This window comes from Benincasa hispida, unplaced genomic scaffold, assembly GCF_027475165.1.
Source record: "Benincasa hispida cultivar pf3 unplaced genomic scaffold, pf3_genome.v1.1 HicScf84, whole genome shotgun sequence".
Lineage (NCBI taxonomy): Eukaryota > Viridiplantae > Streptophyta > Magnoliopsida > Cucurbitales > Cucurbitaceae > Benincasa > Benincasa hispida.
In genome coordinates, this window is record NW_028326976.1 from 93,028 (window position 1) to 165,116 (window position 72,089).

General features: G+C 32.3%; 1 long non-coding RNA gene and 2 pseudogenes across 3 annotated transcripts; 1 reads left to right on the plus strand and 2 right to left on the minus strand.

Annotated features, from left to right (window-relative positions):
• Window positions 1–13,008: 13,008 nt before the first annotated feature.
• LOC150029880 ((+)-gamma-cadinene synthase-like) lies at window positions 13,009–18,792 on the minus strand (annotated as a pseudogene). The gene is made up of 7 exons (XR_016527285.1): window positions 18,063–18,792; window positions 17,650–17,929; window positions 16,668–17,043; window positions 15,559–15,777; window positions 14,530–14,668; window positions 14,183–14,431; window positions 13,009–13,453 (listed from the first exon to the last, which is right to left on the minus strand). The product of XR_016527285.1 is annotated as a (+)-gamma-cadinene synthase-like (transcript).
• An 18,889-nt stretch (window positions 18,793–37,681) lies between these two features.
• LOC150029881 (uncharacterized) lies at window positions 37,682–39,309 on the minus strand. The gene is made up of 3 exons (XR_016527286.1): window positions 38,911–39,309; window positions 38,651–38,768; window positions 37,682–37,887 (listed from the first exon to the last, which is right to left on the minus strand). It is a non-coding gene; the product is annotated as an uncharacterized LOC150029881 (long non-coding RNA).
• A 17,936-nt stretch (window positions 39,310–57,245) lies between these two features.
• On the plus strand, window positions 57,246–64,979 carry LOC120091908 ((+)-gamma-cadinene synthase-like; annotated as a pseudogene). Its single transcript, XR_016527284.1, has 7 exons — window positions 57,246–57,428; window positions 57,530–57,809; window positions 58,845–59,228; window positions 62,732–62,948; window positions 63,073–63,211; window positions 63,315–63,563; window positions 64,500–64,979. The product of XR_016527284.1 is annotated as a (+)-gamma-cadinene synthase-like (transcript).
• Window positions 64,980–72,089: the final 7,110 nt, after the last annotated feature.

Sequence of the window (72,089 nt, forward strand, 5' to 3'; positions counted from 1 at the left end):
GGAGCATTGGCAAGCCGTTAAGAGGATTTTTTGTTACCTTAAAGGTACATCTGATGTTGGTCTTGTGTACGGGAATTGCATAGAGTGTTTGGTGACTGGTTATTCTTATTCTGACTATGCTGGAGATGTTGACAGTAGGAGGTCTATGACTGGCTATGTATTCACTCTGGGTGGTTCTGTTGTTAGTTGGAAGGCAACCTTACAGCCTACAGTTACTTTGTCTACTACTGAAGCAAAGTACATGGCCTTGACAAAAGCTGCTAAAGAGGGAATATGGCTGAGGGGGTTAGTTGGTGATCTTGGTTTGCATCATGACCAAGCTATTGTATATTGTGATAGTTTGAGTGCAATATGCCTAGCCAAGGATCAAGTTCATCATGAGAGAACTAAGTACATAGATGTAAGATATCACTTCTTAAGCGGTGAACAGAGAGTTAAATTGATGAAAATTGGTACTGCTGATAACCCTGCTGATATGTTCACCAAATCGGCTACACACGGCAAGTTTCAATATTGTTTGGACTGGCTGAATGTTTTGAATTTTTAGTGATCCCCTTTGTGGGACACTTTGAGGCATGAGGAAGAAGCCTGGGTACGTCTGGCAATATTGATTTATGTTGCATTTGGTACATCTGTTATCTGGGAGAGAATTCAAGTCAAGGTGGAGATTTGTTGAAATGCCTTGAATCTGTTTGCTGGCGCTTCGAACAACCTAGTACGGGGGTCTCGCTGCCTCCAACCTAGTTCGTTGACCTTAGGGTTTAGAGTAGTGCGATATATAAACTCTCTAACCTAGAGGCACCGTTTTTTATGTAATTCTAAAAACATTCTCTCGAAATAATATTGTTCTCCCTCTGTCCGTGGACGTAGCTAACACATTGTTAGTGAACCACGTATATCTTTGTATCGATCTTCCCTACTCTACGTTCTCTTTTTGTGTTCTTTAATTGTCGATTTCGCAACATATTCTTTAATATAGATTAAATGTACAGTGCAAAGGTTCAAGGTCAGCCTATACACCTAAGCATGCTCATCTAATCTGTGCTATAGGGGTAAATTCAAAGCATGGACGATTACAAGGATACGTGTGAGCCCGAATTTAACTAGCAAGGACATGCAATCGTGATAGGATCCTCAGTCCAACACAAAATTACCTCATGGAAAATTACCTCATGGATTCATAGACAAAGCCAGTGGGATACAATCCAATACAAATCCATAATCCAAAAAAGTAAATATGACCTTCAATACTGAAAACATAGAGGAAAAAGAGAAATCAAGGCCTTTCCTCAGCCTCCATAAAGAGTTTCGGCATTTTTAGGGCCTTTCTCAATACAATTCAACAATTTTTTGACCTAGCAAAAGGAGACATTTATAGAAAATTTTAGAGCAGCATTGCAACGCTATGGTCTAGCGTTACAACACTCACTCGTGCGTGCGCTTCTTTTCCTTCCATCAAATGTCGTAGCATTGCGAGGCTCTAAAGGAGCATTGCAACGTTACGCTACTATCTTACAACGTTGAGCTTGAGCATTATGCGGCGTTATGACACTGATGTTGGGGGTATTTTCGTCATTTCATGTCCCTTGAAGCTTGGATACTTCAAATCTACTCCAAATCGCTTCAAATTAGCCCCGATCAGCTTCAAATCCCCGATTTTACCTCTTGGCTGCTCATTAGCTACAAAATAGAGAAATAAACACATAAAATCCATTAACGAGTTCGAATTAAGCTATGAATAATAGCTATATTTTAGAGCTAACAAACACCCCCAACTCAATTCTTGCTCGTCTCGACCAAGGTAAAGACAAACAATCAAACATCATATAAAACACTCAAAGACATGCTAGCTTATTTCGAAAAGTTGTTACTCCAGTCTCAACAGTCAGATCAAATGAAAGTTTTAATGAAGAATGAAATTCAGTTATGATCAATCAATGAAGCACAAGTTTAAGAATGTTCTTTATCTAAATATGCATAAGTGAGTCAGTAGTTTTGCTAGCTAAGCTTGCACAACTCGGAAAAGTTTTAAAAGGTGTTCATCCTGTTTTTCCCCTAATCTGGTTCTGTTATCGACCTCGAACATACCATACATGAAAAAAAGGGCAACTAAGACAAAGATGCCTAAACTCACACACACAAAACATAAAGAGCAATTCTTTTACCTAGAGGGCTAGCTTTCACACTCCACCGTCGAGAACCTATCACTCTTTTCTCATGGGCCCTAAAAGAACACAGCGGAGTTAGCTCTTTTCACCTCTATCCATGCACACACACGCACAAATTTATTTATTTTTTTTTTGTAGGCACACGGTTATGCCTCATTTTTTATTTTTCTATTTTTTCTTTCAGAATTGCAACTAATTTGTCTTTCTTTGTTTTATTATTTTTTTAGTTTTTCTACACATGTAGGCCACTTTTTTTTTTTTTTAATATCCTCTTTATCTAGTTTTGCTCTGAAACAAGGACAGTTACTCCTAAGTCAAAGGTGAACCTTTCGGGGTGACAACAGGAATACAAATTAGATAACTCAATTCTAAGCATGCAAGGCTTTAATGTCGCAACACAATGACTTAAAGATGCAAGTGACAAGAAGATTTTTAAAAATGGGCTAAAAATCATGATCATGCAATCTTAACATTCCTTCATGCAAGTTCCATTACAGAAAGAGTGCATCATAGACTATCATGATAACAGTAGACCAAACAGGCTAGCAAGACAATCAAAGCACATAGCATAGTCCGAGCAAAGTGCTCAAGGACGCCAAGCTAATATATAGAAAAACTACCCAACGAGTACCCCATCCCTAATACAAAAATATACTTTGTCCCCAATGTATTCTAAGTAAAGCTCAAGAAGAATGGAAACAAGGGAACAGAAAACCTCCCCTGATAAGAATATCGCACGTGGGATGGTGGTGGCATTAGGCTCTCCTCTTTGCTAAAAAATAGATAAGGCTCTAGAGAGGCCTCCAGAAAGGGAGTACAGTGAAAAAAAAAACTACAAAAGAAAACCTACAAAACAAAGAAATTAGCAAAACTAAAATGATAAATTGAAAAAGGAAAGAAAAGAAAATAAACAACCGAGGGCACAAAAAAAAAAGAGTAGGAAGAGGAAGCAAGCCTCAATTAGAATCGAGAGAGTCTGGATCCCTCTGAAGGCCACTTTAGAAACCCATGTTGGCATAGTAGAGACGGTTCTTTTCAGAAATGAAGTTCACCGTTCTCTCCATATGCCTCGCTCGGCGGACACTTTCCTAACTCCTCGTAGTGACTTGATCGCTACCCAGAGTGCCTCAGCTGACATCCTGTATGCCTACTCTGCATAGGACTCCCCTCCCACTAGAATGTTCGTCTGATCTGGGGACCAGCATAAGGGGGCTGCCTCTATCGCTGGAGCCTACTCATCCTCTCCATCGTCCTTCTCATCATCATCATCAGGCTGGTCCACTCCTCTCCCTCGGAAGGCCGAGACAGATGATCTACTGATGGGAGCAGGACCTCCCATCTTCTCGTCATCGTCAGAGATCTCCACCTTGGACCTCCGACATAACTCAGTAATCAGGTTCGGGTAACCTAAACTACCGGTGGTGGGGCACCCCCCACAATGACAGATCAACGCCCTAATGACTCGACCGACATTGATGGACATCCCCTGAAGAAGGCAATAAAGGAGTTTGGCTCGGTCCCTTGTGATGTCCGTGAGACGCAGCACTGACATCAATCTGGAGCATACAAAGGCGTGCCAGATCTAACCAGAGACGGACATATCCATGCTCCTAAATCTAACAGCGACCCCTCAGGACCTGGCCCACTGAACTCCTGACCCACATAAGGTCTGAATAACCTCCTCTTCCAGGAACTGTCTGAGAAAAACCTGCCATACTCACATTGAAGTCACGTAATCCATAGACTTCATTGATGCGTGATGATGAAAAGAGAACCCTAATGCCTCTAACCAACGAGATATCCCAGTCTCGTCCATGTTAGCGTAGAACTCCTTGACTACGGGTATAATCGCCCGCCTGGAAGGCCTGCTAAAGACTCCCACCCTCGCTTACGAATTTTCTCGGTAATGTGGGGGTAGTAGTTAGCCTCTAGGCTCAAGGCTCTCTCGGGAACTAACCTCCTAGAAGAAACAATGTAGTTAAATCTATCTAGGGCTTCCCTAGAACTAAACCTAGGATGGTCAAACTCTGGCGCAGGGTTCTACCCACTAGTGCTAGCTTCACTTCTACGTACCCTTCTAGGACCCATTCTAAATTTTTCAAGAAAAAAGGTTCATAAAATTTGGTTCCTAGATAATTTCCAACACTCTTATTCTAATTCTAACTCATCAAACCTGCCCCCCAACTTCCAAAAATTACTCCAAATTTCAACCTGCAAGCAAAAAAACCCATATTCATATGATATTGCATATTATCAACATCCAAATCTCAAACCCATACAAGAATCAAGCAACAATTAAGCAGAAACACATTTCTTACAACCATTCACTATTAATATGCAACAATAAACAATAGTGGCTAAATATTTTTACCTTTGAAGCGAAAAAATCTGAAAAAATGCTCAAGAACTTTGTTAGACCTTGAATGAACGAAAAACCCACAAAATATTCAATAGATCCAAGGGAAAAACGTGAAGAGATAGGCGAAAAATGTGCGAAGGATGAAAAATCGTGAAGATATTTGAGGAAAAGTGGGAGAGAAAGCTTGGGCTTGAGGGAAAAATTGAAGAAGTGAAGAAAAATGGGATAGACGCAACGTCTTAATGTTGTTCTGTCTCACAACATTACAATGCTGCGATTGCAGCGTTGCGACGCTGTAACCTAATTCCCGTTTTTTATTTTTTTTGAGAAGATAACCTAAAAAAATAAAAAACAAACAAAATAAAATATCTACCCTAATAAAATAAAAAGAAAAAAAAATATTTTAAAACCTGGCTGCCTCCAAGAAGTGAAAATTTTTAACATCAATTGCTTGACATGACCCATCCCCTGTCAAGGTACAAATAAATTATCGTATTTCTTCGATCATTTCTTGGTTGAGTCGATATGGCCTGGTAGAGCCATAAGGGTTCCCATCTTCTAAAAAGTACCAGACAGGTCGATTTTTTTATTTTTTATTTTTGAAAATGGTGATAAAATAAAAGGCTCTACAACTGACTCAATTAAAAAGAAAGACTCTAACTCAACTAACTCGTGAGGTGTCGGCGAGCAAAATTAAAAAAATTAGAGGAATATTGGTACAAAGAATAGGGCGAGGCTTGAGAGCCTCTAACTTTTTTAACTGAAACTCTTCCAAATTAAGCCCATACTCATACTTAATCTCACTGACTTGTTCTTGTTGTGGTAGAAGACAAACGTCATCATCCTAATCGGTCCACACATATTCCATCACAAGGTTGAGCTTAGTGCCACAGACGCGGGATGGCTCTAAGTGATTTTTTGCACACTTAAAAAATCATTAGTATGCTCACACTTTAAATAATCCAACGCCTTACCTTGCTAAAAAATTTGAGGGACTGCCTGTTCTGTGGGATCCTTGATGCTCATATCTCTACTGCTCACTTGGCATCCTCAGAGGGTGATTCACGAGACTCCTCCAGTTTCCTAATTGATTGGACGATTTGAGTGATTTGATTACTCAAATTTTGAATTTTAGCTCTGACCTCACGTTCGAAATAAAGGTCGTCCTACTGGAAATTGATTGGCTCTTGATAGTAGTAGGGGTGTTTCTGCACAAACTCACTAGAGGGATTAGAAAGTTCCCTAACTATGTCCTCTAAAGAAATATCTGTGTGGGTAGACTAATATGGCGTTGACAACGATGTTTGGCAAGCTAACTCCCAAGGAGAATAATATATGCGTTCAGGGTCGTGCAAATTCTGAACCTGCATGTTTGCCAAAGCTCACACAACAGAGATTAGTTCAGAAATTTGATCTCTAAGGCCATGAATCTCTCTTACCTCTGTTAATTCTCATTGCACTACATATGGAAAACCATACTTGTTGATATTTTCTATCATAAAAGAACAAATAGATACAAAAAAGGAAAAATTATATATTTTTTTTCATTTTTAAAGTTTAACAGTCAACTCTAACTAAAAGAGAATAATTGACTTGTTTCCTCGGCAACAGCGCCATTTTAGTCTCGTCTCGGGAAATCGATATCGTTAATTCGACTCCAAACTGAAATAAAAGAAAATTAATAATACACCAAACTACTCCTATTACTACTAAAACGTAGCAATAGTGGTAAGTGCGAGGTCGAACCACAGAGAAGCGAAGAATTGAATTTTTTTTTCATGTTAGATTTGACTACAGGGAAAACAGTAAAAACGGGGTTTTCGTTTCAATTTAGGAAGATGCAAGAAAAGTAAATTACAAGGGATGTATGGAATGATAAAGGACTCGTTTAGTTCTTAGATCAAGTGCCCATTTGATGTAAATTAAGTCATTGTTATATGCCAAATAACTAATATTTGAATTATGCTTACATAGCTACTTAATTTGATAAAAATTAATCAATCTCTATATAGGCTGAAAATCAATTAATTCAAACCAAATTGAGTGTCCTAATCCGTAGTTAAAGCTGGAAAGACCATGCCCTAACTAGCCTACATGCTCCTAGATCCAATTGGGTCCTTAACGACCATAAAGAACAAGAAACACATGCATGAAAATCAAGGATTCAACTATGTTAACTAAGTGTCAGGAAAGCCATGTTCAAATAATCAAAGTATTCTTTAAATCTAAGTAAATGTACAACACAAAGATTCAAGGTCAGCCTATACAACTAAGCATGCTCTCAGCTTGTACTCCTAAGCATGCTCATCTAATCTGTGTTACAGGGGTAAATTCAAAGCATGGACGATTACAAGGATACGTGTGAGTTCGAATTTAACTAGCAAAGACATGCAATCGTAATAGGGTCGTCAGTCCAACACACAAAAGAAAATCTGAGTCATGCGAGATTAAAGAAAAATATAATTCTTAATTGAAGCAGAAAATTGAACTTATAACTCATTAAATTATAAAGAACACTTAGTCCAAGAACTAATAGAAAATTACCTCATGGATTCATAGACAAGGCCAATGGGATACAATCCAATACAAATCCATAATCCAGAAAAGTAAATCTAACCTACAATATTGAAAACATAGAGGAAAAAGGGAAATCAAGCCCTCTCCTCAGCCTCCATGAAGAGTTTCGGTGTTTTTAGGACCTTTCTCAATACCATTTAGCATATTTTTTACCTAGCAAAAGGAGACATTTATAGAAAATTTCAGGGCAGTGTTACAACGCTATGGTCGAGCGTTGGAATGCTCACTCATGCGCACACTTCTCCTCCATCCGTCAACTGTCTTACAGCATTGGCTTGAGCATTGCACAACATTGTGACGTTGATGTTAAGGGTATTTTGGTCATTTCACGTCCCTTGAAGCTTGGATACTTCAGATTACTCCAAATCGCTTCAAATTAGCCCCAATCAGCTTCAAATCTCCGATTCTACCTCTTGGTTGCTCGTTACCTACAAAATAGAGAAATAAACACATAAAATTCATTAACGAGTTCAAATTAAGCTAGGAATAATAGCTCTTTTTGAGAGTAGACAATGATACTTCATCCATGCCTAAAGAATGGAGATATTCTCCATCTTATCCCAAGGATTCGATTCTTGGTCATCCCGAAAAAGGTATGAAAACTCGTTCTTCTCTTAATTTATTTAGTAATCTTGCTTTTGTTTCTCAAATTAAACCTAAAAGTTTTGAAGATGCCGAATGTGATGAGTTTTGGATTTTAGCTATGCAAGAAGAATTAAATCAAATTGAAAGGAACAAAGTTTGGAAATTAGTCCCTAGGTCTTATAATGCATCTATAATTGGAACTAAATGGGTATTTAAAAAAAAATGAAAATGGAAATATCATTAGAAATAAAGCTAGACTTGTAGCTCAAGGTTATTGTCAAGAATAAGGCATAGATTATGAAGAAACTTTTGCACCGGTTGCTAGATTATAAGCTATTACAATGTTGCTTGCTTTTGCCTCTTATAAGAATTTCATTTTATATCAAATGGATGTGAAGAGTGTCTTTTTAAATGGTTATATTATGGTGGAAGTTTATGTAGAACAACCTCCAGGTTTTGAATGTTTTGATTTTCCTAATCATGTTTATAAGTTGAAAAAGGCTCTTTATGGCTTAAAACAAGGGCTTATAGTGCAAATTTATGTGGATGATATTAACTTGGTATGATAGACTTAGTAACTTTTTACTTTAAAATGACTTCAAAATGGAAAAAAATGTATACTACTCTCTTCATTAAGGTTAAGGATAATGATATGCTTATAGTGCAAATTTATGTGGATGATATTATAATTTGTTCTACTAATCCATCTTTGTGTGAAGAATTTCTAAGTGTATGCATAGTGAGTTTGAGATGAGCATGATGAGAGAACTTAGTTTCTTTCTTGGACTCCAAATTAAACAACTCAAGGATGGTATCTTCATAAGTCAAGAAAAATATACAAGGGATTTGCTCAAGAGATTCAAATTCATTGAAGGTAAAAATTGTAAAAACTCCTATGAGCACTACCACTAAGCTCGACAAAGATGAAAACGGTAAATGTGTGGACATAAAGACTTATCGAGGTATGATCGAAAATTTACTTTATTTGACCACTACTAGACCTGATATCATGTTTAATGTATGTCTATGTGCTAGATTTTAATCTTGTCCTATGGAATCACATTTGCATGTCGTGAAAAGAATATTTAAATATTTGCTTGGAACTATTGATGTAGACTTGTGGTATCCTAGAAATGTTGCTTGTGATATCCTACAAATATTGAATTTAATTTGTTTGGATATTCTGATGTGGATTTTGTCGCTAGTTTACTTGATCGTAAGAGTACTAGTGGGACTTGCCATTTTCTTGGTAGTTCCTTAGTATCTTCGTATAGTAAAAAGCAAAACTCGACTGCTTTATCCACTATTGAAGCGGAATATATTGCGGTTGCTAGTTGTTGTGCACAAATTCTTTGGATGAAACAAACTGTTTGTGATTTTGGATTAAAGTTTGATAGTGTGCCCATATTTTGTGATAATACTAGTGTTATTAATTTGACTAAGAATCCTATCCATCATTATAGGACTAAACATATTGATATTATATGCATCATTTTATTAGAGAGCATGTGCAAAATGGTAATATTACCCTTCAATGTGTAAGCCCTGATAATCAATTAACGGATATTTTTACCAAGTCTTTGGATGAAAAAAAGTTTTTAAAAATATTGACTTGAGCTTAATATTATTCGTTGTGATGCATCTTGATTTCCTATCATACTTGATAGTATCATATAATGCATATTGATAGGGGAAGGATTGGAATATTTGTATATGTCATATTCTTGGGGGAAGCACTTATATGTTTATTGTTCTTTTTGATGATTCAAAAGGGAGGAAAGTATAAGAAAAATGTGTTATGATTGCATTGAATGTATTATTTAGGGGGAGAATTAGTTAAAGGGAAGAAGTTAATTCTTTTGAATGAATTTTAAGCATGATATTTGGTGGTATGTATACTTGATATTAAAATTACTTGTTGGTCATATGTGTTGCTATGGTTATATGCATTTCAAGTTATTCTTCTTTTATGATTTGTCATCATCAAAAAGGGGAGATTGTTGGTTTTTTGGCGCTTAATACCAAATTAATTAATTAATTAATATTTTGATGATAAACAAACTTGATTCAGTTTATTAGTAATTTTATTATTTTGAATAGTCATAACGTAGAGCTCAGAACAACGATTCTGACGCCTCTTGAATCACACAAATCAAAGTTCGGATGAAGAAGATATAACAAAAGGAAGCGTAATAAAAGCATACCTAAGATGGTGACGTGGAAAATTAATCATCAAATTGGACCAATTAAATAAAGCCACTTGGAGCTATAGGATGAGTAACATATGGGGCTTTAAATTTGCAATTGGTGGATTTTAGTTTTTATTGAAAAGAAAATAGAATTAAAAAAAATTGATTTTGGAACAAAATTGATTTTGTTAAATTAAAAAAAGGAAAGAAATTAAAAATGAATTTAAAAAATAAATTTAATATTATTTTATGTTTGTGTTTCACGGCTAGTTTTTGACAAATGATGGGCAATTGTTTATTGTTAGATTTTAAAAGAAATGTTTTTAAAAGATATATATTATTATATTATATTTTGTTTGTGTCGGCTAATTGAATTTAAATCTCAACCATTCAATTTAACTTTTTGAACAATCTAATAACTCAAATTCAAACCCTCTCTTTACCTCACTTTCCTCTCTTTTTATACTTCATCTTCTCTAAAATTATTTTCAATTTTTCATATTTTACAATCCTCGAAATTAGCACAAAAAAAACCATCATTGTTACTCTCTCTACAAGCTTCCAATTTCTTTCTTTTCATCTTATTCTTGAGAGAAATTTCTATTGTATTGTGAGAATTAAAGTGTATGAGATCAATCTTGTATACCCAGTACTCCTTTTAGAGAGTTTCATTATGTGATTTAAAATTTCAAAATATTGTAATGGTTGGATCATAACCCATGGAAAGGATCGGGTTTGCTATTGAACCCATAAAAGGAGCAAGTAGCAGTTCGGCTCTCATCCGTGGAAAGGGTAAAAAGAAGATTTTTTTTTAATTGAAGTCCCAAGAGGTGCTTGGGAAAGTGGATGTAGGTCGTGTTTGACCGAACCAACTATAAAAACCACTACATCTTCTTCTCTATCTCTTTCCTAGTTATTCTTGAATTTAATTTTAATTGCTATATTTTGTTAGTTGAGATTGATTGGGTATATTGTTACATAATTTTTATCAATCTTGTTACTTAGCATAAATTAATGTTTTTTTTATTTAAATTAAAAATATCTAATTAGATCAAATTGAACATACTTTAAGAAAAAGTTTAATTAAACCCTATCCACCACCCCTCTAGGGGTGCCATACTAGTCCAACACATTTTTATTACGACATTCTATTTTTCGTTGTCCTTTTTGTTGAAAGTAATGAAAATATCATCTGGCTTAGGACCCTTGGACTTTGAAGACTTATGCTTCTAGTTCGACTTTTTCTTACCAAAATTTTCATATCCCTTGTTCCCTGTAGCAACTAACCTAGATGCCCGACTTGTACCTTAACTAGCTGCATTCTGATGGACCTCTCTAGTAAGCAGTATGGACTTCACTTCTTCTCTACAGTCAGACTTTATTTTCTTCTAATATAAGAGTCAACAAAATTCTCATACGATAAGGGCAAAGATGTTAATAAAATTAAGGCATCATCCTCATCATCTACCTTATTCTCTATGTTACGCAAATTTAACAAAATTTTATTTAACTGGTGTATATGATCTCAAAGAGATGTACCTTTCTACACACGTAGATGATACAGGCATTGCTTCATAAGCAATTTCTTAGTTTAAGACTCTGTCATGTAAAGACTTTCCAAGTTCAACCAAAGACTAACAACTGTTTCTTCATCTGCGACCTCATAATGTTGTCATCAGCCAAGCACAACATGATAGTTGAATGGGCCTTCTTCTCTAGAGTCTGCCATTCTTCGTCTTATACGACTATCTTCTTCGATTTATCACTCAGCAGTGCCCACAACCCCTGGTGCTTCAATAGGGATCACATCTTGATATATCATAGAACAAAACTCTTCCCCCCAGTGAATTTATCGAATTTTACATTCACGGTGGAAATCTTAATTTTCATAACATATGCATAATTTCAAGCTCGAACCATTAGGCTCTGATACCAATTTTTTATGAAATTATCAAATAAAGAATACATAGGAAACATAAACGTAGAGAATTGACACAAAAATTTGCATGGTTTACTAACAATGTATCAGTTAAGTCCACAAGGCAAAGAGAGAACAATTTTATTAGGGAGAAGAATGCAAAATCACATAATGAATGTGCCTCTATAGTTTAGAGAGTTTACATGGCGCATTTTTCCAAACCCTAGGATCGTAAAGATAAATAACATGAAGATGTAGAATAGGTAAATAATTTAGGTTTTGGGAGCATTATCACTACAAATGGTTATTCAAAGCAGCAGATAATAAATTCAAGGTGCATTCCGACAATGACAAAGCCTAGTGTGCTTCACATGTCTTTATATGGTGTTTGTTTTTCTAGAGTCTTCAAAACTCTCTCTTATTATTATTATGTAGGTGAATATTCATGCTTACTTTTCATGTCATTGAATGAATATGACTAAATGGATGACTGTATGCCCAAGATGAAAGTCGCTTTAACTTGAGAAACCTTGTATATGTACGAGCATGGCATGGTTGACTTTGGACACATGACTTTTGCACATGAGCTTATTCCCATTCTTTTTAGTAGGCTTTAATTATTTAAGATTCGTTTAATCCATATATTCTATGAGCTCGGGTTGAAATAGATTGAGTCCAATCGCCATATTATAATTTGATTTAAATCGCTAACTTAGTTTTTATATCTTAAAATTTAATTTGAATGACACATGTAAATTTAAAATTGGTTTCAAATTATATACACATATTTTTATCATTAATTCAAATTATGACATGTCAATTTACCATTGCTCCAAATTTCTAATGTAACTGTCCTAATTATTTTGATTTTTTTTTATAAATTATTCTATTACATACCTTGGCAAAAAGAGTTACAACCTATACTTTGATAGTGTTAAAAGTGAACCAGATTCAATTTTAAAACACTTATGAAAATGTAAAAAAAAACCTATTGGTTAAAACTTCCAAGAACTATCCTCTACTATGTAAATAAATAAATAAATAAATAATACTTGAGTGCATCTTGGAGTGCACCATCTTAATTTTCTTTTCTTTTTTGCAGCTTACTCAGATGTCCAATCACAAAACCACGTAGCAAACCATCTTTTTCTTTTGTTTTTTTTTTTAAAAAAAAAAAGATAATAAGGAGATGTATAGTAATGGGGGCAAGGGTCACAGTAAGAAAACATTATAGAAGGGAAAAAATGTTTCTACAAAATACTTTTCAACTATATTTATCCAACATACATAAGAATACATGATAAACTCATATATATTCATTTATTGCTCAAAGAAAAATCTTGGCCATTTCAACCTTGTTGGGCTTTAAGTCCACTTAACAAGGCACAGGGTCAACGAGAAGAGATTTGATAAGAAATATAGTTCCACTGTATCCATCTTCATCCAAATAAAGCAAGTTCATAACTCTCGACAAATTCACAACACGCATTAGAACAGGCATTGGAACATTGATGGAATGAAGACATGCTTCGTTTATGTCCTTCCATGCATCAACCACTTGTTTATGAAGTTCAACACAAGCTTCTTCCTCTGAACAACCGTATTGCTCCATATAACATTCAATAGCAGAAGCAATATGCTCTCTTTCATGCTCAAACTGAAAAACAAAAACAAATAAGTAAATATAATTTACTTTAAAAACGTTCATTTTTGTGTTCATGTTGTTTTTGAATGGATGGTAATACTAGTTAACATGTGGTTTATCTAAAAAAAAAAAACAATTGGCCATTAGATGATGGATGCATATTGTATCCTATAAATACCTTGTGAGATCCCTTAATTTGTTTCGATGTGGGATCCTTAAAATGCACCCTCAAGATGATGCTTCTTTAGATTTACCATTCTTGAATCGATTTTTTTTATAGGATCTTAAATTGTAAAATTCATGGTACCTCTATAAGATAGATTGAGATTCTCCGCCTCTCCTTATTGATTGGTTTTAAGATGAAAGCTTGTGTTATCTTATATGGTATCAGATACTATAAAGCCCAAAGAAGAATAATTAGGATCTGATTCAAAAATGGTGAACTCGAAAGAGACACCATCCTGAGGGAGAATATTAAGGATCCGACATTAGAAAAATCAAGGGACTTCACAATCTTTATCAGATAAATGAGTTATTCCTAAATGATGTAGCATCCTCTCAGCATGCCCCCTCGATTAGATGGTACTTTTTTTTTTGTTTTGTTTCACCATTTTAGAGCTATACGAATATTTTTTAGATGGAATATTCGTTTGGACTTCACTAGCTTTGATACCATATTAGATATTCATAGAGTTTCATCTCAAAATTGATTGACAATGTGAAGAATAACCTAATATGTACCTTGTGGGAAACAATGTCGTCCATGAGTCTACAAATGATTGTTGAAGCTTTAATAATTTGAGGTCCTTTTGTAAGCCATTCAAGTACCTCATTGGTTACAATGTCACCCATTGGGAGAATTGAAATTGTTATAAGCATGGTATAACCTGTGCTACTTAATGCCAAGTCCATATACTCCTTAAAATCTGGTTTGTACTTTTCATTTAACCATTTAGCTTCTTCATAGTAGGATGCAGCTAGCTTTTTTATCTGCTAATAAATGATGATTAATTAGAACTCTAAACATGTACAGAAAAAATATAAACAATTATGCGATGGAGATAGAGAAGGAAAGTAAGAGACTTTACTCCTCCTATTGCAAGCTGAAGGTGGAGTGAACTTTCATCTTTGCCTATCTCTTTGCTGATATCCTCATAAAGATCTAACATTGCTACATAAAAAGGTTTCAGATACTCGGGGAGTATATGCACCATGCTTCTATCCCAACTGAAAATTCAATATGACATTATTAATTGTTGATACAGAGTTTTCCAACTTAAATTTGAATATGGAGTATCATATATATATATATATATTCTTTCATTTTTTTTTTGTTGAAATTTGAATGTATGTTCGTAGATCAAACCAAAAGTTTAAGTTAAAAAATATTTTTGATCTAATGTAACAAGTTAGTGTCTGAACATTAGTTAGCAATGATTTATATTTTGTATTTTTCAATTTTGTAACATGTTTGTTCCTGAATTAACTTTAATAGGTTATCATTTAATTAGTTCCTATATTTTGAATTTGGTAGTAATTATGAAAATTATTACTTATATGTAAATATTTTTCTTTTACCTAAGTGGATTTGATAAACTAAATAGCCATGACAAATTTGTTTGTAAACTACAACGATTAAGTTTATGACATTTATTAATAATTTGATAACATACATCAAAATTCAAGGCAGTTTGGATTGTCATTCCAAGTGTTTATAAACATTTTTCTTACAATCATAAATACTTATTTAAACACTTAGAAAGACAATCCAAACAAACTCTTAATTCTGATCGATTGTTCAGGATAGAGATTAATGAATTTCAAATTTGAAAGTATAAAGAGTATACGTTAATGTTTAGGACAAAATTGTTATAAACACTAAAACAAAATTTACTTTTAATCCAATATTAAAGGGAAACAATGTCCGACGGGCATTTGACATCGTTTTGTTCAAAATATAGAAGCAAAATGGCTACAAACTAAAGTTTGGAGAAAATCATACTTTGAAAAGACCAAAAGTATTTGTTTTAAAACAAAACCACATTTGATTATTAGTATTTGAACAAAAAAAATTAAAGCTAATAAAATCTTCATCCATAAGGATGAATGGAAATAACCTTTGAATTGCTGGAGTGAGGACTTGAAGTTCTTCAAATGTTCCATAGGCATCATATATATCATCTAAAAGTGAACAAATTGCAATTACTTTAGTTAACATTTTCCTTCCAACACTGAAATGAGGTTCAAAGTATGCTCCCATTGCCCAAAAATAGCACTCCACAACTCTATCTCTTGCAAAAGGAAATTTTGTTGGCACATCCAAATCCTTCCACCACCTAGTCGAATGAAAGAAAGATAGACAGATAATAAATCAATGGATGGAATTCCTAGATATATATATTTTTTTAGAAGTAAACAATTTTATATGATGATAATAATTTTAATCTAACTAATAAAGAAATGTTTTTTTTTTATCTCTAGTAATAGATTTACAACATGATTTTTTTTTTAAAAAAAAACATAGTAATTCATAAAATGCGTCATCTCATGTAATTTATGTACAAATAGGAGAATTTGAAGATATCATAAAATTCATATGAAATAATATATACATTACATAAACGAGATGGATAAAAGAACATGTATGATTGTGAAACTTCAAAACATAACCTTCGGTTGAAGATATTTTTCTTAGTAGGATTATCACCGTGTATAAAGGTACCATTCTATTATTAATGTTAATTGCTATAGGTAGTATTTTTAAAGATAATAACCAAGTATATAACAACATTTTAAATAATTACAAATATAGCAAAGTCTATCAATGATAGACTTCTATTGCTGATAGACTCTTATCAGCTATATGACCTATAGACTATCTATATTTTATCATATTTGTAACTTTTTTTTATAATATATTATATTTGCTAATACTTTCGATCTGATATATTTGCAATTGGCCCTTATATTAGGAAAAGAATGTTCAAATTCAATATTTTAAGAATCAGAAATGACTATAAGATATGAAGTAGTTGAACTAAATTAATAAAAAATATATATATATTGTTATTTATGTGGAGAATTATCCTTTAGATGATTTGATTAAATAATTTGTGACAATATTGTTTCTTCAAAAACATCTTAGAAGATAATTAGAAAACATTATTATTATCGAAGATCCTAAGAAAAAACATAACAGTAATAAAAAATAATAATGTCGAAGTACCTGCAGATTTCACGTAGCTCTTTTTGGTGAAGTTTTTGTAATATATTGAAGTCTAGTTTTGAGAATGTAAGCAAAGTCTCATTGTGGGAAGGATCTTGTTCGTATATTCCCAAATATTCTCTTGCCTTCATTCTTGGAACATCTTTTCTAATAGGCAATTTCAGGGCATTGCTGACTTCAAATGTAAAATGAGGATTATTTGAGTATTCAATATATGTTTTAAGATGTGTGGTAGTAAACTCAAAAGCTTCTTCAAGCACAGCTTCTCCATGTCCTCTTATATGTGATGCTTCATATAGGCTCAAAATTCCTCTTTTATCATCACTCAATGATTCTTTAAATTTTCCATTGTTGTCCATGAATTTTGAGAATATATCTGTTTAATTTTAAAGTGAAAAGATAATAATAATTAGTTCTTAAACCAATTATTATTATAGTTAAAAGATTCAAAGTCTATACTCTTTATTCCTAACTTTGAATTTTTCTTAAGACTCTGGTTGATAATCATTTAGACTCTATTTTGTAATTATTTCGTTTTTAGTTTTTTTTTTTAAAAAAAAAAGGTTTTAAAAATTTTTTTTTTTCAAAAAAAAAAAATTAATAAGAATTCAACTATTGTACTGGAAAAGATGCAAATCATTAGGTAAAATAAGAAGAAAATAGGTTTAATTTTCAAAATAAAAAACTAAAAAAACGAAATGGTTATCAAATAGACATTAGTTTTTTCTTAAACTGTGCATGTTTTCTTATTTTCATCTTTTTGAATTAAACACTTGAATTCTTAGCTAAATTTTAATACAAAAAACTACTTTTGTTTACTTTCAAAATGTGGCTTGAATTTTTAAAACAATCCAACAAAGTATATAGAAGAACAAAGAAATTAATAAATGATAAGTAGTATTTATAAGCGTAATTTTTAACTTAAATAAAACATAATTTTTAAAAACCAAAAACAAAAAGTAATTATTTATGTATAACTTACCACATGAAATCCTATAACCTTGTTGCCTGAGAAGTCGAAATAGAAGAGCAATAGTATGAAGATCTTCATCACAAACTTTATTCGATAAAGTGGAATAAGGCACATATAAATGTTCTAAGATTTGGTCAATCTCATTTTCAAAATGATAAGATACACCTAGTCATTGAATTGAATCAACCAACTTTAACTTCTCCAATGGGTTTTCTATAAAAGCAACCACCATCAGCCGTATTTCTTCTTCCAACTTTTCAACTTGCTCTTTCATTCCATCGTCTACTTTCTGAAATTAAAAGAATATTAATTTAAAATTATTCAAATTACAAAAGTAATGGATTAATGTTATACACACACATTAAATGACAATTAATTAAAATAAAATATTCAATAAAGGTAATTTTGAAATTTAGTTTTACCAATGTATCATCAAAGGTAAATGAAAGGAAATGATGAGTCCAAATGCTAGGATGAAAATTTGCAATAGAACGCCTAGTATCAGGAATGTCATTGGCTTTCGTAATTGAAATAGGAAAATTTGAAATTTGAGAAGACATTATTCCTTTTTGAAAGAGGAAAAAAGAGAAGAAAAGAAAAAGATGTATGTTATTCACTCGAGTATTTGAAACTATTGGTGAGACAACTTTTGATTATAAAGCAGTCTATTTATATGCTGCCTTCGGTATATCGTTTGTTGGCCCCAGATTTTTATCACATAAATTCAAAACATTGAATAAATTACCATACATTTTGTTGAGGGTTGTTTTTAAATAAAAACGATTGATAGATAAGTGATAATCTATGTCAGTATCCAAATTCTAAAATTTACAAATATTTTCAATAATTTTATCATTAAAAATAATTTTTTTTTTATTGATGAGTTATATCTTTTGTTATTTTTATCTATGAAGATTTGGCCTTTCAAAGAAAATTAATATTAAAAACCCTAAAATTTTGGTCGAGCCAAATAATATTTATGAAGATTTGACATTTGAAAGGAAATTAATATTAGAAACCCTACCACATTGACCTACAAAATAATAGGAAAAATTTTGAGAAATAGCACCTTCAACTTTCCATCTTTCAAAACTAGCATGTTTTTTGAAAATTCATTAAATTAGTTTTTTTACCGATGTCGAGATTAATTTTTCCAATTATTAGATAATCTATTCAAATCTTATATATATACTAAAATTTTCTCCAAATTCAATTATCTTTACCGAATATTATATTGTAATTTTATGTCAATTTCTATTTCCATGATTATATGAATTTACCAATTAGATTTTTTCACATGGATGATTGTATTTTGATTTTTAAATTTTGAAAAAGTTAAATTTTGTAAAAAATAAAAATAAAAATAAAGATATGGAAAATATATACAATCTCGATATTTATATGCTGTATTAATCTGCTCGAGATTTTATATATTTTCTATATTTTACCTTCTTTCTTTTTAAAATTTTAATTTTTCCAAAAATTTAAAATTCAAAATCGATCACCTGAGATCCATCTAAAAAATCCATTTTGACAACTGGTAAATTGATTTAGAAATTAAAAATTGGTTAAACATTTAAAAAATTACATAAGATTCTCATTTAATATTTGGTATATGATTTAGAAAGATCACATGATATTTTGGAAAAAAATTCAAAAGGGCCAAAACAATCTATAAGTTAGAAAAAAATAATTTTTTTTTAACTAAATCTTAGTGGTCAATCTCACTCGAGATGGACCGAGAAAAGCTATTTGAACGAGTTTTTAAAAATGTGATAGTTTCCGAAATAATAGTGACGTGGATGCGTGCAAGGATATAAACGAAATTTTCTTTAGATATTTTCATCAACATTTTTATAAAATTGATGCATTAAAATTTTGTTGATGTCACACGTTTAAACCATTAAAAGAGTGGTGGATCTAAAATTTCATGTTAGGATCCACAAATTTATATAACGGTTAAAAGTCTATCCTATAAATTTATAGATTTGTGTTTATATATACTCCTTGAAAGTAACTTGAAAAAAAAAATATCTATCATAGATTCTTGAGTTCTCAATTTGTGTGTCCGATAGAATTCTAGAATATCAAATTTAGCATCTAATAAATCTCTTAAATATTCACAAATGTCAACATTAAATGTTATATTAGACATTAAATTTAATTTTGCATCTAATAAATTAACACTACATGAGACTATTTTCTAAAATACATTTTTAAGGAACTTATTATAGTCAAAATTGTATGGTTTAGGTGTTTGGTAACTTTTTATTTTTTGTTTTTAAAAAAATTAAGAATATTTTCTCTCAATTTTTTCGCTATAGTTTAAAATTTTCGAAAGTAAAAGAGTTGACTACTTAATTAAAATATTTCTAAAACAAAAACAAGCTTTTTATAAATTACTTTTTTAAGATTGAAACTTTGCTAGATTTTTTAAAGTAATGGTAAAATGTAGATGACAAAGCAAGAAAATTAGAGGTGGAAGAGAGTACTTATAGACTTAATTTTCAAAAACATTAAAACCAAAAACCAAATAATTATTAAATGGAGCATTGGAAATTTATTCATAAAAAATTCATAACTAATCAAGGGCCTAATCTTGTAATTTAAAAGGGACGATTGGAAAAATTGGCAGAACAATATGAGGTTATTAAGAAATGGCCAAACAACTTTTTCTTTCGGAAATGGTCAAACAACTAGTTCTGATACTAGTTAGAATTTAATACTAGAAAAAAATACCCATGTTAACAAACCCCTAAGATTATGTTGTATTTAAAAAAAAAATCTAACAACCTAGAATAAAATTTAATAATCTAAGCTACCGAGCTAAATAAAAATACAAAGTCATCTTAATATATAGAGGAAAAAAACTAGAATAAATATTACCAATATGGACCTAAAAGCAAATACGTTGTATGTTGGATACGTAAGAGTCGCAAATATGATCTCCACTTAGATAAATATGGTGTATACGTAAACAAGATAATCTCCTCTACCTAAAGTTCTCGATCAAACCAAATTAAGATGAAATTTGACAATAAGTAGTGAATTAATATACCAAGATCTCTAAGGGAACAACACAAACCCAGTTGATAATTCAACATCAGAGCAGCAAAAACATACAAATTCAAACAAAAATTTAACCTTCAAAATAAGGAATCAAAACCTTTTTCTTCTAGGCAGAGGAGGAGGGAGTTGGAAGGACACAACCTCCACATTCGTACTGTCTTTCTCCAATTATGTCGCCATTTTTCACCTATTCAGATGGGGAATGCTCGACCAGGGGACTAAGAAAACCATAGAACAAGAAAAGAACAGGAGATTTGGGAGCAGCCGTGGAAAAAATTGCTTGTTAAAATTCAAGAAAATGACAAAAAGAGAATCTGTTAATTAATAGAGATATTGAAAATCTAAGGTTTTTAAACCATAAATAAATCAAATCTTCAACTTAATTCTTGTTATATAATTTTTCAAAACTACCTAAAAATAGAGATTTAGATCATCTATGAACTATGCTGACAATAGAAATATTGGGTATTCGTGGGTAAATATGAAATAGCATATTAGTGGCGGATCCCGCCTAAAAATCCGATGACCATATTTCAGTAAATTCAGAAAATGGCCACATTTCATAATTGTATCCATATTTTAGCCATCTATTACCATTTCTCTATCTCTCTTTTTTTATGCAACAAATTTGCCCTCTTATTTATTTGTGATTTAATGACACATTTATTTTTCAGTAAACATAATCAATCGATTGTAATATGAAGAGTGAGACCCATTTAAATAGAAATATTAATAAAAAAATTTCATTATGATAAGTAATTTTGATTAAAGAGCCTAACTATAAATAAAAAGTTAATTTAATAGCATCTTCATGTACATAACTCTGTTATTAATGCATCGTTTTTGGGTCGATGACGTGATGAGGATGCTATTATTTTGTCAACCTAATTCAGATCCGCATGTACTAATCTCACCTCGTCTCGTATCTTGTTCGAAAAAAAACACACGGGGAGATAGTTGATCAAATAAAAAGTTGTGTGATTGTTACCAATACCAACCCATAACTTAAAAGGGTGGTTTATGCAATTTTTTTATTTTAAAACTATTATATATTCATAACAAGTTTTAAAAATAACGATATTAATAATAAAATAAATCCAAGTTTACGAAGGCAAATGTGTATTAACAATATGGACAACACATCAACTTTATTTCTATTTCTTTTACAACAAAGAAAAATAAATTAATATGTGGTGTGAGGCAAATGGGAATCGGATCCTTTTCTTATTTCACTCTTCATAATTTTAGACGAGATATTGAATCATAACTAGATTAACTATAGTCAACATCCTAACTATAGTGCACCAAATGTACTAACAAACAAATTACATTAATGGAATATTGTTAATAGAACCAATATAAATATTAATAAAGAGAAAAAAAGAAAGGTATAGAAGGAAAATATAGAATTCCCATCTTCCATTTTCTATTTATCGTTTCTTATTTTTTATTTTCTATTTCCTAATTTTTTAAAAACTAGAAATCAAAATATATTTGGTAACTATTTTTGTTTCGTGTTTCTTGAAAAAAACAAAAATAGAAACAGAAACTTATTTGATAATCATTTGCTTATTTTTTTTGTTTCTTATATTTTTTCTCCTTACATTTTCTCCTTTTTCATAGTTTAATTTTCTTCATTTTCATAGTTTAAATATAATTTTATTATGTAAAATAAAAAATAAATAGCATGCATTAAAATATAAAAATAATTATTTAACATATGCATTATCAAATATACACAAGTCCATAATCAAAATTAATAACGATAATGCAATTGCTTCTATCATTCATATGTTACTAAAATATGATTTGTAATATTATTTCTCACTCAAGTCATTTATCTTAAATGATGTCGACTCAAACTTAACTCAATTATATTATTATGTAAATGTCGAAATTCTATTTGTAAAATAATGTCTTACTAAACAAAATTCATATATCATAATGTTCTAACTAATTTCAAATGTACTAAAACTATATATATATATAAAAAAAACAAATTCAAAATAATATATAAACATGCATGCCAAAAAATTTGCCCATGCTTATTTTTGCCATGCAAGAGTTTGCCATGCTTCGTCATGCGGCAACCTTCTTCGATTTATAAATCAGTAGCGCCCACAATTCCAGTTAATTGTTCGAAGTGCTAGATAACAGATTTAAGGCATTCCAACAGTCATAAAACCTTCAAATGTCTTCTAACTATCTTCATATAATGTTTGTTTTTCTTAAGTCTTTAAAACTCTCTTACTTTTCTTATGCAAGTGAATATTCATGCTTCTAATTCATGTTAGTGAATGAATATGACTAAATGGATGTCAGTATGTCCAAAATGAAGGTAGCTTCTTGTATGTATGGGAATGGGCATGGTTGTCTTTGAACTCTTGACTTATTGCACATGGGCTTATTCTAATTCTTTGTAGTAGGCTTAAATTACTTAAGATTATTCGTTCAATCCATGTGAATGACTTAAAAATCTGATGGCCAAAAGCACAATCTACGTGAATGAACGATCCAACCTTACACGTTGATGGTTGAGATAAATCTGCCCCACTATCCTCTATCCGATTACATTCTGAATGACCAACATTTTCATTTTGTTCTTGAAGATTAGAGAGAGCTCGAGAGAGAAAGAAAGAAAGAGAGGGAAAACTCTATCAAGATTTCTTGAGGAAGCTTGATGAAGAGGATGAAGAAACGACAGTGCATAAAGAGTAAAGAGAGGAAGAAGAACAACAACAATAGGGTTTAATGTGGTTCGGCAACAGTGGCCTACATCCACGGAGGAGCTGGAAATTTATTATTTCTTGCAGAGATCTGGAATTAATACAAAGATAAGTAGCTAGGAACCTTTATATAGGATTTTTACAAAGTGGTTGTAACAAAATGTAAAGTATATTTCATATATATTTCTTAACAAATCCTCACCTTGAAATGAACTTTATCTAGATCCAGCTACTTTTGCTAATTCTTCCATTTCATCCTTTGTCTTTCAGCTTAAATTTGATGATATCCATATTTTTGAAGTTTGAGATGGATGACAGCTTTGGTCAATATGTGAGAGGCATTACCCGAGGTATTATCTTTAGAACCTCAATCTTTCTTTCTTCAATTTATTCATGCATGAAGTGATATTTAACATCTATATGCTTCGTTCGATTGTGATACTGAAGATGTTTAGATAGATGTATGGTGCTTAGATTATTGCAATAAATCTTCACTATGTTCCTTTTAATATCGAAATCAAGTAATAACCCTTTAAGCCATAGGCCCTCTTTAACAGTTTCTGATAGAGCAATAAATTATACCTCAGTTGAAGAGAGGGCTACCACTGATTGCAATGTAGCCTTCCAACTTAGAACACAACGTCCATATAGGAAGATATTCTCAGATACCTATCTAGGGCCCCAGCATAGTCTGAGTCAACATAGCCTGTTAATTCAGGTTCAGTGTCAAAAATTCTATTGACATAGTAGTATGGCCCTCACAGTACCCTTTAGATACCTCATAATCCAGTTAGTATCCTCCCAATGCCTTTTTCTAGGGTTGGTTATATACCTATTGACCAAACTAGTGTCATATGGTATGTTTGGCCTTGTAGAAATCCCTAGATACATAAGGCTTCTGACAACTTGGGAGTAGGGAATTGTAGAGATTAGTTTAGGAACTCAACATCTGTTTCTTTAGGTGAATTCTCTTATGAAAGTTTGAAATGATGTGCTATTGGTATGCTAACTATTTTTGCCTCTTTCATATGATACTTTTTGATTAATTTCTCACAATATTGTGTCTAATCTATTCATAGTTTATGTGCTATTCTGTCTCTTTTGATATCTATGCCAAGCATTATGTTTGCTTCCAAACTCTTATTTCAATAGATCTTTGACTTGTTTCAAAACTTTCATGATAGTTACTGATAGAAATATATCATCTACATATAGGAGTAGATAGACTGCATTTGTATAAGTTTTAGTGTTCATATAAACACAACTGTCATAGGAACATTTAATAAACCCATTCCTTTGTATGAACTCATTAAATCTTCTATTCCAACACCTATGAAGCTACTTATGTCCATATATAGACATCTTTAGCAGACAACAATGATCTCTTTTCCACTGACTATATAACCTTTAGGTTGACACATATAAATAGTTTCATCTAGAAAACCATGTAGGAAGGTTGTTTTAACATAAAGTTGATCAAGCTCTATGTCTTATTGTGGCACTATAGATAGAAGTACTCTAATTGAAGTTTGTTTGACTACAAGGGAAAATATCTCATTGTAGTCAACTCTTTGTCTTTGAGTGAACCCCTTTGCAACAAACCTAGATTTATACCTAGGTTCTTGAATATTAGGGATACCATCTTTAAACTTGTACACCAACATGGATGCAATAGATTTGCTTCCCTTAGGTAAAGAAATTAGGTCCCATGTTTCATTTCTCATCAGGGACTCAATCTCATCATTCATAGCTTCTATCCACTTCCTTTCCTTTGCACAACTTACTACCTTTTCAAAAGTAAAAGGTTTTGAATCATTGTCCTATTCTAAGATATTTAGAGCTAAGTTGATCTAGTCATTGAAGGAACTCTTATTAAAGAGTACCTACGAGCGGAAGCAGGATCGTTCCAAATTCATTTTAATAGATATAACACATTCACAAACAAACATGCAAGTTATGCATCTACTAATAAATTACGGCATCCTTTAAAACATAAATAACAAAGGAATCGAGAGACATACCTCTTGAAGAACTTTTCTTCTTTCTTTCTCTCGCTCTTGTCAGGATCGACAACTCACGCTATCACTATGATTGCCAAGTCTATTGTCCACCAAATCTTGTTGTCGCTTACCACCAAACCGTCTTCTACACGAACAGGTTGCAAAGAAGACACCACAACTCAGTAACCTCGGTATTCTCAGAGTGAGAATCCAGGAGGTGTGAGCTCTGTTGGATTTGGTAGAGGGGAAGAGGAAACGACGATCGTTTACCACAACCAAGCAAGTGGGAGAGAAAATTTGTGTCTATCATATAGACGAGTGCTTGAGCATTTAGCAAAGGATGCACGATCATTTCATAAAATGGGGCTGATCTTCTAGAAGATTGTTTAGGTGAAATTGCTCGCGTGCGTGATCGCTGAGTAAAAGCTTGACGATTGTTTAGGAAAGCTGCACATGTACACGATTGTTTAGTAAAACTTGAGCTATCGTGTATGCTCTCGTTAGCTAGACGATAGGCAGTAAACTAATCATGAAGTGATTATCATATCTCTTTGCAAAATGAAAACTATTTTCGTTATATCCTTTAGTTACGAAAACTGATTCCAACCTCCCACTATCTCATTCGACAATAGGGAAAAACCACCAACAATTATCTCATAATTATTCAATTGAAAAAATATATAATCATATTTTATTTATAATATATAGTTTTGTTGGGGTTGATGTCCTAAAGTCTCGTGTTCTTTAGTTTGTAAAAAGTATGTACGAATGCTTGTGTTGTTAATATATGATATTTACATCACATCTTGTATTTTTGCTCAGTTACTTATTTTATTTGCTTTACCACAAACTAATAAACATAAAATCCCTTGTTATCTGTATGTGACTTAAGCATGTATGTGATGACATACAAATGGATCATGTCTTGAGTGATAACCAAAATGGTATGTAATATATGGATATAAGAGGGAAACCTTATCCTGTTAACACTACGGATGCGGCCCGCTTTGTGGAATGGTCACAAGTGTTGTGACTTGTCATAAATGGTCTGATCCTGATCATTCGTGTTGGGGACATGCGAGCAGGGGCATCCTATACAAAGAATTTGTATAAGACCTGACCACGAAGTGTTAACGTTTTCTTATATAACACCGTTCATGACAGAGACTTTACTTCACTAGGATGAACATAGATAACATGACCTCAATCTTGAATGAGTTGGGAACTCCTACAAATGAGGGTGGTCCTTTGATTTTTATGGGTGTGAGTGGCTAGGTCGCCAATTCAAACCTACCATTTTGGAGATTCGTCTGATTTGGGAGCTGGGAACTTAGCTACACAAGATGGAATTCACTCCTTCCTCGAGGCAGGGTTAAGTAGATAGATGGCACCCTTAAGAGCTAATTTCGTGGCTTGAACGATGTGGCATCACACACCTTCTCTTGGCCCGGGAGGTGTTCACACATAGTTGGACTATGTTATATTGTTCATTAGAGGAATCAGTGGTACTTAAGGAGTGAGATGTAACTACAGGCACATAACGCTAATTTAGCCCAGCGGTATTTACGAGCATCTGCGAAGGGTCATCGTACTCATGATTGGTTATATCCGATGGACACAGAAATATATCTATGGTAAAAAGAGTTCAACTGTTGGTGTTTAATGGAATGCTTGACAGTTAACGGATGGTAGATCTTGTGGCTAAAGAGTTTAGTTAGCTATTCATAGACTGTTGGAGCTTCGAGCCACAGGTCCATTAGGTCCCCTGGGTAGCTTAGATAAAGTAGAGAATCAGTATTTGGGTTAATTTAAAATGTTCAGATTGACAAGAGGAAGTTTAATTATATATGATATAATTGGCTAAATGTATCAGATACATTATTTTAAAGGAAATCAGATATAAATATGATTTATATCAAATTGAGGAGAAAATATTATAGTAGATATGTGATATCAAACTGTAGGATAAAAATATAATATGATTATATTTATTAATTAATTAATTTGTTAATTATATGATAATTAAGCCAATTTTCAATTTTTGACGTAGGTTAGTGGGAATGAGTTGGTTATTGTAATGAAACTGTTTCATTTTTTAAGTGAACGTTCGATCATCGTCCAAAGAATTTGATCGCTTAAGTGTTTTCGAGAGCCTATATGAAAGCACTCTCCACCTAAATGATTATCTTCCTCGTGCCTAAACGATCACACACTATTTTCTACACGATCGGATAGCTTCTCTAAACGACCGTATAGTGTGCCAGTTTTACTAAACGACCGTGTACCTTTTCCTAATGATCGTTCAGTAAATCGTACATGATCGTATAGCTCCTCTTAAACGATAAACATTTCTGCGATAGTGTTTTCTTCCATGCGATAGCGTTTTCTTCCCTCCCACATGTTTAGCGCCTACACGATTTGTGTTCTTCCTTCCTCTACCAAATTCACCAAAGACCACCCTTTGGATTTTCACTCCGAGAATAATCAGGGCTGTTTAGTTCTGGTGTCGTCCCCGTTGTGGTCATGAGTTTGTGGTTGTTCTTGCTGCTGCAGTCGATGCTTCCGTCGTTGGTAGATAGCGTGGAGGTTTCCGCGGCGTTGGAGTTCCGAAGTGTGAAGACTGTCTTCAACTGGTATGGAACTCTATCTCCTGTTATTTATTTTGTTCTTAACATGTCGATAATTAGTTTTTGTTTGCATAACTGTACGTTTTAGATGTATAATATGTATTTCAGTCGCGGTGAGATCAGAGCGATCTGAACACGCTCATGGAACTCTTAGATATGAGATCCTTCAAGTTTAATATCACATCATATGCAACATATAAACCATAATCCTTTTGTCATCCACTAGATATAAATCATATTTATATCATTTTCCTCCAATTAATGTATCTCATACATCATGTCAACTATATCATATATAATTGACCAGTTACTTCATATCATATATAATCAAACTTCCTTTTGTCAATGTGAACACTCCAAACTGACCCAAAAACTGATTCTCAACTTGAATCGATTGAGCTACCAAGGGGACCTTATGGACCTGTGGCTTGAAGCTTCAATAGTATGTGAATAGCTGACTAAACTCTTTTGCAACGAGATCCACCATCCGTTAACTGCCAAGCAGTCCACTAAAGACAAAAAACTGCACTCTTTTCACCATAAATATATTTCTATGTCCATCAGATATAACCAATCAACAGTACAATAATCCTTCACAGATACTCATAAGTACAACTGGGCCAATTTACTAGCCCCTGTAGTTAATCTAACTTCTTAAGTACCACTGATTCATTTAATGAACAATACAACATAGTTCTACTATGTGTGGACACCTCTCGGGCCATGAGAAGGTGTGTCGTGTCACATCATTCAAGCTCCGAAATTAGCCCTTAAGGGAGCAATCTATCTACTTACCCCTACTTTGGGGAAGGAGTGAATTCCATCTTGTGTAGCTGAGTTCTCAGCTCCCAAATCAGACGAATCCCTAAAGTGATAGGTTTGAGTCGGCAATATGGCCACTCGTACCCATGCAAATCAAAGGACCGCCCTCAAAAGCAAAAGTTCCTAACTCACATAGGATTGAGGTCATGTTACCTATGGTCATCCTAGTGAAATGAAGTCTCTGTCATGAACGGCGTTATATAATGAGACTTTAACATTTCGTTGGTCCGGTCTTATACAAACTCCTTTGTATAGACGCCACCGCTCACATGTCTCTATATGAATGATCAGGATCAGACCATCTGTAGCAAGTCACAACACTTGTAACTATTCTACAAAGTGGGCCACATCTGTAGCGTCACTAGGATAAGGTTTCCTTCCTATATCAATATACTACAGAACATTTTGGTTATCACTTAAGGCATGATCTACCTGTATTTCTTTACATACATGCTTAAGTTACAACGACAACCAGGGATCTTAGTTTATTGGTTTGTGGTAAAGCAAATAAAACATCCCATGTTTCATAGACAATAGTGAAGAAAATAACATATATTATTTACAAACTACAGAACCCAACAAGAGTTTAAGGTATCATCCTCAATAGTCATCATATCTCGAAGGTGGTACTATAGTTCTCATTTGCCTATATGTAGCTAGGGTATAGTCCTTTAGGTCTGGTCACTTTTGCTCATTGTCAGAAACTTTCTATTCCTATTCTTCTTCATTATGAGGTAACTTACCACTGGAATTATTAGAATTTGAGCTTGAGGGATTTATTGTAGACATTAGAGAGTGCTCAACCTCAATTGTTTCTATCTGATCTTGAGGTGTTAGATTAGTAGGGTTAGATTTCTTCATAAAAAATTTTGTCTCTCTAAAAATAACATCTCTGCTTGTTACAAACTTCTTCTCAATTGGATGCCATAGTCTAAAGCCTTTTACCCCTTAACTGAACCCCAAAAACATGCATTTTACTACTCGAGCATTTAACTTTCCCTTACTCTAGTGCACTAAAGCAATACACCCAATGACCCTTAGGTTACTGGGATTAGGTGAGTGATTGGTCCATTTTTCTTCTTGAGTGAGCAAGTTTAGAAAAGCATGAGGGCATCTGTTAAATGTGTAAACTGTATGAGAGGCTGCTTCAGCCAAAAATTTCTCTGGTAGGATAGCATCTAATAAAATATTCCTAAGCCTTTTAAGGATAATTCTGTCCAGTCTCTCTGCCACCCCATTGATTTGAAGTAGCTACGACATCTGAATAGAAGAATGAATATTCCCCTACTGAGGCTTCCCCTAACTGAATGGACTAACTTTTCTATTGTTGGTTTTTATTTTTCTGTTCATTCTTCCACTTTAAGGTTCTACAATCTTTGATTAGATGCCCAATCTTTTTGCAATACTTGCATCTAATCTTTGACTTCTCTTTGTCTTCTTCTATGTTGGCTTGTTTACCCTTCTCTTTATCGTGGTGCTTAGACTTGCCATTCACAAATAATCCCTCAGTACTAGGTTTTTGTTCTTTAATGGTTATTAATTCCATTTCTTTAAACCTGAGTGCTGAAATGATTATGTGAGTAGTGACAGAATCTCTTCCATACATTAGGGCTGTCTTTACATCTTTGTATGTATCTAGGAGTGAATTTAGAAGCAAAAAAGCTTCATTACATTAAACCACCAAGAAAACCGGTTCAAAGGAAACTGGGTCTTGAATAGCCTAGGCGAAGACTTCTTCCTGATCGTTTAGTAAAAGTGGGTAAGTAACCATGATCGTGTAGCAACGATCGAGTGCCTTTGACTATGCAATGAAGCATGAAGGCCACTCAATTGTTCAACGCACAGAGTTAAATGCATGTCTAAATGATCGTGTAGACGACTACGATGTTGTGAAGCATGATTGTCTAGACGATCGAAGAGCAAGCGATAAGTAACATTTACCCCGTGATCGTGTAGTGAGTGACTATGGAATGATGCATGCTGACCTACACGATCATTTAGTGCGTGCTCGTCAACCTTGTAGCTGAGTATCACATACTCAACGATCGCTTACCCCTATCATTGACATGATCTGATCAACGCTTAGTCTTCTTCTTCCTCGAAGTAATGTGTATCTCCATGCCTTGAAGCTTCATCACGAACGACTCACACTGACTCAAACTCTTTGAATTACAAACTCGATAGCAAGTCAATATGCCTAAAAACATAGAGACCTTTACAATTAACTTTGAAAATGTAAAATAATTCAATAACCAGAGACAATCATCCCAGAAACTCCATTAATCCACATCCACAAACATATTTAACACTAAAACAGAATGTAGACATGCTTAAACACATACCAAGAATGTAAATGCAATTCTACACAGCAATGGTGGAATATCAGATCCTAGCTCTAATACCGATTGAAAGAATTCTTATCAAAGAGAACCTATGAGAAGAAGCAAGATCTTTCGAAGACCATTGTGACAAAATTACAGGCATTCACAAACATACAAACTAGTTATGCATCTTAGAAAAAATTACAACAGGCTTTAGAAATCTAAAAAAAAAAGGAACGAGAGACATACCATTGAAGAACTCTTCTTCTATGAAACTCTCACTCTCGTGATCACTGGAATAGCAACCTCTCGCTGCCGCTACAATCGTTTAACTAATCTCTCACTATCACTTAGATCACGAAAAATCTTCTTCATGAACAAGCAATCTCTTAGACACCACCACTCGATAACCTTGGTATTCTCGGAGTGAGAATCCAGGAGGTGTAGACTCTGTTAGATTTGGTAGAAGGATAGAGACAGGCAACAATCGAACTATACGATTAAGCAAATGGCAGAAGGTAATGTCTATCACATAGACTGTAATTTTTTATCATTTAGTAAAACATAGTAGGTACACGATCATTTAGAAAAACACACTTGATCGTTTAGTAAATCTCGCTTTGCATGCGATCGCTTAGTAAATCACGCTAGATTGCCTACACGATCGTTTAGTAAAAGACACTTTACACGATCGTTTAGGCTCTCGCTTAGAAGGCTATCGTGTAGTCTCTAGTCGGCTAAACGATTAGTAAAAGCACTTAATGAAGCGATCACTTCAAAAATAAAAACATTTTTCACTTTATCCTTCAGTTATGACAACTGAACATAACTTCTCACTTTTACGAACAGTTAAAGGAGAAACCACCCACAATTATCATATAATTGTTTTAATTATAAATAAATATAACAACTAACTTATCATATTATATTTATAACCTATAGTTTTAATATCACATCATATGTAACATTTAAACCGTAGTCCTTTTCTCCTTTACTTAATATAAATCATATTTATATCAAATTTCTCCAATTGATGTATCTCATACATCATATCAATTATATCACATATAATTGAACCAGTTTAATTATAACATATATAGTCAAACTACCTTTTATTAATTTGAACACTTCAAACTAACCCAAATCTGATTCTCAACTTGAATCCATTGAGCTACCAAAGGGACCTTATGAACCTGTAGCTTGAAGCTTCGATGGTACGTGAATAACTGACTAAACTCTTTAATCACGAGATCCACCATTCGTTAACTGTCGAGCACTCGACTAAAGATCGACAGCTGCACTCTTCTCACTACAGATATATTTATATGTCCATTTGATATAACCAGTCAATAGTATGATAACACTTCAAAGATTGCTCGTAAGTACAGCTGGACCAATTTACCATTTTGCCATTATAGTTACATCTAACTCTTTAAGTATCACTGATTTCTCTAATGAACAATACATGATAGTCCTATTATGAGTGAACACCTCTCGGGCGATGAGAAGGTGTGTGGCACCACATCGTTCAAGCCCCAAAATCAACCCTTAAGGGAGCAATCTATCTACTTATCCCTGCTTTGGGGAAGGAGTGAATTCCATCATGTGTAGCTGAGTTCTCAGCTTCCCAATCAAACGAATCCCCAAATTGGTAGGTTTTAGTCGGCAATGTGGCCACTCGCACCCATGCAAATCAAAGAACCGCCCTTATGGGTAAGAGTTTCCAACTCACTCAGGATTAAGTTCATGTTACCTATGGTCATTCTAGTGAAATGAAAATCTCTGTCATGAACGACATTATATAACGAGATTAAACACTTCGTGATCCGGTCTTATACAAACTTCTTGGTATAGGACACCCCCGTTCGCATGTCTCCACATGATTGATTAGGATCATACCATCTGTAGCACTTTACAACACTTGTAACATCTACAAAACGGGTCGTATCCGTTGTGTCACTAGGATAAGGTTTCCCTCTTTTATCCATATATTATAGACTATTTAGGTTATCACTTAAGACATGATTCACTTGTATGTCTCCACATACATGCTTAAGTTACAACGACAACCAGGGATCTCAGTTTATTAATTTATGGTAAATGCAAATAAAATATCTCATATTTCATAGACAACAGTGAAGAAAATATCTCATGTTATTACTCACAAGCGTTTGTTCAAACAAGTGTTTATAAACTACAGGATCGTACGAGATTTTTGTCATCAACTCCAACACCCCCTCTTGAATTTTTTTTTGACCATTATATTTGAGTGATTTATGATTTTTAATGTGAATATCTTGTCATTCGGGACAACAAAGAAGATGAAGAAATGGTAGTACATGAAGAGTAAAGAGAGAAAGAAGAAGAACAACCGGGTTTAACATGGTTTGACAATAGTGACCTTCATTCACGAAGGAGTTGGAAATTTATTATTTCTTGTAGAGATCTGGAAGTAATACAAAGATAAGTATCTATGAACTTCTACTTGTTACATATGCTGAATATTCTAGCTAGGATCCTTTATATAGGATGTTTACAAAGTGGTTGTAAAAGAATGTAAAGTTTATTCCATACATATTTCTTAACAATACACATGTGAGGTATACTTAAAACAAAAAACCTAAGTTCATATAAAAAACTTATAAAAAGGGAAAAGTTCATATAAAACACTTATAAAAAGGGAAAAAAATTTATTGATTAAAACTTTCGAGAACAATCATCTATTATGTGAATAAATAAATAAATAAATAAATAAATTATACCATCTTAATTTTTTTGTAACTTAAGCAAATTTTCAACCACAATGCCACGTAGCAAACCAACTTTTTCTTTTAGTTAAGGGGATGTATAGCAATGGGGGTGATAACTTGTAGAAATACAAGTTATTAATACTGCTTTATTTAGATATTGCAGCCAAGACTGGGTATAGGCCACAATTTTTTGTATTGTGTTAATTTTTAATTATTTATATACTTAGTGAATTTTCATTACAAATAAATAGCCATTCTCTCTATTTGCCTGTGCCTTTTTCTTTATCATCCTTTGTTAACTTTGCGATGTTCTTAATCTTTCTTTTTGTGTTTTTCATTGGGTTGCTATGATGTATAATATGCATACACTTAGAAACATTTCCCATACTTTGTACTTTCTAACTAACACTTAGTTAATTCGTAGCTTAGCAGTACTTTACCTTTTATCTTTCATAGTTCTGCTCAAATCTTCTTTTTGAAATTTTTTTTAAGTGTTTGTCTATTCTGTCCAAACAACACAATGAGAACCTTGTGCATCTCTAAATTTGGGGGTGGGGAAGGTCTGAGCAGATGAGATCAAGATTATGCGGTCTTTAAGAAAAATGCATTCATTTTTCATTTCAAAAAAAGAAAAATCATATCAACTCCAATGTCAGCGCAAGGAAAAATCCAAAAACATTCCCAACCTGATAAGAGTTAGATGTGAAAGGAACCCGCTCGTAGTTGGATGTTCACATGACACCCGTGGAAGCAAGCCAAAACGAAGGTGGGTTTCCAAGAACAATGCAATGTGAAAAAGAAAAGAAAGAAAACAAAAGAAATGAGAGACAACTCCTCTGAAATTCATGAGTTAAAGTTGAAATTGGCATACAATTGTGGTTGGATGTTCGCATGACACCTGTGGGAACAAGCCAAAATGAAGAGTGTAACCATGATCAACAGTCTCTAATAAATGACACAAAAAGTTTGACCACCGCATACGGACACATCAAGTTGATAAAGAAGGTAAACATTCTTTTTAAAACTAGAAAAGCATTTTTTATCAGAAATTTGTAGTATAGAATAATAAAGTAAGGCTTTGATATGAATTAGCAAGGATAGAAGAAAATTGTGCTGTTAAGTATGTGCCTAAGTGGAGCATTCGGAGCAACCAATCGACGCAAAATTTAGGATAGGAATTGAGTAATTTTTCCTTAGTAGAAGATCTGCTTGAGGACAAGCATATATCTAAATTTGGGGGTGTGATACTTGTAGAAATACAAGTTATTTATACTGCTTTATTTAGATATTGTGGCCAAAAGAGAAGAAAGTTGCGTCAATTCTAGAGAAATTAGCTAAGAAATACAATAATTACAAATTATCGTCAATACACCCACTAACACCATTGCGATGGTACAAAAGAATATTTCAAGTCCGTTTTGCAGGAAATCAAGTCAACGTATGCGCTCATGGCTCAAGAGAGAAAGAATAACTTATCTACGTCGCATTGTGCCCATTATCTAGGAATGAATAGACGAATACTGCAATGATGGCGCATGGGACAATCGATCCAGAGCTGAACTTCAACAATATGCAGTAATAAAAATAACACTGCATGCGGGCACACGATCGAAGATGCAAATTAGCAGCGCAATCACGGAGGATTCTAACACGTGTACAACTAACCGTTGTGCATTTTCGACGAACTAATTGCATAATAAAAGGAATATATATTTCACCATTCTTGGAATTTCCATAACAATAAAGTGGGGACCACAAGTCAGAGAGTCAAAGCTTTCACCTATAAATACCCTCAAAGAATTCACTAAAAGATATACATGATACACAGGATAATTGATACGAGGCTATTGAGAGAGAGGTTGATCTGAGTGCTGATCGGAGAAGATCCAGAAAGAAAAGAGACAAGGCCGAGAGGTGAGTCTCAGGGCGAATCATTCCAAATCCCCACCGTGAAGCTCTTTACCTAGATCAACTCTACCAGTTGAGCAAGCCTAAGAGGAAAGCTCATCCTTCCGTTCACTCCATCTACGCCGGCAAGCAATCTCTCCATCCAGATCGGTGTCAAGATATTGGCACTCTTCTGTATCTATTTCTAACTCTTATTCATCAATTGTATTTCATCTTCTTAGTCTAAATCATTCACAACCATGTATCAAATGCTTGATTTTATAATTAAATATCATGATCACTTTCATTTCCACATTTCTGTCTATTTTTGTTCCTCTATTAATCGTTTTCTCCATGATGTTTTCGTAATCCCTTGGTGATTAATATGAATTAAACAAGTAACTTAATCTGTGCTAAAGAAATAAAGATGTTTAGCTAAAGCATGCCGGATGGCAAATTCACCTGTGAGAGCAGAAGTGAAGATGTAATTCTGATCTGTCGGGAGAAGGTTAGAAGAATGCGTTAACTAAAGCAAGAAGTACTTCCAGGGATGGAATCAACCTTGCGTTCACTATGTTCGTCTCTGTTTCACTACAGAGATGTAGGAAACGTGGCCGATTACCGAGAGGTGTACGCCAAGGGAAAGCTTTGCCATACTTATATCTTTAACGCAATTAAGAAACCTGCGTTGTTTATATTAATTATCCTTTCACTTTCTGTTTCGCACATAAGCCTTGTCACCACACAACACGATCTTTTTATATTCTTCACAGTCAGTCTCAACCTCGAGATCTTGTATCATGTAACCTGTATCTTGTATCATCGTAGCTTAGGTTTATTTTATCGCACTTACTTTCATCGCAATTTACTTTATTATCGCATTTTTATCGCGTATCTTTACTTTACTGCACAATTTACTTTATCGCATGTACAAATAACACTTTTATTAAATTGAAAAACCCGTAGTCCCATATATCACAAATATAACGCAATTAATCTAAAACAGTCCCTGTGTTCGGCCTCGGATCACATCGAGAAACTTGCAGTGAAATTATACTTGGTTTCAATGCAAGAAAACTTGTGACAACGCATAACATACTACAAGAACATTCATTAATAACGCATATCTAGAAGTAGTATCACATATCATCACAATCATCCATGCGTTGTATGACATAAGATCATTCATATTCAATCTCTGCGTAACAAGCTTATGGCGCCGTTGATTAAATTTATGTCAACAGGGGGCGAGGGTCACAATAAGAAAACATTATAGAAGGGATAAAATTGTTTGTACACAATACTTTTCACCTATATTTCTTCAACTCGCATAAGAATACATGATAAGCTTTTACAGACGAAAATGGCAATAAAACTAGCTTATTTTGTACTTTTAAGCGACTTGTATTCATTCATTGTTCAAAGAAACATCTTGGCTCTTCAACCAAGTTGGGTTTTAAGTCCACTTAACAAGGAACAGGGTTAACGAGAAGAGATTTGATCAGAAATTTAGTTCCACTCTTGGTATTTATGTATCCATCTTCATCCAAATAAAGCAAGTTCATAACTCTTGAAAAATTCACAACACGCATTAGAACAGGCATTGGAACATTGATTGGATGAAGACATGCTTTGTTTATTCCATGCATCAACCACTTGTTTATGAATTTCAACATAAGCTTCTTCCTTTAAACAACTGTAACGACCCGGCCCCCTAGGACTCAAGTTAAGCTATTACTAAACACATGCATGCATGGAACTTAAAACGACATCCTTTTATAATGAAATAAATGCTAAATAAATAAGTTGAACTCAAAAGACCTTCACTAAATTTAGATATTAAAAAAAGACGATAGGGTACCCATAAATCATAAATGATAATAATTAGGTCTAAAAACAAATATTAATAGTAAGTTTCAAACATCAAATCGAATGTTGAAAAACATGGAAAGAAATGTAAATATCATAAGCGGAAGCATAAAACTGGTCCCCAGTGGCTCGTTCAAGGATTCTTCTTGTCATTCGCCAGTGTGTCCTTGCCTTTCCTGAAACATAAACAAGAGAAAGGGTGAATATAAAATACTCAGTAAGTAACCCCACTAATGGGGTCGGGTTAGGCATCTATGTCCTCTAGATGCCTACCTCTGGCGGAACATAAAAATTGCTCTAGTCCTCATCAGATACATACATACATGCAAAACTGGTTTCTATCCTACTGTAGTTCAGTATGCCCACTACCTTTGGTGAATCCCAAAGGAAACACAATATCTAGTGAATCTCGAAGGAAACAAAATATCTGGTGAATCCCGAAGGAAACACACTCTGGTGGATCCCGAAAGAAAGACAATCTGGCAAATATCGAAGGAAACACAATATCTAATGAATTTCGAAGGAAACACAATTTGGTGAATCCTGAAGGAAACACAATCTGGTGAATCCTGAAGGAAATACAATACCTAGTGGGTACCTAACTAATCGGTAAAGACACTATCACAGTCTCGACAACACAATTATTACAATACGGTTTTATAATATATGTATACACCTCAACATCATGTCTATACAGCATGCATATATGTCATTATATCCTTATATCAAATACACCCTCAGTTAATCAAGTATAATCTTTTACTACAATGCAAGTCTCTCGTGCACAAATAAATCTTTCAGTTTCTCATACAAGAACAAATATCGGTCATACTATACTATCCATCTATCATGTTATCGTTCTATCATAATATTCATCTATCATGCTGGCATATATCTAATGTCCAGCCCGTGGGCAGTTCCAGCAGTAAGATTACTTACCTTGATATTAGGTTGAACGAAAAAACAATTGAATCTTTGTGAAATTCTTGAATCCTTAATCGAGCCAAATATTTGAGTAACTAACCCCTTCTAATCTCCACAATCTTTGAAATAAATCCTAGTACATAAACAAAAATAAAATTTAACCTTTAGGTTCACACCTAAGCGTTTAATCATGCCAAAATCAGCAATAAAACTTAATAACTTAATTCGTATAAATTACATTCGAACTGAACAAGTCACAAAGCCCAAAATCTTACCAAAATTTTTGCCAAAATCACCTTAATTCTGCTTGACAACATGCTAACGACCTTTTAAACTCCTTCAAACTTTCAAATTTACCTCCAAAATCATGATTGAAATGATAATTAAAAACGTTATTTATTGGGTATTCAAGATCCTCAAAAAAACCATGAAAATCATTTAGATCTTATCCCAAAACTACGAACCTCATGACGACATTTGACAGAGGACAACGACTGTAAGAGAAGAGGACCAATGGTGAGCAAATCCGACGACATGAAGGTCGGAGCGGCGCGGTTGCAACTTAACAGAAGAAAAGATGTGGACGTCGGTGGTGCGATAGTTGAAGTTCGTCTAAACTAGAGAGAATGTGAGAAAGTGGGGGTTTGAAAATTCCATATTTCTTTTCTTTTTAATTCTCCACCACACAAATACATAGATAATGTATATATATATATATATTTATATAATATTATTTCCTTTCCTTTTCTTAAATTCCAAAACTCATATACACACAAATAGATATATATATTCTTTCCTTGATAAATATGTCATATCAAACTCAAATCTTTCACCTCTTCTCCAATTAATTAAATAAACCTCAAAATAAATTCATCAACTTTAATTCAATTCTTTCCAAAAATCCTAAATCTCAAAATTAAATTCTAACTTTCCAAATTAACTTAAATTAAAATTAAAATCTTTTTAGATACTTGATTTAATAACTTCTAAATAAATGAATTATCTTTTCCTAGTTCTTTGCTTAAATTTTGGATTCGAATTCCAAAATTATATAGGGTAAAATTTTAAAACCACAATTTCCTTTTTTCCCTTTCAAATTTTACAAAAACTCAAAATTTCTTATACAAATAATTCAATTATCCATTCCAATTAATTAAAAACTCATACTCAAAGGATCCACATTAACCAATAAAACTTATTCAACTGTAACAATTTGTTTCCAAATTTCAAAGATTCGAAAACTAAAACTCAGTAATTTGATATAATTAACTTAAATTTTCCTAAAAAAATGGGGATGTTACAACAACCATATTGCTCCATATAACATTCAATAGCAGAAGAAACATGTTCCCTTTCTTGCTCAAATTGAAAAATAAAAACAAAGTAAATATAATTTACTTGAAAACATGTTCAATTTTATTTGCTCGTGTGTGGCTTTACTTGAAGGAGCAAGGTAGCAGTTTGGCTCTCATCCATGGAAAGGGTCAAAAGAAGATTTTATTTATCAAGTACTGAGGGGCGCTTGGGAAAGTAGACGTAGGTCGTGTTTGATTGAACCACTACAAAAACTATGGTGTCTTCTTCTCTATCTTTTTCCTAGTTATTTTTGCATTTGATTTTAATTGTTTGATTTTGTTAGTTGAGATTAATTGAGTATATTATTACATAACTTTCATCAATCTTGTTATTTAGCATAAACTAGAGTTTTTATCAATTTAATTTAAAAATATATAATTAGATTATATTAAGCATACTTTAAGAAAAAAATTTAATTAAACCCTATTCATTACCCATCTAGGGTTGCCATACCGGTCCAACGTTTATTTTTATTATGACATTCTACTTTTTTGTTGTCCTTTTTTTGGAAAGTAATGAAAAATATCATCCGGCTTAGGACCCTTGGACTTTAAAGACTTATGCTTGTAGTTTGTTTTTTTTTTTTTTTTTTTTACCAAAATTCCCATGTCCCTTTCTCCCTATAGCAACTAACCTAGATGCCTGACTTGTACCTTGACTAGCTACATTCTGGGGTCAGAGTTTATTTTCTTCCAATATAAGAGTCAACAAAATTCTCATATGACAAGGGCGAAAATATTAACAAAATTAAGGCATCATCCTCATCATTTACCTTATTCTTTACGTTATGTAAATCTAACAAAATTTTATTTAGCTGGTCTAGATGATCTCAAAGAGATGTACCTTCCTACACATGTAGATGATACAGGCGTTTCTTCATAAGCAATTTCTTAAATTAACAACCTGTCATGTAAAGACTTTCCAAGTTCAACCAAAGACTAACAACTGTTTCTTCATCTGCGACCTCATAATGTTGTCATCAGCCAAGCACAACATGATAGTTGAATGGGCCTTCTTCTCTAGAGTCTGTCATTCTTCGTCATCTATGACTACTTTTTTCGATTTATCAGTCAACAGTCCCCACAACCCCTGGTGCTTAATTAGGGATCACATCTTGATATATCATAGACCGGAACTCTTCCTTCCAATGAATTTATCAATTTTCACATTCACAATGGAAATCTTAATTTGCATAACATATGTGTAATTTCAAGCTCGAACCATTAGGCTCTTATACCAATTTATTATGAAATTGTCAAATAAAGAATACATAAAAAACATAAAAGTAGAGAATCGACACAAAGATTTGCACGGTTCACTAATACTGTGTTAGTAAAGTCCACATGACAGAGAGAGAATAATTTTATTAGGGAGAAGAATACAAAATCACATAATGAATGTGCCTTTGTAATTTAGAGAGTTTATATGGCGCATTTCTCTAAACCCTAGGGTCGTAAATATAAATAATATACAAATGTAAAATAGGTAAATAATTTAGGTTTTGGGAGCATTACCACTGCAATTGGTTGTTTGAAGCACCAGATAACAAATTTAAGGTGCATTCCGACAGTCACAAAACCTAGTGTGCTTCACGTCTTCTAGTTGTCTTCATATGGTGTTTGTTTTCCTAGAATCTTCAAAACTCTCTTACTATTCTTATGTAGGTGAATATTTATGCTTATTATTCATGTCAGTGAATGAATATGACTAAATGGATGACTGTATGCCCAAGATGAAGGTAGCTTTAACTTGAGTAACCTTCTATATGCACAGGCATGGCATGATTTACTTTGGACCCATGACTTTTGCACATGGGCTTATTCCCATTCTTTTTATTAGGCTTTAATTATTTAAGATTCGTTTAATCCATATTTTCTGTGAGCTCGAGTTGAAATAGATTGAGTCCAATCGCCATATGACATAATTTGATTTGATTCGCTAACTTAGTTTTCATGTCTTAGAATTTAATTTGAATGATACATATAAATTTAAAATTTATATCAAATTTTATACAAACATATTTTTATCATTAATTCAAATTATGACATGGCAATTTATGATTTATCCAAATTTCTAATGCAATCTATACTTTGATAGTGTTAAAAGGGTAACAGATTCCTTTTTTTTTTTTATTTAATTTCATGTGGTCTATAAGCTGTTATTTCAGCTAAATAATAAATAAATACACAAGTGAGTTATACTTAAAACAAGAAACCTAAGTTCATAAAAAACACTCATGAAAAGTTAAAAAAAAAACCTATTGCTTAAAACTTCCAAGAACTATCCTCAACTATGTAAATAAATAAATAATTAATACTTCAATATATCTTGGACTGTACCATCTTCTTTTTTTTTTTTTTTTCCAGCTATGTCCAACCATAATGCCATGTAGCAAACCGTTTTTTTCTTTAGAAAAAAAAAACATAATAAGGGCATGTATAGTAATGGGGGAGTGAACTTTCATCCTTGCCTATCTCTATTATGAATCTTGTATGAATATTTATTTAAATATATAGATATTTTGATTATGTGAATTATAACTATTTTTTTTTAGTGTAGAGTGAAGTATAAAACACAACAATATCAATTTGAACATATATATTCGATAAGCTATAAAAGGTGCAATTATAACTATATAAGTTTATGAAAACTACAAAAAGAACAAAAATAATTTTATAGGTTTTTCAAATTATTATCTTTCATTTTACAAAGATCAAATTAACTATTTAAAATTTGTGTTTACAGCTTTTACAAAAGGCTATTAAAAAAATATAACATTTCATAGCCCTTATCAAGTCCTTTAAAGAAGAATTTTGATACCATGTAACTAAATGCTTCTGACTTTTTATAGCATTTTAAAAATACTATAAAAAATCTCATATTCTTAATAGCATGGGTTGTCACGATTTTGTATAAATGCTATAAAAGGCGTATTATAACATTTTTTTTGAAACTATCGTAAGCCTTTTTTCCTGTAGTGATCTTTTTCTTTAAGAAACAAAAAATGAAACATAAGGGGACGTATAGTAATAGAGGCGAGGGTCACAGTAAGAAAACATTATAGAAGGGGAAAAAATGTTTGTACAAAATACTTTTCACCTATATTTATCCAACTCACGTAAGAATACATCATAAGCTCATATGTATTCATTTGTTGCTCAAAGAAAAATTTTGGCCATTTCAACCAAGTTGGCGTTTAAGTTCACTTAACAAGGCACAAGGTCAAGGAGAAGAGATTCGATAAGACATTTAGTTCCACTCTTGGCATTTGTGTATCCATCTTCATCCAAATAAAGCAAGTTCATAACTCTTGACAAATTCACAACACGCATTAAAACAGGCATTGGAACATTGATTGGATGAAGACATGCTTCGTTTATGTCCTTCCATGCACCAACCACTTGTTTATGAAGTTCAACACAAGCTTCTTCCCCTGAACAACCATATTGCTCCATATAACATTCAAGAGCAGAAGCAACATGTTCCCTTTCTTGCTCAAACTTAAAAATAAAAAGAAATAACTAAATATAGTTTACTCTTAAAAAGTTCATTTTTTTGTTCATGTTGTTTTTGAACGGATAGTAATATTAGTTAACATGTGGTTTATCTAAGAAAACAATTCGCCATTAGAGGATGGACCCATATTGTATCCTATAAACACCTGGTGAGATCCCTTAATTTGTTTTGATGTGGGATCCTTAAAATGCACCCTCAAGATGATGCCTCTTCAGATTTACCATTCTTGAATCGTTTTTTTTTTCTTTTTTTTATCGGATATCACATTGTAAAATTCATGGGACCTCTATAAGATAGATTGGGGTACTCCGCCTCTCCTTGTTGATTGGTTTTAAGATGAAAGTTCGTGTTATCTTATATGGTATCAGATACTATAAAGCTCAAAGATGTGTTTAGGCAATAAATGAATAATTAGGATCTGATTCAAGAATGGTGAACTCAAAAGAGACACCGTCCTGAAGGAAAATATTAAGGCTATTCTGGTATAACAAAAGGTAGCCAAAATCATAAACGAAGATAACCTTCCACCAACAATTACAGAAGCTAAAAAAAGGGATACGGATGAAATGACCTATTCGACGATATTCTGTGTCTGTCAGATGGAGTGCTTAGGCTAGTAGATGAGGCCACTACTGCAGTGGAGTTGTGGAAGAAACTGGAAGGTCTTTATTTGACTAAGTCCTTGCCAAATAAATTATATCTAAAGGGAAAATTCTTTGGATATAAGATGGACTCAAGTAAAGGCTTAGAAGATGACCTAGATGAATTTCAGAAGATTATAGTTGATCTCAATAACATCGGTGAAAAGATGGATGAAAATCAAGCAGTTATTCTTCTGAATTCTTTGCCAGAATCGTATTGGGAAGTTAAGGAAGCTATTAAATATGGACGAGATTCATTGTCCATGGATGTAGTATTGGATGCCTTGAGAACGAGAAATTTCGAGATTAAAAAGGAACGCAAGGATGGAGTGTTACTCATGGCCAGAGGTATAAATGAAAGAAATAACGGAAAAGGAAAAGAGTCGAGATCCAGGTCGAAATCAAAGAGGAAAAACAAAAAGTGTTTCATATGTCATAAAGGACACTTTAGAAAAAAATTGCCCTTTGAATAAGAGTAAGGAAGCATCAAGTAGCAAACATACAGGGGATTCTAGTGCAGCAAATATTACTGATGGGTATGATTCGGCAGAGGTTTTGATGGTGTCCAGTAGGGACATTCAGAATGCTTGTATCATGGATTCAGGGTGCACGTTTCACATGATTCCTAATCTGGATTTCTTGATTGACTTTTAGGAAAATGATGGGGGATCAGTTCTGCTTGGTGATAATGGTGCTTGTGATGTAAAAGGAATTGGGTCAGTTCGAATTACAATACATGATGGTATGATCAGAATTCTTACAAATGTAAGGTATGTTCTAGAACTCAAACGAAATCTAATTTCTCTAGGCGAAATAGATAGAGCAGGTTATTCCTATAAATCTGGAAATGGAGTTCTGAAGGTTATCAAGGGTTCTTTGGTTAAGCTGAAGGGGACCTTGAGGAATGGTCTTTATTTGTTGAAGTGTACTGCAGTTTCAGGTAGTGCTGCTGTTGCATATGGGAAAGAAACAGATAAATCTATGTTATGGTATAACAGATTGGCTCATGTGAGTGAAAGAGGTCTTCAAGCTCTTTCATAGCAAGGTTTGCTTGGGGGAGTTAAAGGCATTGAACTCCCATTTTATGAACATTGCATAATGGGAAAGTCTACCAGAGTGAAGTTTAGGAAAAGGAAACATTCTACCAAAGGAATTTTGGATTATGTTCATTCACATTTGTGGGGTCCTATACAGGTACCTTCTATGGGAGGTTTGAGATATTTTATGTCAATCATTGATGACTTGTCAAGAAAGGTGTGGATGTATCCACTGAAACAGAAGGATGAAGCTTTTGGGAAATTTTATGAATGGAAAAGTAGGTTGAGAACCAGACAGGCAGGAAGGTAAAGTATCTGAGGACAAACAATGGTTTAGAATTTGTGAATCACAAATTTGATAAATTTTACAAATTTGAGGGAATTACAAGGCATTTCACTGTTACGTACACTCCACAGTATAATGGTTTAGCTGAGAGGTTCAATAGAACAATTATGGAGCATACAAGATGCCTCGTGAAAAATGCTTCATTACCCTTGAAATTTTGGGGGGAAGTGGCCCAAATAGCCTGTTATCTTATTAATAGGAGTTCGACTTCTTCTTTAGGCCTAAAGACTTCTCAGAAGATATGGACAGGAAAAGCTCCAAGTTTGGATCGTCTCAGAGTGTTTGGATGTTCAACTTATGCTCATGTTAAGGAAGGGAAGCTTAATAAGAGGGCACTGAAATATATGTTTATTGGCTATCCTTAGGGTGTGAAAGGATATAAACTTTGGTGCTTGGAAGAGGGCAGAAATAAATGCATTATCAGCAGAGATGTGACCTTTAATGAAACAGAGATGCCATTTCATGTCAAAGAGCAACAGAAATAACAGACAATTGATCAGGTTGAGGTAGAGGTTAGAATTGATTCTAAAGCACAACCATCAGTTAGTTCAGGTGATTCCAGTGATCAACATCTAGTTCTGATGGTAGACAACCTCAACTACAAAGGACTTTGATTGATGAGGGAGCTTTTGGTGAAGAAAGCTCAAGTAGCAGTGACGTACAGAACTATCAGCTTACACGTGACAGTCCTCAATGGGTCAGGAAAGGTCCTACAAGGTATGGTTATGCTGATTTAGTTGCTTATGCTCTTATTTGTGCAGCTGACAGTATTGAAGCAGAGCCTCTTACTTTTGAGGAGGCTATTGTATCTGATTCGAAGGAACAGTGGAAGGATGCTATGGAAGCAGAGTTGTTCTCGTTGCAAAAGAATTAGACATGGTCATTGGTTCCAAAGAATCCTAATCAGAAACTCATTCAGTCAAAGTGGATTTATAAAATCAAGTCAGGTACAGGAGGTGATAGCAAGCCCAGGTATAAGGCTAGACTGGTAGCCAAGGGCTACACTCAAAATGAGGGAGTGAGATTTTCTCTCCGGTGGTGAGGCATTCATCCATTCGATTAATTTTATCTATTGTTGTTCACTTTGATATGTTTGTTGAATATATGGACGTCACCATAGCTTTCCTTCATGGTGAATTGGAGGAATTGATCTACATGGCTCAACCTAAGGGCTATGAGGTGAAAGAAAAGGAAGACATGGTTTATCGCATTCACAGGTCCATCTATGGACTGGAGCAATCGCCGAGACAATGGTATATCAGGGTTGACACCTTTATTCTGAAGCAGGGGTTTCACAGAAGCTCATATGATGCCTGGGTGTACTGGAAACTATCTCAGAAAGGTACATATACTTATCTACTTCTGTATGTAGATGATATGATTTTGGTGTCTAAGGATTATTCTGAAATCTGTGATCTCAAGAAACGATTGAGTAGTGAATTTGAAATGAAAGATTTAGGTGAACTGAAAAAGATCCTAGGCATGGATGTGAAAAAAGATAGGGAGAAAGGTTTGTTAACCATTTCGCAGGAGATTATATACATAATTAACTGCTTGAGAAGTATAATATGTCTGGTTGTAAGGCAGTTTCGACACCCTTAGCATCTCGTTTTAGGCTTTCATCGTCTCAGTTTCATGTTACTAAACAATAAAGGTTAGATATGGCTAATATTCCCTATTGTAATGTTGTTGGAAGTATTATATATTTGATGATTTGTACTAGGCCTGACTTGGGATATGCTATGAGTATGATAAGTAGGTTTATATCAAATTCTGGGAAGGAGCATTTGAATGCAGTTAAATGGGTGCTTCAATATTTGAAAGGTAGTACCAGTGTATCATTGTGTTTTAGCAGAGATTGTGATAAATCAGCACTGTTGGAAGGCTTCACAGATGCAGATTACGCTGCAGACCTTGACAAAAGGTCTCTATCAGGTCACATTTTTCGTTTTTTTTGTAATGTGGTCAGTTGGAAGGTTGCTCTACAGTCAATTGTTGCCTTGTCTACTACTGAGTCAGAGTATATTTTAGTGGGTGAAGCTGTAAAAGAGGCAGTGTGGTTGAAAAGGATAGTTGGTGAGTTGTTGTCACAGGAGTTCATTCTTATCGTCCATTGCGATAGCCAGAGTGCTATTCATCTTGCGAAGAATCCATCTCATCACAAACGGTCTAAGCATATCGGTCAGGGAAGCAAGGCAGAGGTGCTGCGAGTTCAGTCCGACGGTTTCGGTCTTGGACGCTCATGGAGTAGCAGGCGGTTCGGACTGGTTTCGGTATGGTAAGCGCCAATATGGACGTGGGTTTTTTCCGTCAGTGCCGGGTTTAGGCAGTCCGATTGGGATGTTCGCCGTGGAGGCTACGTCCAGCAACGGTGAGAGATATGCATGGGTCTATGCGTGGTTCGCCGGTTAGAGGTGGGTAGCACACTGTTTTGGGTTGTTTTGCAGCGGGTTGTTCTCAGTTGTTAGAGGCGACGTTGTGTACCGATCTCTCGGTATCAGTGGATATTGAAATTACAGATTGGTGAATTCGTTGATTATCTGTAATTTGTAAAATTCCTTTATTACTCATTAATAAATTAATTCAAGCTGGTTCTCAAAGTGGATGTAGACCAAACTGGTCGAATCACTATATATCTTGGTATTCTTTACTGCTTTCAATTTATTTCTGCTGATTGTTTGTATTCCGTTTGGCCATCTAAGTTAGGTTCAGAAACTCTAACAGAGAGTTTATATGGCACATTCTCTAAACCCTAGGTCATAAACATAAATAACATAAAGATCGAAAATATGTAAATAACTTAGGTTTCGAGAGCGCCTATCACCGCAATTGGTTGTTCGAAACACCAGATAAAAAATTCAAGACATTTCGACAGTCACAAAGTGTAGTGTGCTTCACATGTCTTCTAGTTTTCTTCATACCATGTTTGTTTTTCTAGAGTCTCCAAAACTCCTTGACTATTCTTATGTAGGTGAATATTCATACTTATTAGTGAATGAATATGACAAAATGGATGACTGTATGCCCAAGATGAAGGTAGCTTTAACTTAAGAAACCTTGTATATGTAAGGGCATGACATGGTTGACTTTGGACCCATGACTTTTCCACATGGGCTTATTCCCATTCTTTTGTGTAGGCTTAAATTATCTAAGATTGTTCAATCCATATTTTCTTTGAGCTCGGGTTGAAATAGATTGAGTCCAATTGCCATATGACATAATTTGATTTGAATCGCTAATTTAAAATCTTAAAAATTATTTCAGTTAATAATAAAGAAATACACATGTGAGTTATACTTAAAATAAGAAACCTAAGTTCATATAAAACATTTGTGAAAAGGTAAAAAAAAACTATTGATTAAAACTTCCAAGAACTATCCTCTACTATGTAAATAATTAATAGTTGAGTGCATCTTGGACGGTATCATCTTAATTTTTTTCTTTTTTTTTTTTTTGCAGCTTACTCAGATGTCCAATCACAATGCCAATTAGCAAACCATCTTTTCGTTAAGTAATAATAATAATAATAAGGGGATATAGAAAGGGGTCACAATCAGAAAACACTATAGAAAGGGAAAAAATGTTTATCCAACTCACATAAGAATACATGATAAGCTCATGTTTTCATTTACTGCTCAAAGAAAAATCTTGGCCATTTCAACCAAGTTGGGATTTAAGTCCACTTAACAAGGCACGGTGTCAACGAGAAGAGATTTGATAATAAAATTAGTTCCACTCTTGGCATTTGTGTATCCATCTTCATCCAAATAAAGTAAGTTCATAACTTTTGGAAAATTCACCACACGCATTATAAATAACTTTCATTGATGTGGATAAATAATGATAATCTATGTCAATATCTATCATACACAGATTCTAGAATTTATAAATATTTTCAACAATTTTATCATTTGAAATAATTTTCTTTTTATTGATGTGGAAAAATAAAGATGAAAAATCGAAGATGTTATTTCTGACAATTTATCTATGAAAATTTGACCTTTGAAAGGAAATTAATATTAGAAATCCTAAAATCTCAGCCCAACCAAATAATATTTGTGAAGATTTGACATTTCAAAGGAAACTAATATTAGAAACTACCACCTTGAATTACCAAATAATAGGAGAAATTGTCAGAAATAGCACCCTCAATTTTTCATCTTTCAAAACTAACATACTTTTTGAAAAGTCTTAAATTACTTTTTCTCGGTGGATCTCGAGCAAGATCGACCAATGCCAAGATTTTATTAATTTTTCCAATTATTAGATAATCTATCGAAATATTATACATATATTTTCAAATTTTCTCCAAATTCTTTTATCTCTACTAAATATTATATTGTAATTTTAGGTCAATTTTTGTTTCTATGATTATATGAATTTCTAAATTTCTAAATGAATTTTTTGATTTTTTTCAGATGGGTGATTGCATTTTGATTTTTAAATTTTGGGAAAGTATAATTTTGCAAGAAAAAAAAGATAATGATATGAAAAATATATAAAATCTCGGTATTAATAGGCTCGAGAATTTACCAATCTCACTATTAATTTGCTCGAGATTTTATATATTTTCTATATTTTTACCTTTTTTTAAAAAAAAATTAATGTTTCCAAAAATTTAAATATCAAAAGTAATCACCTGAGATCCATCTAAAAAGTTCAGCCCAAAAGGGCCAAAACAATCCAGTTAGAAAGAGCTATTTTTTTTTTTTTTTAACTAAATCTCTGGTCAATCTCGCTCGAGAAGAACTAAGAAAAGCTATTTGAACGAGTTTTTAAGAAAGGTGACAATTTCCCAAATAATGGTGATGTGGATGTGGCCAAGGATATAAATGACATTTTCTTTAGATATTTTCATCAACATTTTTATAAAATTGATGCATTAGAATTTTGTTGATGTCGACGTTTAAAACATTGGCTATTTTTAAAAGAGTGGTGGATCTAAAACTTCATGTTAGGACACAAATTTATATAAGGGTTAAAAATCTATCCTAACGATTTATAGATTTGTGTTTATATAAATATTCCTTGAACGTAACTTGAAAAAAAATATCTAATATAGATTCATGAGTTCTCATTTGGTGTGTCTAATAGATTTCTAAAACATCAAATTTAGCATCCAATAGGTCTCTTACATATTTATAAATGTTAACATTAAAAGTTATATTAGACATTAAATTTAATTTTGTATCTAATAAATTAATACTACATGAGATTATTTTCTAAAAATACATTTTTAAGTAACTTATTACAGTCAAAATTGGATGGTTTAGACACTGTTTAGTAACATTTTGTTTTTAAAAAATTAAGAACATTTTCTCTCAATTTTTTTGCTATAGTTTAAATTTCTAAAGTAAAAGCATTGACTACTTAATTAAAATATTTATAAAATAAAAACAAGCTTTTTATAAATTACTTTTTTAAGATTGAAACTTTGCTTGATTTTTTAAAATAATGGTAAAATATAGATGACAAAGCAAGAAAAGTAGAGGTAAAAAGAGTACTTATAGACTTAATTTTCAAAAACTTAGAAACCAAAAACCAAATAGTTATCGAATGAAGCCTTAGAAATTTATTCATAAAAAATTCATAACTAATCAAGGGCCAAAACTTGTAATTTAAGAAAGACGATTGGAAAAATTACCAAAACAAAACGAGGTTCTTAAGAAATGGCCAAACAACTTTTTATTTCGGAAATAGTCAAACAACTAGTTCTGGTACTATTTAAAATTTAATACTAGAAAAAGAAAACCCATGTTAATGAACCCCTATGATTATGGTGTATTTTAAAAAAAAAAAATCTAACAACCTAAAATAAAATTTAATAATCTAAGCTACCGAGCTAAACAAAAATACAAAGTCATCTTAATATATAGAGGAAAAAATCTGGAATAAATATTTTCTTTATTATTATTATTTAAAAAAAGAGGTAGATCCCAAAAATTACCAATATGGACCTAAAAGGAAATACATGGTATTCTTGTACAAATACGTTGTATGTTGTATAAATAACAGTCATAATCTCTCCACTTAGGAAAGAGTCGCAAATATGATCTCCACTTTTGTAAATATGGTGTATACGTAAACAAGATAATCTCCTCTACCTAAAGTTCTCGATCAAACCAAATTAAGATGAAATTTGACAATAAGTAGTGAATTAATATACCAAGACCTCTAAGGAAACAACACAAACCCAGTTGATAATTCAACATCAGAGCAGCAAAAACGTACAAATTCAAACAAAAATTTAACCTTCAAAATAAGGAATCAAAACCTTTTTCTTCTAGCTAGAGGAGGAGGGAGTTGGAAGGACACAACCTCAACATTCGTACTGTCTTTCTCCAATTATGTCGCCATTTTTCACCTATTCAGATGGGGAATGCTCGACCAGTGGACTAAGAAAACCTTAGAACAAGAAAAGAACAGGAGATTTGGGAGCAGCCGTAGAAAAAATTGCTTGTTAAAATTCAAGAAAACGACAAAAAGAATTAATAGAGATGGTCGATCAAATAAAAAGTTATGTGATTGTTACCAATACCAACCTATAACTTAAGGGTGGTTTATGCATTTTTTTCATTTCAAAACTATTATATATTCGTAACAAGTCTTAAAAATAACGATATTAATAATAAAATAAATCCAAGTTCACGAAGGCAAATGTGTGTGAACAATATGGCCAGCACACCAACTTTGTTTATATTTCTTTTACGACGAAGAAAAATAAATTAATATGTGGTGTGAGGAAAATGGGAATCGGATCCTTTTCTTATTTCACTTTCAAAATCTTGGTACAAGATATTGAATCATAACTAGACTAACTATAGTCAACAAACTAACTATAGTGCATCAAATGTACTGACAAACTAATTACATTAATGGAATATTGTTAATAGAACCAATATAAATATTAATAAAGAGAAAAAAGAAAGGAATAGAAGGAAAATATAGCGCGGTTGGACAACATTCCCATTTTTTATTTCCTATTTTTCGTTTCTTTTTTCTTGTTTTCTATTTCCTAATATTTTAAGAATTAAAAAAAATATTTGGTAACTATTTATGTTTCGTGTTTCTTGAAAAAAAAAATAAAAACAAAAACTTGTTTGATAATCATTTCCTTGCTTTTTATTTCTTATATTCTCCTTATATTTTACTTTTTTCGGAGTTTAAATTTTTTCATTTTCAAAGTTTAAATATAATTTAATTATGTAAAATAAAAAATAAATTACATGGATTAAAATATAAAAATAATTATTTAACATATACATTATACACTATACAATATACATAAGTCCATAATCAAAATTAAAAACTATTTGCAATATTATTTCTCACTCAAGTCGTTTGTCTTAAATGATGTCGACTCAAATTTAACTCAATTATATTATTATATAAATGTCGAAGTTATGTTTGTAAAATAATGTCTTAGTAAACAAAATTCATATATTGTAAAATTCTAACCAATTTCAAATGTACTAAAAATAAAAAAAAAATCAAAATAATATATAATCATACATGCAAAAATTAAAAATTTAAATTTAAAGTTCAAAATTAAAAAATATTTAAATATATATCAGACATTTAAAATATAAACCTAAATACAAGGAGAAGTTTAAATTTCAAAATTAAATTAAAATATGAATATAATAAATAGTAAATAAAAGAAGGAAATAAATATAGAAAAAAATAATACAGGAAAGAGAGAAATGTAAAAAATGTCTCGCTATCAAACCAAAGATCATGGAGTAGGAGTATAAAGAAAAAACAGAAAAATAAAAAAAAAAACCAAACCAATCCAAATCAATCCATTAGTTTGGTTTGCTTTTTTGTATAAAATTGGATATTGATTTGTACATGGAGAAAACCAAAAATTATTATTTCAAATCGATTTTATATTGGAAAGACCACTCAAATCAAACCAAATCAAGAGTATATATATCCTTAAAAATAAACTCTAATATTACGTTTCTTTTAGTGTTTTAATTATTATGATTCATATATTTGTTTTTTTTTTTAAAAAGAAAAAACCAATTATGATGGAGTGATTATATATTTTTATTTAACGAAGTCCATGGAAAAAATTAACAAAAGTCCAATTTCAATCTATAGAAAAAAAGAAATAAACATGATATGAATTTAAATTAGCAAAACGAAGGTCAAAAACTGAGAACAAAATTGATATTAAACTGAACAAAATAAAAATCGATTCTTTGGTCTTTTTATTTAATGACATTTGTTTGGATCTCTTCTCTATAAAAGCAATTAGTGTGAGTTAGTTCTTGGTTGACCTCGAAACAACAAAATTGAACCAACTATCACTCTTTGTTTGTTTTAAAATTTCAAACCAAAGAACATGAAGTTGGTCTTATCGGTTATTAAAAATTTTAAATTTGAAAATTCGAAATAATATATAAACCTAAATATGGAAAAGTTTAAATTTCAAAATTAAATTAAAATATAAATATAATAAATAAAAAATAAAAGAGCGAAAGAAATATAGAAAAATTAATTTAGGAAAGAGAGAGATGTAAAAACCGGAAAAAAGAAAATGAAATAAAAATGTCTCACTTGATTATCAAACCAAAGACTTTGAAGGTAAAAAGGGTTCAAAGCACGCTACCTACCAACCATCCAATCCATACCTTTTTAGTTCATATTAGAAATTAATTACAATAAAATAGAAACAAGATAGTGAGAAAGTAGTTTTTATAGTTTATCAAATATCGTCACATTTTTAAAACGTTTCTCAAACCTTAAAAACAAGAAATCGAAATGGTTATTAAACAAATCTCTTAAAAATGAGAAATAGAAACATAAAACATGAACGTTATCAAAGGAGCCCATAGTTTATGAAATATAGTCTAGATTATAATTAGAAACATTTTTAAAATTTTATAAACAAAAAATGAGAAAAGTTATTAAACAAACATGTTTTTTTAAAATAAAAAATAAAAAATAATGGAAACAAGAAAGAGTAGAAGAACGTGGTCTAGCATAACTTAAATAAACGAAGTTTGTTTTTATCAAATAAACAAACAAGTCATCCATCACCATATTATTTAAATTTATTAATCTTAGATATAAATATTCTAATTAAACAAGTTTTTTTTCCATGATATTTAGATATAATTAAAAATTAAAAATAATTACAAATATAGCAAAATTTACCTTCAGCACATAGATAATTTCCCAAAAACTAGCTCATTGAAGGCACAAAAAAATGCTCAAGGCACAATTTGCTGGCTTCAGTGATAGATAGTGATCGGCTTTTATGGGTGTCTATTATGATAAACTTTGATAGACTTGTGATTCTGGTTTAATTTTTTCTTACCAAAATTCTCCTGTCCCTTGCTCCCTATAACAACTAATCCAGATGCCTAACTTTTTGTACCTCAGTTAGCTGCATTCTGATGGACCTCTCTTGTAAGCAATGGGGACTTCACTTATTTTCTAAAGTCAGAGTTTATTTTCTTCCAACATAAGGTTCAACAAAATTCTCATACAACAAGGGCAAAGACGTTAACAAAATATTTAGGTTTATATATTATTTCGATTTTCAAATTTAAAATATTTAATATATAACCGATAATATCAACTTTATGGTCTTTGGTTTGAAATTTTAAAACAACAAAGGGTGATAGTTGGTTCGATTTTATCACTTCAGGGTCAACCAAAAACGAATCCCGACTAATCGGTTTTATAAAGAACAGATCCAAATGAATGTCTATTAAAGAAAAAAAACCAATAAATAAATTTTTATTTCGTTCTATTTAATATCCATTTGGTTCTCGATTTTTTACATATATTTTTTCTTTCAAATTTTAATTTTTATTTACAAGTTTGTTTTGAATGACCTCCTTTTTGCTAGTTTAAAATTAAAATTGTGTTCATTTCTTTTTTCTATAAATTGAAATTTGAATTTTTTTATTGTTTTTTTGGACTTTGCTAAAGAAAAAAATATAAACACTCCAACTGGTCTTTTATTTTTTCTAAACAATAAATATATATGCACTATAATAATTAAAACACTAAAAAAACTTAATGTTAGAGTTTATTTTTAAGGGTATATATTCTTTTGGTTCGGTTTGATTTTGATTGGTTTTTTCAATCATAAATCGATTTGAACTTGTACTTTTTGGTTTTCTCCACATACAAATCAATATATCCAATTTTATACTAAAAAACGAATTCAAACCAGTGGATTGATTTGAATTGGTTTTGTTTTTTGATTTTTTTGGGTCTTTTTTATACTCCTACTCCATGTTCATTGGTTTGATACTCAAGTGAGACATTTTTATTTCATTTTCTTCTTTCTAATTTTTACATTCTCTCTTTCCAAGTTTTAGATCTACCACTCTTTTAAAAATAACTAATGTTTTAAACGTCAACATCAACAAAATTCTAATGCATCAATTTTATAAAAACGTTGATGAAAATATCTAAAGAAAATGTCATTTATATCCTTGACTGCATCCACATCACTATTATTTGGGAAATTGTCACCTTTTTTGAAAACATGTTCAAATAGCTTTTCTCAGTGCATCTCAGGCGAGACTGACCACCGAGATTTAGTTAAAAAAATAACTTTTCTAACTTATAGATTGTTTTGGCCCTTTTGGGCTTTTCTCCGTACATATCGGACTAGTTTTTCTAAAATATGATGTGATCTTAAATCTTATAACAAATATTTACCAAATATTATATCATAATTTTACTTATTTTTTAAAATCTTTTTAGCAAAATTTCTAATTTCCAAATAATTTTTAAAATTTTTGAAAGATTAATTTTATTTTAAAAAAAGGTAAAATATGAAAAATATATGAAATCTGAAGCAGATTAATACCAATATCGGTAAATTCTCGAGCATAGTAATATCGAGATTTTATATATTTTCCATATCTTATTTTTTTTTACAAAATTTAATATTTTCCAAAATTTAAAAATCAAAATGCAATCATCCATCTAAAACAATATAATTGGTGAGTTCATTTGGAAATTTAGAAATTCATATAATCATGGAAACATAAATTGACCTAAAATTACAATATAATATTTGGTAAAAATAATTCAATTTGGAGAAAATTTGAAAATATATAAGATCTGATATAAGATTTGGATAGATTATCTAATATTTGAAAAATTATTAAAATCTCGACGCTGATCGATCTCGCCCAAGATCCACCGAGAAAAACTAATTTTACTACTTTTCAAAAAGTGTGCTAGTCTTAAAGGATGGAAAGTTGAGAATGTTGTTTCTGACAATTTCTCCTATTATTTTCTACGTCAAGGTGGTCGGGTTGTATATATTAATTTCCTTTCAAATGTCAAATCTTTATAAATATTATTTGGTATGGACAAGATTTTAGGGTTTCTAATATTAATTTCCTTCCAAAGGTTAAATCTTCATAGATAAAAATAACACGATATAACCCATCAATGGAAGGAAAGTTATTTCAAATGAAAAAATTGTTGAAAATATTTGCAAATTTTAGAATCTGCCAATGATAGATACTGACATAGATTATCATTATCTATCAACATCAATAGTTTATATTTAAAAAGAACCCTCAATAAATTGTGTGGTAATTTATTCAATGGTTTGAATTTATGTGATAAAAATCTTGGGCCAACAAACGATACGAAAGCAGCCTATAAATAGACATGCCTTTTTAATCAAAAGGTGTCTCACCAATAGTTTCAAAATCTCAAGTGAATAACATACATCTTTTTCTTTTTTTTTTTTTTTCCTCTTTCAAAAAGGAATAATTTTTAAAATTTCAAAATTTCCTGCTTCAATTATGGAAGCCAATGACATTCCTGATACTAAGCGTTCTACTGCAAATTTTCATCCTAACATTTGGACTGATCATTTCCTTTCATTTACCTCTGATGATGCATTGGTAAAACTAAATTTCAAAATTGCCTTTATTGAATATTTTATTTTAATTATTTGTCATTTATTTTGTTTGTATAACTTTTATCTAATACTTTTGTATTTCAGAAAGTAGACGATGGAACGAAAGAGCAAATTGAAAAGTTGAAAGAAGAAATACGGATGATGGTGGTTGTTTCTATGGAAAACCCATTGGAGAAGCTGATATTGGTTGATTCGATCCAACGACTAGGTGTATCTTATCATTTTGAGAATGAGATTGACCAAATCTTAGAACATTTATATGTGTCTTATTCCACTTTATTGAATAAAGATTGTGATGAAGATCTCCATACTATTGCTCTTCTATTTCGACTCCTAAGGCAACAAGGTTATAGGATTTCATGTGGTAAGTTATGCACAACAATTGTTTTTTATTTAGTTTTAAAAAAATTATATGTTTTGTTTAAATTGCAAATTAAGCTTATACATACTTTTTTAATTTATTATTTTCGGTGTAATGTTGCCTGCTTTATTGGAGTGTTTTAAAAGATCAAGTCACATTTTGAAAATTAAATAAAAAAGTATTTTTTTTAATATTGATATGGCTAAGACTACCCATGTTTAATTAAAATATATGAAAATTAAATCAATGGTTAAAAACGTTGTAAGAAAACATGCACAGTTTTAAAAATCTATAAAGAAAAAACTAATACTCCTTTGTTAACCATTTTGGCCTTGTTTGGTAACTACTTGGTTTTTTTATTTTGAAAATTAAGCCTTTAGATACTACTTTTATCTTCAAATTTCTTTCTTTATTATCTACTTTTTACCAATGGTTTACAACCAAGCCAAATTTTGAAATTAAAAAAATAACTTTAAAAAACTTGTTTATATTTTAAGATTTTGGCTAAGAATTCAACAATTCTATTTAAGAAAAAAACGCAACATATTGTAAGAAATGGGAAGAAAATAGTCTTGATTTGAAAAACCAAAAAACAAAATAATAATAATAAATAAATGGTTACCAAACGAGACAGTTGTGTTTGATTTTTTTTTTTGAAGGTTAAACTTATTTCCTTCCCATTTTTTATAATGATTAGTATCTTTCCTAGTACAATGGTTGAATTCTTAATCAAATTTCAAAACACAAAAACATATTTTTAAAAATTATTTTTTATTTTTCAAATTTTTGCTTTGTTTTTTAAACCAATAATAAAAGATACATAACAAATGAAGAAATTTTGAGATGAAAGTAATGTCTATTGTGGCTTTATTTTTAAAAACAAAAAACAAAAAACGAAATGGTTACCAAATGAGACTTAAACGAGTATAAAGAGAGTCTTAAGACAAATTAGAAGTTACGAATAAAGAATTTGGACTTCAAAAATTATAATTTGTTTAAGAACTATTTATTAATTTTTTTAAGTCTAAACTTAAACAGATATATTCTCAAAATTCATGGATTCATGGACAACAGTGGAAAATTTAAAGAATCATTGTGCAATGATGAAAGAGGAATTTTGAGCCTATATGAAGCATCACATATGAGGGGACATGGGGAAGCTGTGCTTGAGGAAGCTCTTGAATTTACTACCACACATCTTAAAACATATATTGAATACTCAAATAATCCTCATTTTGCATCTGAGGTTAGCAATGCCTTGAAATTGCCTATTAGAAAAAGTATTACAAGAATCAAGGCAAGAGAGTATCTGGGAATATACCAACAAGATCCTTCCCATAATGACACTTTGCTTACATTCTCAAAACTAGACTTCAACATATTACAAAATCTTCACCAAAAGGAGCTAATTGAAATCTTCAGGTACTCCTACCATTATAATATGCTTCCATTTTCGTATCAATCAAGATAAGTCTAACTGACTTTATTGTCATTATTTGTAGATATGAACCGTTATAATATGTTTTCATTTATTATTATTATTATTATTATTATTATCATTATCATTATTATCATCATTATCATGATGATGGGTGCAAATGGTATCGAAATTCCAACTATTAGGAAGAAAGGTTTTGGTAACAATCATAGTTTAATGTTCGTTTGGGATTTGTATTTGCATTCCTAAAAAGTGATTGAGGAAAAATCTTAGCCACCTACCCTTTTTGGTAAATCAAATTACTAATTAATATAAGAGAATCGTGTCTAAATTTTAACTATGCTGTCAAAACTTTTAGATTCAAGGTTTTCTAAAACTTTGTTAATTTGTTAACGATTTTAATAAATATGTTATAACAATATCCAGCCACATTAATATATTTTGTCATATCTATTTTCAAATTTTAATTGATTCAATTTTTAATAATAATTATGTTTAACTATTATCAAATAATTTTGATTAAACTAAATTAGTTAAAATTTAAATCATATGAAATTAAAAAAATATATTGTAACAAGTTATAAAATAACTATCCAAATGAAAACAAGTAAAATAATAGGCCTATTTTGATTCATATAACTAAACCACACAAATTTAATTATAATTTACCAAATATTATTTTAATTCTTTTTACAGTTGATTTTTCTATTAAAAAAAAAACACTGTACACTAATTATTTTAAAGGAAAATTTTCAAGGATAGAAAAAATATCAAACTATTTATAAAAATATCTAGAAAAAAAAAAAGACATGGATAGTTATTAGTGTCTATATTTAACCATGTACATGCTTTCTTCTCTAAAAAAAAATGAAAGGAACAAAATATTCATGCAAACGTTAATCAAGAATCCATTTCATTTTAGTTTTCTTTTTTGTTCTTTTCTTTTATTTAGTACAAGTGGGTATGGAAACTTGAACCTAACATTAGACATGAAAATTCTTTAAAAGTACAATACTTATTCAGACGATTTTTCAAAACATTGATTTCGAATTGTCAGGTAATACATTTTTTTTTTATTCCGACAATATGTGGGGTGAAAAAATCAAACATCTATGTCAAGGTCAATATTCGTATTCAAAACTTGATTTGATTTTTTAAAATTAAATATTGATAAAAAAGTAGACAAAAAAAATGGAAGAAATTGAATGTTTATAGGTCTGATTTTCAAAAACGAAAAATTAAAACTCAAATAGCTACTTAACCGCAACCAAGTTCATATATGATTTGACTGAAAGGAATTATTAATCTATTATTAATATCTTTTATTACTTGCATCTAATAATCAATGTTGATCGTATGATGATTACATTGGAGTTAACATGCAAGAAGCGGAAACAATTAGGATCTTAAGTACTCCAATTCCATCAATTTTAGCAATATAGCAATCATGTTCATATGAAAAAAATAGGGTTTCATAAATTATACCATTGTTGAACTCTTCAATTACTGAAATCAAGTTTAAATCTTCACATCAAAACCTTGTAGATCACAATTTTATATTCCATACATATCTCTAGGAACTTAGATTGGGTGGTGGAACCCAAAATGAAGTTGAATCATGAAGGAATTTTGGAGAAATTTTCCAGATTTTGTGTCAATGATCTAGAGTGAACATCTTCTCTTCCAACCTTCAATTGCATCACTTTCTTGGCATATGTCATTTTTTTTTTTTAATTTTCCTTTAACATGCAATTTCATTTCCTAGGAGTTTGACACAAATCCCACTTAATTTTAATGGTAATATGAGTATTTAAAGTGGAAAAATCCCACTTAGGGTATTTTTCCATTTTCAATTGAACTTTTTAATTTTAAATTTAAGATTGAATTTTTATTTTGAAATCAAAATTCAAAAAGATAAAATGTAAAAATAATAATATTAATTCAATAATTAATAATTAATAATTAATAATTAATTCTAACAATTAATTTCAAATGATTAATTAAACAACTTTAATTAATTAAACTAATTTAGTATTAAATTAAATTAAACACCACTTTTCCAACATGAAGCCTTATTCATGTAATTAATATTTAAATCATATATAGTTTCTAATTTTTCAATTTTGTTTAATTTTATAATTAAACGTATAATTATATCATGTATAATTACTAATTTCCTTAATTTGTATTTGAAGGCTTCAATTTTATTCATCGCATGGTTCTAGGGTTTAGTCTGTTTATATGCTAGTAGGGGAACTTAATGGACCTACAAATCATGGGCTCCAACGATCTGAGATTAACCTGCTAAACTCTTTAACCTAATTAACCAACATTCTTTAACTACTAGGTCACTCCACTAAAGCTCAGTAGTTGCACTCACCTCACTTTTGATATATTTGTGTCTATCTTATTTAACCATAATCAGTAAGTCGACCCTTCAAAGGCTCTTCATAATAACGGTCGGGTCAAAAGTTGTTTTACCCCCGAGATTACATCATGCTCTTTAAGTATCGCCGAACCTTAATGAACAATTGGTTTGTGATCAAATCACTAAACCGAGTTCCTCTCGGGCCAATGAGAGGGTGGGACCCTTTGTTCAAGAACCACAGTTATTACTTAAGGGAACAACTTCTCTACTATCCAGTCTTACCTATGAAATGAGAGGCTTATTAAGCCGGTGCTATAGGGCCAACTCTTACCTATGCAAATCTAAGGATAGTTAGCTCAGGATTAAATTCAAGTTAACTAGGTCATTGCTTTGAAATAGCCGTTTTAAATAGTACACAATGTTATAAATTAAGAATCACTTATTTCTTGGTCTGTATTATACAAACTCTTTGTATAGGATGCCCACTCGCATGTCTCTGCATAAATGATTTAAGATTACATCGTTTGTACTAAGTACAAAGTAAGCCACATCTAATAGTGTTTCCAAAATAAGGTACCGAGCCTTATCCATATACTATAAACCATTTTGGCTATCTACTCGAACTTGATCTACTCTTATATCTCCACTTAAAGTCCAGGTACTCATGTAACAACCATGGATCGTAGTTTATTGGATTTGATACTATTTACATATTCTAAAATAATTTTATTGAACAAAAGTTGAATAACATCTTTATTGCAAATAGATTATAGTACTCTTATAAACAGCGAGTTCTAGAATATATAACCGAACAGATTAATGACAATGATTCATTGTCATTCAAAATGAAATATGAAAAAGTAGAAAGGATAAATATATGTTATCAAGATTTTAATTTTTAGAGTCACCCATCCTTGTTCTAAGGAAAACTAAATACAAAGTAAAATGAGATGAAAAAGTTCATACAATTTTACTTAATATCAGAGTTGATATACTTATTTATCAGAGTTAATTCCTTTTTCTTCCCATAAAGAAATTATTTCTACATTTAACGTTGATCTTTGTTGATAACAATGAAAATTTTGAAATAATCTTAATGCAAATAATAAATTAGTATAGGTGGTGGAAAGAATTGAACGTCCCAACGAACTTTCCATTTGTGAGAGATAGAATTGTGGAGAATTACTTTTGGGCATTGAGTGTATATTTCGAACCTCATTTCAATGTGGGAAGGAAAATATTGACTAAAGTGATCGCCATGGTCTCAATTATGGATGATATTTATGACGCTTATGGAACATTTGAAGAACCAAGTCTTCACTTTAGCAATCAACAGGTTACTTTCTTTACCCTCTGACTTTCTTCAAAATTCTTTTTCATTTTTATATGTATAGTCCATATATACTTGAAACAGAATTGAGTATGCTTTAATCAGTTATACAATGTCTTTAATTTTTTAGATGGGACATAAGCATGATTAATCTACTCCCGAAGTATATGAAAGTTTATTATACAACTATGCTCGATCTTTTCGAAGAGGTTGATAACGAGATGGCTAAGGATGGAACATCGTATCGTGCCCACTTTGCAAAAGAAGCGGTAATTAAATATAATCCTTCTCATAATTTCCTATTAATACCATTAATCTTGCTATCTTTCTTTGCATGTATAAGAAGTTTCAACTTTATTTATGTATGAATAGATGAAAAGGCAAGCTGAATACTATTTCAAAGAAGCTGAATGGCTGAACAAAAAGTATAAACCAAAATTTGAAGAATACATGGAAGTGGCTCTAGTTAGCTCAGGTTATGGGCTACTTGCAACTATTTCATTTGCTTGCATGGGTGACATTGCAACTCAAGAGGTATTTGATTCGCTTTCTGAGTGCCCCAAAATTCTTGAAGCCTCAACCACCGTTTGTAGACTAATGAATGATCTTGTCTCCGACCAGGTATGGGTCGCTCTCACTACTTTAAATAAGCCAATAATATCACATGGATTCAAGTATCAATCGATTTCACGAAATACATTTGTCGATATATCTACAGTTCATGATATTTAACAATGACATTGAAATTTAATATAATTATTATAAATATTCATAAAATAATAAAAAAATTAATCTATTAATCCAAATTAATATGACTATAAAATGCTAAAAACAATATATAAGAGTGAAAGGCCAGAGATATAGATGCCGTAAACCTCTCTCCGATAATAAACCCTAAATAGTAATCAAAGAACAGATTCGGTGATGGAAATATGAGATGGACACGCAACACAACAGTGATTAAGAAAGAGATTGATGAGAATATGGAGTTGAAAGCATGGAAAGTAACTTTGCCCCTATTCTCCTATGAGTCTTAATGCATTTGTTCTCAATAACTTCTAAATTATTCTAACATTAGGAGAGAATAGCTTGTATAAATATAAGTTGTCAAATATATTTTCATAGTTTATAAAACAGCAATGCTCATAGAGACTAACATTTTTGGGGAAAAAAACAATTTTCATAGTTTATAAAACAGCAATGCTCATAGAGACTAACATTTTTGGGGAAAAAAACAATCGACAAGAAACTAACGGGAAGAACTAGTTATCTAGATTTATTGAAAGTCGAGAGACAAAAATTAGACAATTGAAAATACAGAAACCAAAATGAAACAAAACTCAGAGTTTAAGAATTAAGCAGTGTGTTAACATGAAAAATATATTTATTATTAATTCAAATGAATTTTACAATTCTTATGATTCAACAATATTGATATATATATTATATATATATATCTCCGTAAAATTGAAATTTTGATAACTCACATTGGCATTGATAACATCAAGCTTTGCTCCATTATTAATTTATATATGTTTACCTTTTTAATTTTTGTAGTTTGAGAAACAAAGAGAACATGTCGTCTCTGCCACTGAATGTTACATGTACAATTATGGTTGCTCAGAAGAAGAAACCTGTGCTGAATTTCGAAAGCGAGTAGAAGATGCATGGAAGAATATAAATGAATGTTGTTTTCATCCTGCCACTGTTCCAATGCCATTTTTATTGTGTGTATTAAATCTCACCAGAGTTATTGCCTTGCTTTATTCTGACGAGGATGGATACACAAATTCTAAGGGTAACACAAAAGTTCTTATCAAGGCTCTTCTTGTTGAACCAGTGCGTCTTTAACTACTTAATGAGGCAACGTTTGTGAAATCCAATATTTATGGGTCAATTGTGTACTTATAACTTGTAATATATAGAATGTGAAGGGTCCATAATGATATTATGTTTTTTTTATCAAATTTATCATCGAAACAACGTTTATGAATATATATGATATTTTACCAAATATAGTGGTATGGGTTTTAGTGATGCTTCTAGTTTATATGAGTTGAATTAACTTTGTGTAATAATTTTTTTTCTTCTCTTCAAATTGTAGTTGAAATCACAGTACTATTGTCTACTTAAATTAATCAATTTACTTCTTGATTCAACAAGTTTATCCAAATCACCACAAAAGTTGTATGTTTTCAAGCCTCCGTCTTTACTTTCCTCAACCTCTTGGAAATTACCATATTTATAATAGGAAAACTCTCTTCCACTGCTTATGTAAAATGGTTGGGATAAAAAATTATTAAAGTATGTTTTGAATATATTTTCAAGTGTGAATGTTCGACTGAAGGAATGAGTCACATGGGGAATTGTAAACCCCAAAGTCAGAGGAACGAGCATTTTTGGGGACTAGCCCGCTTCCCATTACTCGACGAAGGCTATTGTCCGATCCTCTTTCATGAGGAATCGTTTTAGTTGCTTCCCCTTATACCTGATAGAAGTTAAAGAAGTCAAAAGACTACTTGTTTCCCCTTTCTCATTTTTAGCAAAATATTTCTCAATTTGAGCAAGGAACTTATTGACATTTTCACTTTCCGTGATAGAGTCATGAAAAGACTCCGGAATGGAGTGCCTAATGATCATTAGACACATGCGATTTAACCATTCCCACTTCTCTATATTAACCATATTTGGTTGTTTCTCAGTAGAAGTAGGTTTATAGGTCCTTAATGCAAGGTCCAAATCCATATATCCAAGAAGTATCTCTAGGCATTCCTTCCAAATCTTGAAGTTCGATCCATTCAAGTTAGGGATTGAACTCAGATTTTCAGATATTTGAGTAAGACCAACTAAAACAATAAACAACAAAACATATGCTCACAATTAAAATATAACAAAATAATTTCACATATGTGGTGGGTCCCTTTAACAAGATACCTAACACGACATTGATGTATAGCCTTTGAGCAGAAAGACGCAAAAAGGCCAAATGTAAATTGTACTCTCAACGTAGTAATCAAAGTACTAACAATTAACTCTGTCAAAAAATAGTATTTCTTTGGATCGACTATTTTTCGCATGAGCAATCCTTATAATTGCCACATACTCATCACCACATGCATACCCACAATTTGGCCAAATAATTATCTTCTTTTGGCCGATAATTATCCGCATCATGAATATGCACATCTTATATTTTAGAATTAAATTAATCTAGATAACAGAGACTACTTTGGTAACATATTATTTTGACCAATTCAATCTAAAATATAATACACAATAATATAAAAATATTACTGTAAAAGAGAAAGAATACCAAATAGTCTTTACCAATATTCACTTAAAAAAATGCATACACATAATACACAATTAAAGCAACATAAATATGTGAATATGGCCAAATATCACCAATCAAATTTAATTTTAAATTCATCAAAATATCGATCAAAATTTAAAATTAAATTTACCAAATTATTCATTTAAAAATTAGATTTTAAACTTGATTTTGTGAACCAATTAGATTTAAAAATAAATCAAATTTGAACCAATTAAATAGGTTCTCAACTAATTCCCCAATTAATAAGGAATTAACAATAGAAACTGATTGATTGTTGGATAAATATTAGATTTTCAATTACATTTTAATCTTAAGAAAAAAACATGGATTTCAACAAACAAAAAGCCATTTAATTCACCAAATCCATCAAAAATAAAACCCACGAAAACAAAACTTTGACTTAAATAGGTTTCATCTTTATTTCAACCAACTGCCGACAAACCCTTCAACTTAATTCCATCAAATCGACAAATAGCAACACCTTATTGGCTATGTGTTTTTATGAACCTCAATTGCTTCTTTGGTATTGTTGACGTGAAGGGAGGCTTTTGAATTTTATTTTCTTTTAAGAAAAATTTCAAATAATCTTTATAGTCTTTGACCAAAACCAAAATTCAACTACAATATCAATAGAAAATGAACATAAACCAACAATTTAACATGAATTTTATTCTCTGACACCACTTAATAGCATAAATACTTTAAATCTATATTGAATAGATAAACGCTAGAATCATCCATGCCAAATTGTCAAGAATAATAACATACCGGATTCCATTGACAAACTAATGATAATTTCAAGATGATGATAGATGACTATGGTCTTCCTCTGCTCTTAGTGGGATCTATCTCTAGATGAGATTCAAGAAAGACTGACTGCGGATTCAAGAAAGACTGAGTGCTTATTGTTTTTGGTATGTTGGGGACAATAGGCCTAATGTCTCTATACTCGTTCAATTAGGTTCCCATTAAACCCTAATTAACTATGAACAGGTTTCTACCCATTAAGTCCATACTCAATGAATCTAGGGCCTTAATTAATTAGATCACATAATAAGGCCCAATCTAATAAAATAACTCAATTTGATAAATTATTAATCCATATACATAGCCCATACTTTAATTAACATATATTATTTAAATATGTCTAACAGTTTTCTCTCCATAAATTGGATATTTATGATATCCTTTAACCGTACAACCACACAAGTTACCATATGCAGGAAAATCATTAATGGTCCATAATAAAATAGCTTGAAGCATGAAACGTTGTTCTTCATATGCATCGTAACATTTTACACCATCTTTCCAAAGATTTTTCAAATCATCTACTAACAAAGCTAAACAAACTTCTATGTCATTTCCCGATTGTTTAGGACAAAATATTAGTGTAGTCAACATAAACAATTTTCGCTTCATGCACAACCATGGAGGTAGATTGTACGTCACTAAGATCACTAGCCAAAAACTATATCTACTACTAAGATCTCCATGTGGATTTATCCCATCTATCAAAAGAGCAAGACGAAGATTTCTAGGTTCTGATCCAAACTCTTGCCACAAATTGTCTATTTTTTTTCACGATAGGGCATCTTTGGGATGTTTTAATAAAGAATCTGTTTCTTTTTTTTTAGCATGCCACGTCAATAAAACTTGATGTTTCTTTTCTTCGAAATATTCTTTCACATCTTGGAATTGGGGAGAAATACCACGTGACTTTTGCTGGGATATTCTTAGCTTTTTCTTTTAAATTTTTATGAAGCTTCCATCTTGATGTACCACAAATGGGGCATACATTTGTATTATATAGTTCTTTTGTAAACAAGCAACAATCGTTGCTACATGCATGAATCATCTCGTACTTCATTCTAAGAGTATCCAACATCTTTTTTGCTCCATAAGTAGAAGTTGGAATTTCATTAGGACTAAGTAATATGTCATGAATTAATTCCAACAACTCAGTGAAACTATTATCACTCCATCCAAATTTAGCTTTCAAATTAAATAACTTTTCCAATGTAGATATTTTGGTAAAATTTTTACAATTTGGGAACAATGGTTTCTTTGTATCATCTAAATTCTTCAAAATTATCGGATTTTTCATTAAAATAGTTGTATGCAGCCTCAAACATTCCAATTATGTCATCAACATCAACATCATCCTCATCAACTTTGTCTCTTTCACTAATAGACACATTTTCATCGTTTCTCTTAATCGGTAATGATTCACCGTAAAAATCCATGTCTGATAACTTTGATTTATACTATTAAAAAATAAGTGATCTCTTATTGTGTTCACATTTAGAGTCTTTCCATTCACACACTTCAAACATGGACAACTGATAACGGGCAGAAATACACGTTATCATATGCTAAGTTCTTAAACAATACTGGCATGCATTGATAAAACATGTTAAATTGCATCCAAAAAGTATTAGATTCATAATATTGCGGTCACATGTATTCATCGCATTAGAACAGTTGATTTTTGTATTTTTGTGCAGAATATGCGATGACTCAAGGTGATCGTAGAAAATCATTGGTTGAGCGTAGCATCACCGCAAGGCTTTACAGTGATTGTGTTCGCAAAAATTTGCTAAAAAAGGATTGTCGCAACTTGGTCAGCGCAACATGATGGGCGCATCTGGGTGAAAGGCTAATTAATCGCGATGGGACAGAACGCTGATGACAGTCGAATCCGAATTAAGTTGGCAGTCGCTAACGATAACAAGTACATTCAGCTTTTCGATGACAAATATTCGGCACATAAATCAGAATTGAAGCCGTCTCATCTGTGCAATCATGAGAGAGAAGTCGCCGTTCACTCTGGATGTTCTATAAATACCAAGGGCACCTTTCAGAAAACGGGTTCCACTGTTCCACGAGTTCAGGAGTTCACCATCTTATGAGTTTAGCCTAGTCTTAGATTTTCTTTTACTTCAAGGAGGACGCGAGAGAGGAGGTTGTGCTGACAGATCGTTCCGGTAAGCTTGGGAGATCGTCGGAAGCTTCAAGGACAGAGAGAGGGCCGGTGCCTGCGAAAGCATGAACATCTTTGGAACCGAATAAAGATTTACAGTGTAAAAGCCTTGGTCAGCAAGAAATTGCTACCAGGCTCTTTATCTCTAACTTCCATTGTTATTTTATACTCCACTCATTTATCGAAATAGAATCTACTTCTCTTTATCTATTCACTCTATGTTATTTACGCATGAGTAGCTAAATCAGTTGAATGGGTTGAGAAGCATTTAGCTAGCACAACTAGGAAATCTTCATTCTATGCGATTATCTTGTCTTATGTATACTTCATTCGTCCATTAGAGATACTCGGGAGGGTAGTCTAAAGACATAATCTAGACTTGGGAAGGTCAGGTTAGAATGTAGGCTCGGGAGAGTCAGATAAAAATGCATAATCAAGAGATAGGAGCTTAGGAATAAACACTATTTGCTATTAACGCATCGCATGCATCCTAAAGATAGGATGTGATTGTATGTAGTCACCTTGCCTTTATGTATTTTGCATCATCGCATAGAAAAAGAGTAGAGACTTAGGAATAAGCTCTATGAATAATTTTGCACTCAACACATGCGTCCTAGACTTAGGAGCATCGCATTTGCATTGGAAAATGAATTCCTGTGCATGGTTGTAGCATGATCGCATAGTCTGACGCATTCCCAAGTAACGCTAGCTAAAGACCTTTTCAACCCGTTCATTCGCATACTCAGTGCATCTATCACACAACTGACTTTTCTCAAATCTGCCGCATTTATTTATTTTTCATTAACACAATCAACAACAAACCAACAACTATTTATTTATTTGGTCACCGCAATGTTTTCCTAAAAATTACTAATGCAACTTGTTTTCACAAGTCCCTGAGTTCGTCCCTAGACTTATCAGGAAACTTAATGGAGTTCACACCTGGATTTTGCTGAGGAAACTTGAGTGCTAAACACAATTTCACCATCGCATATCATCCATAATTTCACTTCATAAGATCAAGCATGAAGTTTTTGGCGCCGTTGCTGGGGAATTCGGCAAAATAGTATGCTGATGGTAATTTTTCTGATTTCTTTGCAGACTCTCAATCTCTAGTGAATTATGACCCGAAGATTGAGAGAATGTTTAGACGGAGACTGAGAGACCGTCAATAACAACCACAGTCAAGTAAAGAAGAGATGGCGAAGCAGCCTGGAAAGGGAGCACCAAATGATAACAATGTCATGGTGAATCCAATCCTGCTGGCAAACGATCGCAATAGACTCATTAGGGACTATGCATCGCTAAACCTCTATGATTTCTCTCTAGGAATCATGAGGCTTGTCCTTGACGGAAGCCGGTGATGCTGCAGATGATCAAGACTGTAGAACAATTCGGAGGAAGGCATGGCAAGGACTCGCACGTCCACCTCCGAAGCTTTATTGAAATCTGCAATACTTTTGTGTTCCCGAACATCTCTGCCGAAGAACTTCGACTAACTTTGTTCCCATTTTCTCTCTGTGATCAGGCTATGAAATGGACGTATTCTCTCGAACCGAGAGAGATCACTTCATAGGAACAGGTCGTGGAGAAGTTTATGAAGAAATACTTTCCATCTACTGAGAATGCCTGCGAAGGAAACTAATTACAAATTTTGAATTAGACATGGACGAATCGTTCAGTGATGCCTGGTCGAGGTTTAAAAGGTTGGTTAGGGATTGTCCACACAATGGTTTGCTAGACTGCCTTCAGATGAAATTTTTTTATCATGATTTGAATCTTGCTTCGTAGACCGCTGCCAATGTGGTAGCCGCTGGTGGTATGCTTTGATAAAACTTATGACGATGCGAAGAATATCTTGGATCGCATCTCTAAGAACTACGAACATTGAAGAGAGAGCGACCAGATATTGAGAATCAAAGACAATGACGTAAGTAATGGTGTTATTGCTTCACTACAAAACCAGATGACCGCAATGATGAACTTAATACAGGGAATTGCGATCAGCAGCCCAACACCGCAAAATGGGCAAATCAACGGAATCAGTCAAAACACCGCAAGGTGTGCGACTTGCGGTGATAGGCACCCGATGGAAGATTGACCCTAAAATCCACAATTCGTTTACTTTGTAAAAAATAATCCCGTTTCGAATACCTACAACCCCGGGTGGAGAAACCACCCTAATTTTGCTTGGAAGAATTAGCAATAGAATTTCCAACTCGTAGCGCAGAAAGAAGTGCCACCAGGATTCTTTCCACGCAACAATGGTCAAACGAGCAATCAAGAAAGTAACTCACAACCACCGCAATCCTCTTCCTTGGAAAGCCTATTGAAGCAATACATAGAGAAAAAGGAAACTGTGCTTCAAAGTCAGGCTACGTCCATCTGCAATCTAGAATTATAGATGGGCCAGATTGTGAGTGAGCTAAAGAGAAGACCGCAAGGGGCTATGTCGAGTTCAATAGAACTCTCACGCAACCCGGGGGATTAGGTAAAGAGCAATGTCAGGTTGTGACATTGCAAAGTGGGAAGACTGTGGAGGGAGAAAAGAAGGAGCTTAGTCGGATAGCTCCCATTGTGACAGAATCTGAAGTTGCGGTGATGCAAGAAGAAGCAAGAGAAAAAGAAGCAGTAGAACCAGAGGTTGCATCGATCTCAAAGCCAACTGAGATAGGGACCGTGAAAGTGCAGTTACCCCCTTTCCCGAAAAGACTAAGGAAGAAGAAAAACGAAGAGATACAATACCATTGCTTTCTGTCTATGTTAAAATAATTACATATTAATATTCCATTTAGTGAAGCGATTGAGGAAATGCCTGCCTACCCAAAGTTTC